Source organism: Mustela nigripes, chromosome 6 (assembly GCF_022355385.1).
Source record: "Mustela nigripes isolate SB6536 chromosome 6, MUSNIG.SB6536, whole genome shotgun sequence".
Taxonomy (NCBI): domain Eukaryota; kingdom Metazoa; phylum Chordata; class Mammalia; order Carnivora; family Mustelidae; genus Mustela; species Mustela nigripes.
This window is the reverse complement of record NC_081562.1, coordinates 54,013,101-54,085,189: the sequence shown is the minus strand read 5'-3', so window position 1 is coordinate 54,085,189 and position 72,089 is coordinate 54,013,101. Positions and strand designations below refer to the sequence as shown.

The 72,089-nt window shown below is 36.9% G+C and overlaps 1 protein-coding gene and 1 long non-coding RNA gene across 4 annotated transcripts; both read left to right on the top strand.

Moving 5' to 3' along the window:
• Positions 1-14,214: 14,214 nt before the first annotated feature.
• LOC132020600 (uncharacterized) lies at positions 14,215-22,906 on the top strand. Of its 3 annotated transcripts, XR_009405037.1 has the most exons (5): positions 14,215-14,440; positions 16,347-16,455; positions 17,709-17,762; positions 18,620-18,771; positions 22,360-22,906. It is a non-coding gene; the product is annotated as an uncharacterized LOC132020600 (long non-coding RNA). The 3 variants fall into 3 exon arrangements; XR_009405038.1 differs by lacking the exon at positions 17,709-17,762 and having other exon boundaries at positions 16,358-16,455; XR_009405036.1 differs by lacking the exon at positions 17,709-17,762.
• A 28,005-nt stretch (positions 22,907-50,911) lies between these two features.
• On the top strand, positions 50,912-71,103 carry LOC132020599 (NKG2-A/NKG2-B type II integral membrane protein-like). The gene is made up of 4 exons (XM_059404741.1): positions 50,912-51,098; positions 51,712-51,807; positions 53,088-53,239; positions 70,968-71,103. The coding sequence occupies exons 1-4, from the start codon at positions 50,912-50,914 to the stop codon at positions 70,989-70,991; spliced, it is 459 nt and encodes a 152-aa protein (XP_059260724.1). The 3' UTR covers positions 70,992-71,103.
• The last annotated feature ends 986 nt before the right edge of the window (positions 71,104-72,089 follow it).

Here is a 72,089-nt window from a genome sequence, read left to right as displayed (position 1 = left end):
TTATGCCTCAAGAGGATTAATCTTACAAAGAATAAATGCAATATGTGAACAATTATATAACACAATTGTGAAAATGTTTCCATAAAAAATGAAATGAGAAATATTCAGATTTAGATGTACAGCTATTAGTCTAAATCAACTATTTATTTTTCAGAATATTGTGATTCATATTTTTAAGAGTACTGAGATATAATTCTCTGTATTTCAGGTCATCAGTTTCTTCAGAGAGTGATGAGAAGTGTCCCTTTTTCAACTCTTACTCAAATAAAACTTCTTTCGAATCCTGCTTGGATCAAAAAATATATATTTGTAAGCTCAGGCATTTTAGTTACCTAATTTTGGTATAATGCTACCTCACCATCTATAAAGAACATATTTCTCATTTTTTCAAAAGTCATAAAATTATTATCTCATAATATTTTTCAGTTATAATTTTTAGAGCAATTTTAGGTTCACGCAAATTAAGAAGAAGGTACAGAGATTTCCTCTATTACCCATGAATACACAAGTGCATGGCTGCACCTGTTATCAGCATCACTCACTAGAATGGCTTCTTACTGAAGGTCCCACCAAGGGGGATGGAAGAGTGTGAGACTGCATTTCAACCAGTCTCCTAAATTTAGCTAGAGAGCTACAAAGCTACTCTGGACACCCATGAAATCAGCCTGAATATAAGATTATACATGTTTGGCTTTCTATGAGGGATGAGGATCATCCATGAAGAGGTACAAAAGATGGAGTTGGGTTTGCACAGACAGATGTTGGAGGACAGAAGTGGGGAGAGGCAAAAGAAACCAGCCATTGGAAATCAATACCCCAGGTCAAAAGAGCCCTATGCTTGGGGACCAGTGATACCTTTGAGATGGGTGGCTTCAAGACAGGAAGGGACTGATAACAGTGTTCAAAAAAACAAAGGTGCTTAAGGGACAATTGCAAGGACCAGGTGGCCTAGGTGTGGGCACATGGACTGACCACAACTACTGCCCACCTGTGCCTGAGAGGACCCAGTGGGGATTTATGTCAGCGGTCCCTGGGGCTTGACAGCTACTGCTACCACCATAGTCACCTCCACCCCACGTCTTCGCTGCAGCTGAGAGGACCCAACTTTGTCTGGAGACCACAGTCCTGGGAGCAGCAGCCACCAGGGATGGACTTGCCCAAACTGGTATCACTCATGGTTTTTGTGTCACAGGGGTACAGAGAAAAGTGGGAGGTCTCAGGAAACCACTGAGAGGGTCTCTGCGAATGCACGCCACCTGTGGGAGGATGCAGTATTCAATGGGATTTGCAGAGGGGGAGTCTGTGCTCTGGATGATTCAGAAAGGAGCAGAGGGTGGCTTCTCCCTAAGGCAGAGGTCTGGGTGTGGACAGTTTACTTTGCTCTGACCCTCTTCAATGTCATGAAAAGTGACTAGGTAAGAAAAGCCTCCAAGAACAAAAGCCTGAAAAACCAGTTTCCATAAAGCCCTGTCCCATGATAGGGGCCAGCACAACTCCACCCACACAGGATTAACTGAAAATAAACACAGCAGAACCCTGCCCCAGAAGACAAGCTGAAAGAACAAGAGGACAACAAAATCAAGGTGCCCATAAAATTATGAAAACACCAACACCAGGGGAAACAAGTTTATTAAGCCTTGATATTGCCTCACAGCCTGTATATTTCTGAGATAACAACTTTTTTCTCTCTTTATTTTTAATTATTTCTCATGATTCCTGCTCTTTGCTGTTCTTGTTTTGTTATTCTAATATACTTTCCATTTCAACTGGTGTTTAATTAATACAACATATTCCAGAGGCCCCTGGGTGGCTCAGTGGGTTAAGCCTCTGGCTTCGGCTCAGGTCATGATCTTAGGGTCCTGGGATCGAGCCCCATATCGGGCTCTCTGCTCAGCAGGGAGCCTGCTTCTCCCCTCTCTCTGCCTGCCTCCTCTCTGCCTACTTGTGATTTCTCTCTCTGTCAAATAAATAAATATAATTAAAAAAATACAATATATTCCATAGTAACTTTTTAACTTGAATGTATTATACATATACTTTTTTCTTTTTCTTTATATATATATATATATACATAAGCTTCAATGTAGTCCTTTTTTTCCCTATTCAATAATACCTTTATATATACACCACTTTTAATTTCTCTGTATGTCTGGGAAGTTGAGTTCTCTAACAAAGAAAACAAAATACACCCAAAAAGAACAGAAATGGACATTCCTTGCCCACACTGAGGGATTATAACCACTTCCCAACAGCCCACCTGGTTATTTATTTATTTATCCTTTTATTTGTTTGCTTGTTCTTGTTTTTGTACTTTACAAATATTACTCTTAGGGCGCATTTTGGCTGGAATTTTTTTTCTTTTACTTTTACTTTTTCTATTTTTTTTTTTTTTTTTTTGGTGGTGACATTTGTTTGCTCCAAACATTATCAGGTGCTCCTTGACTGGATAGTGGTTTATATTTTTGGCTGTACATCCCCTCAACCACAACTCAACAGAATGATGAGGAGGAAGAACACCCAACAAAGAAAAGCTCCAGAGACAATGGCCTCTCCCACAGATCTAATGGATATGGATCCAAGCAAGATGTCAGAAATAGACTTCAGTGTAGTAGTTATGAAGACAATAGTCAGGCTGGAGAAAACTGTTAATGGCAACATAGATTCATTAAGGGCGGAAGTGAGACCAGATTTGGCAGAACTTAAAAATGCTATCAATGAGATACAATTTAATCTAGATACTCTAACAGTTAGGGCAAATGAGGCCAAAGAAAGAATTTGTGATCTTGAAGACAAACTGATAGAAAAGAAAGAGGCAGAAGGAGCCTTGGAACAGAGCTTAAAATCCATGAAAACAGAATTAGAGAAATAAATGGTGCCATAAAACTTTCCAATGTCAGAATTATTGGGATCCCTGAAGGGGTGGAGAGAGAGAGAGGACTAGAAGATATATTTGACCAAACTGTAGCCAAGAGCTTCATGAATCTGGAGAATGAAACAAACAATCCTGTGCTAGAGGCAGAGAGGTTATCTCCCAAGATCAATGAGGGCAGACCAATGTCCAGGTATGTAATAGTAAAACTTGCAAATCTTAGAATGAAGTATACAATCTTAAGTGCAGTTAGGAGGAAGAGATTCCTTATGTAAAGAGGGAGGACCATCAGAATAACGTCAGACCTATTCACATCAAACTGACAAGCCAGAAAGGGCTGGCAAGACATCTTCAGGGTGCTAAATGAGAAGAATATGCAGCCAAGAATTCTTTACCTGGCAAGGCTGTCATTCAGAGCAGTTGAAGAGATAAGAAGCTTGCAGGACCTGAAGAGGCTTAAAGTATATGTGACCACTAAGCTGGTCCTGTAAGAAATATTAAGGGGAGGGGTGCGATAAAGGGAGAAGGACCCCAAGAGTGATACAGAACAGAAATAGACAGAGACAATCCATAGAAACAAGGACTTCACAGGCAACACGATGACAATAAAATCTTTTTTTTTAATTTATTTTTTATATATTTTCAGCATAACAGTATTCACTGTTTTTGTACCACACCCAGTGCTCCATGAAATCCATGCCCTCTCTAATACCCACCACTTGGTTCCCCCAACCTCCCACCCTGCACCACTTAAAACCCCTCAGATTGTTTTTCAGAGTCCATAGTCTCTCATGGTTCACCTCCCCTTCCAATTTCCCACAAATTCCTTATCCTAACTCCCCATGTCCACCACGCTATTTGTTATGCTCCACAAATAAGAGAAACCATATGATAATTGACTTTCTCTGCTTGACTTATTTCACTCAGCATAATCTCCTCCAGTCCCGTCCATGTTGCTACAAAAGTTGGGTATTCATCCTTTCTGATGGAGGCACAATACTCCATAGTGTCTATGGACCACATCTTCGTTATCCATTCATCTGTTGAAGTGCATCTTGGTTCTTTCCACAGTTTGGCGACCGTGGCCATTGCTGCTATAAACATTGGGGTACAGATGGCCCTTCTTTTCACTACATCTGTATCTTGGGGGTAAATACTCAGTAGTGCAATTGCAGGGTGATAGGGAAGTTCTATTTTTAATTTCTTGAGGAATCTCCACACTGTTTTCCAAAGAGGCTGCACCAACTTGCATTCCCATCAACAGTGTAAGAGGGTTCCCCTTTCTCCACATCCCCTCCAACACATGTTGTTTCCTGTCTTGTTAATTTTGGCCATTCTAACTGGTGTAAGGTGGTATTTCAATGTGGTTTTAATTTGAATCTCCCTGATGGCTAGTGATGATTAACATTTTTTCATGTGTCTGATAGCCATTTGTATGTCTTCATCGGAGAAATGTCTGTTCATATCTTCTGCCCATTGTTGGTATGGAATCAGAAGAGACGCCGAATCGCTAAGGAAATGTTGAAAAACAAAAATAAAACTGGGGGCATCACGTTACCTGATTTCAAGCTTTACTACAAAGCTGTGATCACCAAGACAGCATGGTACTGGCATAAAAACAGACATATAGTCCAGTGGAACAGAGTAGAGAGCCCAGATATGGACCTTCAACTCTATGGTCAAATAATCTTCGACAAAACAGGAAAAAATATACAGTGGAAAAAAGCCAATCTCTTCAATAAATGGGGCTGGGAAAACTGGACAGCTATATGTAGAAGAATGAAACTCGACCATTCTCTTACACCGTACACAAAGATAAACTCAAAATGGATAAAAGACCTCAATGTGAGACAGGAATCCATCAGAATCCTAGAGGAGAACATAGGCAGTAGCCTCTTCGATATCAGCCACAGCAACTTCTTTCAAGATATGTCTCCAAAGGCAAAGGAAACAAAAGCCAAAATAAACTTCTGGGACTTCATCAAAATCAAAAGCTTCTGCACAGCCAAGAAAACAGTCAAGAAAACAAAGAGGCAACCCACGGAATGGGAGAAGATATTTGCAAATGACGGTACAGACAAAAGGTTGATATCCAGAATCTATAAAGATCAACACACACAAAACAGATAATCATATCAAAAATGGGCAGAAGATATGAACATGACAATAAAATCTTATCTGTCAATAATTCCTCTCAACATGAATGGCCTAAGACAATGAAGAGCTCTTTTCCTTCCAGTGTTGAGTATCCTATCTACACATATGGGTTTTTCACCATGGAGAAGGGAGAATGTAAGAGAGAAGCTTCTTAATATACACACAGAACAGTATTTATAGGGAGTTAATCAAGTATGTAGTCAGAGTAGAAAGAGGGGTGCCTGGTGGCACAGTTAGTTAAGTGTCTGATCAGGTCATGACCTCAAGGTGATGAGACCAACCCTGCATCCAGCTACATGTTCAGTGCCAACTGCTAACATTCTCTCTTCCTTGCTTTCAGCCCTTATCCCCTTCTTTCAAAGAAATAAATAAATCTTAAAAATAAATACCATACACTATTGATGATAATAGCTTTGTAATACAGCTTTATGTCCAGAATTGTGAAGCCTCAGGCTTTGGTTTTTCTTTTTCAACATTATTTTGTCCATTTGGGGTCTTTTCTTTTTCATACACATTTTAGGATTGTTTGTTCTAGCTCTGTGAAAAATGCTGATCATATTTTGATAAGAATTGCAGTGAATCTGTAGTTGCATTGAGTAGGATAGATTTTTTTAAGAGCATTTGTTCTTGAGGAAATTGAGAGACAGGGTGGGGGACGTTTGGGGGTCGGGAGGGAAAATATGAAATAAGATGGAATCAGGAGGCAGACAAACTGTAAGAGACTCTTAATCTCATGAAACAAACTGAGGGTTGCTGGAGGGTGGGAGGTAGGGATAGGGTGGCTGGTTATGGACACTGGGGAGGGTATGTATATACTATGGTGAGAGCTTTGAAATGTGTAGGCCTAATGATTTACAGACCTGTACCCATGAGGCAAATTATATGTTAATTAAAAAATATAAAAGAATATTTGTTCTTACTATCCATTAGCATGGAATGCTTTTTGATTTCTCTGTGTCTTCCTCAATTTCTTTCATGAGTGTTCTATAGTTTTCAGAGTACAGATTCTTTTTTTTAAATTTTTTATATATTTATTTGACAGAGAGAGAAAGATCACAAATAGACAGAGAGACAGGCAAAGAGAAGGGAGAAGCAGGCCCCCTACCAAGCAGAGAGCCCAATGTGGGGCTTGATCCCAGGACCCTGAGATCATGACCGGAGCTGAAGGCCAAGGCCCAACCCACTGAGCCACCTAGGAGCCCCTAGAGTACAGATTCTTTATCTCTTTGATTAGGTTTATTCCTAATATCTTATGTTTTGTTTTTGTTGTTTTTCTAGTTGCAATTATAAGTGGGATACATTTTTTGACTTCTATTTCTTCTGTCTCATTGTTAGGATACGGCAGTACAACTGACTTCTGTGCATTGATTTTATATTCTGCGCCTTTCCTGAATTCCTGTGTGAGTTCTAGTAAATTTTTGTTGGAGTCTTTGTGTTTTCTACATAGACTATCATTGTTGTCTGTGAAGAGTGAAAGTTTGGCTGCTTCTTTGCTGATCTGGATGCCTTTTATTTCTTTCTGTTGTCCGATTGCTGAGCCTAGGACCTCCAGTACTATGTTGAACAACAGCAGTGAAAGTGGACTTGTCTGTTGTGTTCCTGAACCTCTTATACTGTTGGTGGGAATGCAGTCTGGTGCAGACACTCTGGAAAACAGTATGGAGATTCCTCAAAAAGTAAAGAATATGGCTAACTTATGATCCAGCAATTGCATTACTAGGTATTTACCCCAAAGATACAGATGTAAGGAAAAGAACAGTCACAGACACCTAAATGTTCACAGAAACAATGTCCACAATGGCCAAACTATGGAAAGAACCCAGATGTCATCAAGTGATGAATTGATAAAGAAGATGTGGTATATATACAATGGAATATTACTCAAACATCAAAAAGAATGAAATCTTGCCATTTGCAATGATGTGTATGGTACTAGATGGTATAATGCCAAGCAAAATAAATCAGCCAGAAAAAGACAAATACCATATTGTTTCACTCATATGTTGAATTTAAAAACAAAACAGATGAACATAGGGAATGGAAGGAAACTTTCTGAGAATATACATTAGGTGTTGAACAATATGAGCTTGTTATTCTAGATCCCAGAGTTAAAAAGTACTCACTTCAGTACTAAATTCAGAGAAAGATTAAATCGTTTCATAATTTACTGTGGTTATACCAGAGCAGGACAGGTATTCTTTGCAGGCACTCAGTTCCAAAGAAAATGCAGAAAGGACAAGGTTGTATCTGTCTGATCTCCTGTACCCAATTTATTAAATGGAAAATTTTATTTTCTAATAATTAATGAGTGTAAGATTAAGGATAAAATAAGATGTTAGCATTTAAAATATGTTTTTCTGCCCTTAATTGCAACGACAGGTTCTTTGCAGACCCTCCTAAAGCAATATGTAAATATCTATCTTTTGTCCCCTCAAATACGCTGGATTGAATAAGAATAATAGTGCAATCTGAGAGGTGATGAAAAGTAATTTTCACACATAAAACAAAACAAAACAATTTCATTTTTCTGCATGTGGCTGTCCAATTTTCCCAGCACCATTTATTGAAAAGGCTGTCTTTTTTCCATTGGACATTCTTTCCTGCTTTGTCGAAGATTAGTTGACAATAGAGTTGAGGGTCTATTTCTGGGCTCTCTATTCTGTTCCATTGATCTATGTGTCTGTTTTTGTGCCAGTACCATGCTGTCTTGATGATGACAGCTTTGCAATAGAGCTTGAAGTCCGGAATTGTGATGCCACCAACGTTGGCTTTCTTTTTCAATATCCCTTTGGCTATTCGAGGTCTTTTCTGGTTCCATATAAATTTTAGCATTATTTGTTCAATTTCTTTGAAAAAGATGGATGGTACTTTGATAGGAATTGCATTAAATGTGTAGATTGCTTTAGGTAGCATAGACATTTTCACAATATTTATTCTTCCAATCCAGGAGCATGGAACATTTTTCCATTTCTTTGTGTCTTCCTCAATTTCTTTCATGAGTACTTTATAGTTTTCTGAGTATAGATTCTGTGTCTCTTTGGTTAGGTTTATTCCTAGGTATCTTATGGTTTTGGATGCAATTGTAAATGGGATTGACTCCTTAATATCTCTTTCTTCTGTCTTGCTGTTGGTGTAGAGAAATGCAACTGATTTCTGTGCATTGATTTTATATCCTGACACTTTACTGAATTCCTGTATAAGTTCTAGCAGTTTTGGAGTGGAGTCTTTTGGGTTTTCCACATATAGTATCATATCATCTGCGAAGAGTGATAATTTGACTTCTTCTTTGCCGATTTGGATGCCTTTAATTTCCTTTTGTTGTCTGATTGCTGAGGCTAGGACCTCTAGTACGATGTTGAATAGCAGTGGTGATAATGGACATCCCTGCCGTGTTCCTGACCTTAGCGGAAAAGCTTTCAGTTTTTTTCCATTGAGAATGATATTTGCGGTGGGTTTTTCATAGATGGCTTTGATGATATTGAGGTATGTGCCCTCTATCCCTACACTTTGAAGAGTTTTGATCAGGAAGGGATGTTGTACTTTGTCAAATGCTTTTTCAGCATCTATTGAGAGTATCATATGGTTCTTGTTCTTTCTTTTATTGATGTGTTGTATCACATTGACTGATTTGCGGATGTTGAACCAACCTTGCAGCCCTGGAATAAATCCCACTTGGTCGTGGTGAATAATCTTTTTAATGTACTGTTGAATCCTATTGGCTAGTATTTTGTTGAGTATTTTCGCATCTGTGTTCATCAAGGATATCGGTCTATAGCTCTCTTTTTTGGTGGGAAAATTGGACAGCCACATGCAGAAAAATGAAATTGGACCATTTCCTTACACCACACACAAAAATAGACTCAAAATGGATGAAGGACCTCAATGTACGAAAGGAATCCATCAAAATCCTTGAGGAGAACACGGGCAGCAACCTCTTCGACCTCTGCCGCAGCAACATCTTCCTAGGAACAACGCAAAAGGCAAGGGAAGCAAGGGAAAAAATGAACTACTGGGATTTCATCAAGATCAAAAGCTTTTGCACAGCAAAGGAAACAGTTAACAAAATCAAAAGACAACTGACAGAATGGGAGAAGATATTTGCAAACGACATATCAGATAAAGGACTAGTGTCCAGAATCTATAAAGAACTTAGCAAACTCAACACCCAAAGAACAAATAATCCAATCAAGAAATGGGCAGAAGACATGAACAGACATTTCTGCAAAGAAGACATCCAGATGGCGAACAGACACATGAAAAAGTGCTCCATATCACTCAGCATCAGGGAAATACAAATCAAAACCACAATGAGATATCACCTCACACCAGTCAGAATGGCTAAAATCAACAAGTCAGGAAATGACAGATGCTGGCGAGGATGCGGAGAAAGGGGAACCCTCCTACACTGTTGGTGGGAATGCAAGCTGGTGCAGCCACTCTGGAAAACAGCATGGAGGTTCCTCAAAATGTTGAAAATAGAACTGCCCTATGACCCAGCAATTGCACTATTGGGTATTTACCCTAAAGATACAAATGTAGTGATCCAAAGGGACACATGCACCCGAATGTTTATAGCAGCAATGTCCACAATAGCCAAACTATGGAAAGAACCTAGATGTTCATCAACAGATGAATGGATCAAGAAGATGTGGTATATATACACAATGGAATACTATGCAGCCATCAAAAGAAATGAAATCTTGCCATTTGCAACAACATGGATGGAACTAGAGCGTATCATGCTTAGCGAAATAAGTCAAGCAGAGAAAGACAACTATCATATGATCTCCCTGATATGAGGAAGTGGTGATGCAACATGGAGGCTTAAGTGGGTAGAAGAAGAATAAATGAAACAAGATGGGATTGGGAGGGAGACAAACCATAAGTGACTCTTAATCTCACAAAACAAACTGAGGGTTGCCGGGGGGAGGGGGTTTGGGAGAAGGGGGTGGGATTATGGACATTGGGGAGGGTATGTGATTTGGTGAGTGCTGTGAAGTGTGTAAACCTGGTGATTCACAGACCTGTACCCCTGGGGATAAAAATATATGTTTATAAAAAATAAAAAATTAAAAAAATATATATATTAAAAGCAATGAGAGAATAACAACTCCTTATATACCTAGAACTTCATTCAAATTAATGAAATTTGGGAGATAATAGAATATTTATCTCAAGTAAAAAACTCTGCCAACCAAGAATTTGATTTCATTAATAGTCTTCCAGAATGCTGGTAAATTAAAACATTTTCCAATGACTACTCAAAACATTCCAAAAAAAAAAAGGGGGAAGAAATGTGAGTAAAACTTTGAAATTCACCCTGTGAGGCCAGCATTACCTTAATAACAGAATGAGACATAGACCCTACTGTTAAAGAGGACGATAAGCCAATACGCAGAATGAACATGGATGCAAATATTCTCAAGAACATACTAGCAAATCAAATTCAACAATAATTAAAATAATCTGGTGGGATTTAATTTTTGGCAACAAGATTGGTTCAATATTCACAAAGCAAACGATGTCATACACTACATTTAAAAAATAGGTTAGGAAAATTTGATCATTTCAATAGATGTAGAAAAGGCATATGACATTATGCAGCAATCAATCATGATTAAAAATCCCTCATTAATACAGGGATAGAGAGAACATACTTCAAAGTAATGCAAATCACATATGAACCATGAACAGCTAATTTCATCCTCAATGGGGAGAAACTGAGAACTTTTCTTCCACATTCAGTAACAGATAGGGATGTCCACTGGCATCATTGTTATTTAACATAGTACTGGTGGTCCTGGCCTCAGCAGTCAGACAACACAAAGAAATAAAAGGGATCCACATCAGCGGGGAAGCTGCCAAACGTTCACTATTTGCAGATGACACGATTCTATATACAGAAAACCCAAAAGACTGCAACAAAAATTGCTAGAACTGATGCAGTAATTCAGTAGAGTCACAAATTATAAAATCAATGTACAGAAATCTGTTCCATTTCTATACTCCAGTAATGAAACAGCAAAAAGGGAAATCAAGGAATCAATCACATTTTTAACTGCACCAAAATCATGAGTTACCAAGGAATAAAACTAACCAAAGAGGTGAAAGGTCCATACATGGAAAACTATAAAATACTAATGAAAGAAATTGAAGAAGACACAAAGAATGTAAAAACATCCATCCTCATGGATCGGAAGAACAAACTTTACTAAAATGTCTATAGTACCCAAAGAAATCTCCATACTTAATGCAATCCTTATAAAAATAGCAACAACCTTTTTCACAGAGTTAGAAAAAACAATCCTAAAATTTGTTTGGTTCCCAAAAGACATACAATGGCCAAAAAAACCTTAAAAGAAAAAGCAAAGCAGGAGGCATTCCTATTACTTACTTCAGGTTGTATTAAAAAGCTGTATTCAAAAGGCATCTGCACAGCAAAGGAAACAATCAATAAAACTAAAACACAGTCTATGAAATGGGAGAAGATATTTTCAAATGACATCTCTGTTAAGGCAATAGCATCCAAAATATGTAAAGAAATTATTAAACTCAACACCCAGAAAACAAATAATCCATGTAAAAAATGGGTAGAAGACATGAAGAGACGTTTTTCCAAAGATGATTTCCTGATGACTAACAGACACAGGAAAAGATGCTAAACATCATTCATCATCAAGGAGATACAAATCAAAAGTACACTGAGACATGACCTCACACCTCTTAGAATAGCTAAAATCAACAACACAGGAAACAACAGGTGCTAGAGAGGAAGCAGGGAAGGGGAGCCCTCCCACAATGTTGGTGGGAATGGGAACTGGTGTGGCCACTCTGAAATATAGTACTGAGGTTCTTCAGAAAGTTAAAAATAGAACTACCCTATATACCAGCCACTGGACTAATTGATATTTACCCAAAGGATACAGAAATACATATTTGAATGTATTGACACAACCAGTGTTTATAGCAGCATTATCCACAACAAAAAAAATTATGGAAAGAGCACAAATGTCCATCAACTGAAGAATGTATAAAGACAAGGGTTTACATATCTACTGTGAAATATTACTCAGCCATCCAAAAAGAGTGAAATGTTGACTTTGCAACAACTTGGATAGAGCTAGAGAGTATTAAGGTAAGCAAAAAAGGTCAGTAAGAGAAAGACAAATACCATATGATTTCACTTGTATGCAGGATTTTAAGAAAGAAAATGATTGCACGGAGGGGAAAAAAGCAGAGGCAACCCATCTGAGGGGTATTGGAGGGTAGAGGGACTGGTGAAGAGTTAAAGAGGTGATGGGTATTAAGGAGTGCACTTGTCATGGTGACCACTAGGTGTTTTATGTTGTGATTATTCACTAAATTCTACACCTGAAATGGGAAAAAAAAGTATAAATGATAAAACCAAACAAACAAGCCAATGACAAGATTTCTTTTTTTTTCATTTCTGAATAATAGCCTACTGCATGTATGTCACATTGTCTATATTTATCCTTCTGTTGTAGACACTTAGGGTGATTCTCTACTGTAGCTATTATGAAAAATGCTCTAATGAACATGGGACTAGAGATCTTTCTTTCAGATAGTGGTGTCCTTTCCTTTGGATATATGCTGCGTACCTTGGAGATACTGTGGGTTTGGTTCCAGACCAGTGCAATAAAGCCAAATGTCACAATAACTCAGTCATATGGATTTTTGGTTTCCCAGTGCATGAAAAAGTTATGTTTACACTATAATGTATTCTATACAGTGTGTGGGATCATTATGTCTAAGAAAATAAAGTACATGTTTTATATAAAAAATATGTTCTTGCTGAAAATGCTAGTCACCACCTGAGTTTTGAGCAAGTTGTAATCACAAGTCACAGATCACAATAACAAGTTTAGTAATAATGGGAAAGTTACAAAGATATGAGAATTACCAAAATGTGACACAGACACATGAAGTAAGAAAGTGCTGTTGGAAAAACAGTGGCAATACACTTGATCCACACAGAGTTACCACAACCCTCTGATGTGTAAAACATATATTATCCACTAAGTACAATAAGCAAAAGGCAATAAAAGGGGGTATGTCATCCCCAGAAGTGGAATTTCTGGGTATGACACTTCTGTTTTTAAGTTCTTTAGGAATGATAGGTACACATTAACCTAATTCATGATACAACAGGAGGAATGATGAAAAGAATTGCATTTGATGCAAACTAGATAACATGAAGTTTTTTCTTTTTTTTTTTTTTAAAGATTTTATCGATTTATTTGAGAAAGAGCACAAAAGAGAGAGCAGAATCAGGAAAAGGGCAGAGTGAGAAGCAGGTTCCCTGCTGAGCAGGAAGCCAACATGGAGCTCAATCCTAGGACCTTGAGATCAAGATCTGACCCAAAGGCAGATCTTAACCTACTGAGACACACAGGTGCCCCTTATTTCCTTTGGAATTCATAGTCATATATCTGTGTTTTAAAAGTCTACATTTTCTGCTGTCTTACTTTTTGGTTAAGAGCAATGCTTAAAAATTAGCTTTGTTTCCCCCATGTTCTTAGAATTTTTTTTTTGTCATTTATTGACAAATGTCCCTTTTAAAAAAGAGATATCTGGTTATGATTGAAGGATGAATCAATGAATAATGTCATGAGTGGTTACTTACTATTGTAACCTCTGCCATGGTGATATAGTTGAATATTGTCTCATGTTTGAACCTTCCCAGAGATATTAATTTTTATCACGTGAAATTTAAATAATTATTTACAAATAATAAAATTGAAGGTAGGAATCTAAAGAACTAGGGCTGAGAAATTGAGAACAGTTGGGAATTAATAATAGCAACAGTTACCATGACGTTGAAAATGTAGTAGTTACTCAAAATAGTTGGAGATAAATATCAGTAATTTCCTACTCTAATGGGATTATGTTTTCAGATTTTTCCCATTATAATAGAAATAACATAAGGAGAGCATAAGGAAAAGAAGCATGTTATGCCAAGACTTAGCAATGTGTAAAAATAGAACTGACACATCAAAGATACTCTTCAAAGACCTGCATTTTCAGGTCTCGGCACTTGTGACTGAGAAAGAAGCAAGTTAACAGCTTGGGTGGTCAAGCCTCTGACCCCAATATCTTGTGAAACATAAACATTTCTCAGAGTCATGTCGCAATTAACTGACACACCACAAACTGAAATTCTCGGACATTCTGGAGGTGTGTGATGAGATAAAGTATCTTCAAAATAGCCCAAATGTAAGGGTTTCCTGTTCAAATTTTAAGCGACATGTTGATGATAAATCTACTTTTTCCACTATTCTTCACTCTGAGCGCTCACAGGGCTGGCAGTTTGTGAAGACCACAGATACTGTGGATACAAGATACAAGAGTAACTTGGTCTCCCCCTGGAAGATGCCTGACTCTGGCCAACAGAAGGTAAGTGTCACTCCTCTGCTGTCTCTCTCCTAGCCACCTCACTTAGTGGGAGATACAGATACTGGATGGATACAACTAATACACAACAAAATCACAGAGAACACTGGTTAACTCTATTACAACAACTCAGGGTCACAGATAGGAAGAAATATGATATATGTCAGAGAATATCTTAAAATATTCATATTCTTGCCTGTGGAGAAGTAGTCAAATGTATACACACGCAGATGATAAGGGTTAAAATCCATATAATTTCACGTGAAATCTCATAAGCATCAATGCATGACAAGGAATGGTTAATTTGGATTTGTCATCAACATAGAAATAATTTCATATATTACTTGATATTTAGCCCAGCCTTTAAAAATACATTCTTGAAATAAAATCATGCAATCATGAAGGTCAAATATACTTCTTCATATACTTTTTTAAATAAAACTATTTAATGTTTCTTAATATCAGGAGGAGGTAAATTTCCTAATTTACTAATTAAGCTTACCTATAAATAATGACAAGATTCCAAAAAATATGAACAAAGCATTGCAAAAGTTTTTACCACACTGATGAAGACAGCCCTATGAATCATTGTACATAGTATGATATGAATCAGAAACAACAATATAGCAATTGGGTTAAAAATAGGAATAAAATAACTAACATATTATTAAGAGTTTATAAAAGCCTGCTTGAATCCTAAGTGTTTTACATGTATTAGAACTTACATATTTTTAATCTCAATGATAGATTAGTAAATTAGGTAGGTAGACATGAAGTAACTTAAAAGATCACACATTGTAACTTTGAGAACCAGAAGGGATTCTAGAGCTCACTGACTGCAGAGCTAATTATGTGAATTATTAGATTACGTTTATTTGAGTTATAACAATTGCTTGCACAATAAAGCTACCTTCACTCCTTTGACAGCCATAGATTGTTTCTGAGTTCATACCATTCTTCCATAAATGATCTCTACTTTTGTTTACCATTTTATACTTGCATATGTTGGCCATTATCAATTACCCTTTTCTGGTGTCAAATAAGGATTTTTAGAAATTTTTTCTGTTATTGTCTGCTTTTGGTTTTCAGCAGTATTGTTTAGGTTTTGGATAAGGTTAGTGTGTCATGTAGTATTTTTCACCATATACAGTATTTCTTTAAAATTTAATTTCCAGGATTCTACAATCATTCAAAATGTAAGGTGATTTAATAAGACCTTATCCCCTTTTACTAAGTATACATAAGTCACCAAATAGAAGTAATTTACTGCAGGAAGTTCCTGTATATGCTAACACCACTGTTCCCCCAACTTCAGAACAATCTTTAACCTTTCATGGATTTTAAAAATTGTCATAAAAAATTTGTCTTATTATTTCCTAATAACAGCATTTTAGTTTTAACCCTGTTATTCCTACAGTGTGTCTATGGAATCTGACATTAAGCTACTAAGAACATCATTCTTTAAATGTTTTTTTTTTCCTTCTATTTATTTTCAGCATAACAGTATTCATTATTTTTGCACCACACCCAGTGCTCCATGCAATCCATGCCCTCTATAATACCCACCACCTGGTTCCCCCAACCTCCCACCCCCCCGCCACTTCAAACCCCTCAGACTGTTTTTCAGAGTCCATAGTCTCTCATGGTTCACCTCATGTTTCTTTATTCTTCACTAATTTGTTGCTTTTTGTGGCTACAATCAATAACATTGCATCAAACATAAAATACCACTTTAAGAATCACTTATTCTCTGATGAAACACTTATTTCAAGCTCTGAAGAAATCAGAACCAGAATTTTACATCATTCAGCTACAAAGGAGTGTTACCACTTACCTCACACTCCACCCAGTGTGACTCTAGCAGGGCTCTTGTCATTACCTACACCGTTTGCTGACTATATAAGTCCAGTTTCCATACAGCACAGGTCCTGAGATCTCTCAGTGCTGAAATGAATAACCAGAGAGAAAACCTTCAGAACCAAATCTGTTTAAGAACTCAAGAAGACAACTGTCGAAAGGTAAGGCTCTAATTCAGTAACTGATTCTAAAAGCTCTAATTCAGTAACTGAGCAGGAAATCATCTGTGCAGAACTAAATCTTCAAAATGTGTCTGAAGACCTGCAAGGGAATGACAAGAACTACCACTGCAAAAATAAAGCACACAGTAAGGCACACAGGACAACTGTTCTAGGATGTGAACTTGGGGTACAATGTGTGGGAAAGAGTAGAGAATAATTCCATATATTTTTCATTTGTGAGGATCATGATGAACTTGAAGCTGGAATAAGGTATCGTTTTTGAGATCTGAGGACTAATTCACTCCAGCATTGTTGTAATTCATAGTCCGTGACCAAATAGCTCATGGAGCATGATGCTTACTGACAGTTAAGTGGTATATTGTGAGGAAGATTACAATGGTAGATATGGGTTTGTGGTCCATGTTTATACCTATGATTCTCTGTGCATCTTTGGTTCTCTTGTATGTAAACTGTCTAAACTTTAGTCTTCATCCATCCATCCTTCCTCACTGTTTCATTTCTCTCCCCACATACTTGCCATCATCTCTAGAGAAGCTCATTGCTGGGGTTTTGGGACTCTCCTGCCTTGTTTTGACCTATATTGTAGCAAGAATGATAAGTTCTCTTTCCTGTGAGTAAATCTTTGAATGATTATGAGAAATCTTTTCTTTTCTTTTTTTTTTTTTAAAGATTTTATTTATTTAACAAACAGAGATCACAAGTAGACAGAGGCAGGCAGAGAGAGAGGAGGAAGCAGGCTCCCTGCTGAGCAGAGAGCCTGATATGGGGCTCCATCCCAGGAGCCTGGGATCATGACCTGAGCCAAAGGCAGAGGCTTTAACCCACTGAGCCACCAGGCGCCCCGAGGAATCTTTTCATTTTAATGATCATCAGTGCCTCTAAGCATTTAAAGTATGAGGGAGTGGAACTATCCTTTCCACGTATGCATTTAGACTAAATGTGGAATGCTTATTCTGAACTTCTCAAAAGTATAAATAACAATGATTGTAGAAAATATACATATATACATAATTGAAAAATGCAAGTTAATTCTTGAGACTGGCTAAACGAAATACTCTAAGAAATGTCGATGTTTGGTTGTTTAAGGCTTTGGATTGATTTACACTCAAATCTTAATGATATTGTTAATTTTAGTAAATCAATTTTATTCCAGAATATTCTAATCTTAAAAAGTACACCAAGTTTCAAACAGAAAAACTAGAATTATTACAATGATTAATTTTTATTTTTAGGTATTAGAACACCACAGCAGGACAATTCGTACCCAGTTACAAGAATCCAGAAATGTATGTAATGATTTTCATAGTTCTGATAGTAGTACAGTTTATATTTTGTTTCCATCTAGGTTGTACAAAATCATCATAGAGTTTGATGAAATATATATTATAAAATATATATACTTTATATATATTTTAAATATATATATATATTTTATATATACTTTAAAATATATATTATAAAATGCAGAAAATAGATGAAAATAAGTAATGATTGTAAGAGCTTATTCCTTCTTATGCAGCAATATGAATAAATCCTCATTTAAAATTACCATATCCATTGGGGACCTGGGTGGCTCAATTGGTTAAGCACTTTCCTTTGGCTCAGGTCATGATCTGGAGTCCCGGAATCTAGTTCCACATTGGGCCCCCAGCTCCACAGTGAGTCGGCTTCTCCCTCTATCCTTCTCCTCTCTCATGCTCCCCCTCACTGTCTCTTTCTCAAATAAATAAAGAAAAAATATATTTTAAATTATCATACTCATTATTGCCAATTGCTTCAAATTTCCTCCTGCTATGACATAATAAGAGATAAATCATTATATAACTCCAAAAAAGTGGTTTTGTTCAGTGACTCAAAAGACATGTAGACTTTTTTGTGTGTTTGCCTTTTATGGGCACATAAATTAAGGGAGGGAAGCCTGACTCTTTGGGAGTGTGTGTGTGTTTTATTTTTGCCACCTGTGAAGGAGGGTGCATGGATATGTCATATATATGTGTATATATATATATATATAGATATATATATATACACACACACACATACATATGTATATATATGCATGTGTGTATACATATGCAAGTTGTAAATTTGCAATTTTTAAAATTTGAAACTTTTTGGATAATATTTCATAATCTTTCTTTAGCTGATCCATGTGGTCATTGTCCAAAAGAGTGGATTACATATTCCAAAAATTGCTATTACATTAGCACTGTAAGAAAACCATGGAATGAGAGTCGGTTGTCCTGTGCTTCTAAGAACTCTACCCTGCTCTCCATAGAGGATGAAGAGGAAATGGTGAGGTTTCACATGTTTGCAGCTTTTATTAAAAGCTTATCATTTAATATTACATTTGTAGATCTCATCCTTATAGTCATACATATTTCTTGTTTATTTAAAGTCTGTTACTATTCCATAGTTTGACTCTGTGATATTTTACTATTTTTATACCTTTAATGTATATTTAATAATTTCTAGTTCTTGCTTTTCTTAGAAAGCCATACTTCTATAAATGCTCTTTTGCCTGAAATAACCTTATATATTTTTTACCACACATCAAGAAAACTATATGACTGGGGCACCAGGGTGGCTCAGTGGGTTAAGCCTCTGCCTTCAGCTCATGTCATGATCTCAGGGTCCTGGGATCAGCCCTGCATTGGGTTCTCTGCTGGGCAGGGAGCCTGCTTCCTCTTTCCTCTCTGCCTGCCTCTCTGCCTACTTGTGATTTCTTTTTCTGTCAAATAAATAAATAAATCTTAAAATAAAAAAGAAAACTACATGATTGTGCATATTCATCACAAAACAGTCAGAACGTAAATACAAATCAGCTCATGAGCGAGAAGTAGAGCCTCTATTTGTCCTGCCAATGTTAATACTGTGAAATATCCTTACTTAGTTTTGGAGTTTATATCGTTGGACTCATGCAGTATGCATTATTATATGTGTCTCCTTTTGCTTTCATATGATATTTGTAATTGGTCTATATTACTAGATTTGTCTATAGTTTGTGAATTTGTAGTGTTGCTGTCTTATATGAATAGGACATTTTAAAAGTTTCTCAGAAACTTGCATCTTTTTTACTGTGTGGTTATTATGAATAATTATTTTATGGGGCACCTGGGTGGCTCAGTGGATTAAGCCTCTCTGCCTTCAGCTCAGGTCATGATCTCAGGGTCCTGGGATCAAGCCCCACATCAGGCTCTCTGCTCAGAGAGCCTGCTCCCCTCCCCACTCCCTGCCTACTTGTGATCTCTTTCTCTGTCAAATAAATAAATAAAATTTAAAAAAATAATTATTTTATAAAAGGCTTTTTCTATGTGTTTTCTATGTATTGTATTTATGATAACTATTATACATAACTACATAATACATAGTATATTTACGAAATGTAAATAATACATTTGTCAAAAAACAATGCATAAATTGAACATTATAATTATGTTTACATATGATTATTATACATTTTCTTCTAAGCATTAGTATGAAAATGCTTAGTCATAGATATGTGTATCTTTCAATATATTACATTATCCCTGCATTTATCTAATGTACTGTGTAAATATATTGTACAAAATTGTCCATTGATCCAAAGTTCTGAGGAAAATTATGACAAAATGTTCTGCTGGTTATAGAACAGTATCATTTTCCTGGGCTGTGAGTTATTAGGATATTCTCTTTGGTGAGAAGGACTCGTGTGTCCCTTGCTTATTTCTCCTAGATGGTGTTTTTCTTTTGTCTTCTTGGAAGTCCTTACCATGTTTTAAATATGAGCTCTTTTTTGAGTTTACAAGATGGAAATCACTGTGTATGGCATTTTTACTCTCCTATTGGAGTCCTTTAATGATCAGAATTTTAATATTACGATGGTTCCATATGTCATTTGAGTGTTATTGATTATTTTGAACCTATTTTAGAACTTTGTCAAAGTTCATAAACATTTTTCCATATTACTTCTATCTTTTTTCTTTATTTATTAATTTCTCACTTTAATTAGAGTTTCTGATGCAATTGGAATTTATTTTTGGTGATGTTGTATTTGCGATGCAGTGAGATAAATGTGAAAGTTATAGTTTTCTACATTATGAACCTGATGGAGCATAATGTAAAGCAAAGTCGATCTTTTCTTCATAAATAACTTTATACATATATAGTCATATACATGTCCCCATATGTTCTAATCAGCTTTATATAAACAATGTAGATAGCATATATCTTTATATAGATAATTATAAACACATATATCAGTCTACACATTCTGTCACAACCCACTGTACTTAGTAAAATGTAGAGCCTTCCCTTCCCTGATGTCCCTTTACTGTGTCTCATTTCTACTTTGTTTTAAATGTTTCTCTACTGATGTTGAGAATTACATGAATGTTATAATTTTGCTTCAACTGATGATTTTCATTCAAATATCAAATAATTTAGACACTAGAGTTGAGGCGAAGTCCCTTAGACCTAATGATAGTTTTATACTTTGTTTTTTTTTTTTTTTTTCCTTTCTTCCTGATGATTCTTGGAAGATTCCTTCTGTTACCATTTAATTTCTGTTTGGATAATTCCTTTCAGCAGTTCTTGCAGACTGGGTGTGGTGGTGACACTTTTCTTAGTTTTCCTTTATCTCAGAATGTCTTGATGTCCCCTGCATTCCTGAGTGATGTGTCCCTTGAATAGTCTGTGGTTGATTGAAATAATGCACTTAGTGTCTACATTTTTTGTTTATTTGTTTGTGTGGGTCTTTCTAACATATCTTTTTTTCTATTATGCTCATTAGAGAAAAAAAAAATCATTTTGGGGACTTTTGTCTGTGCACTTTGGTGTCTGTGGTTTGCTCACCACTCTGGGATATGTGAGGCAAAGAGAAATTCCAGGGCGCTCACAGCCATATCATTCCTTGGGGTTAGAGGGCGCAGTTCTGTCTGCTTTCTCATAAACTCTTGAATGTTATATTGTTTTGTGTATAATATCTAGGCGTTTTAGCTGTATTTGGTGGAGGATGTAGGGAACAGTAGCATATCCTCTCTTTTGCTGGAATAGGAATTCTGATATGTAGTAGTTCTAATGTGAATGTTCCCTAAGACTGATAGTGTCGAGCAACTTTCTCTGTATTTATTTGCCATCAATAAATGCTTTTTGGTGAAGTATCTTGAAATATTTTTGTTATATTTTTAGTTTTTGTTATTGTATTTTGAGAATTCTTTCTGTATCCTGGCAGCAAGTATTTTATTAGATGTGTTATTTGTAAATATTTCCTCTCGGTCTATGACTGGTCTTTCCTTTCTCTTCAAAGCACAGACATTATCTTAAGGAACTATACTTCATCACTTTGTTCTTTTATGGATCATGTTTTGTTTCTCTCTAAGAAATCACTGCCCAACTTTAGGTCAGATGTTTTTCCTAATACATCTTCTTGAAATTTTATCATTTGCGCTAACAGATGATCATTTTTTTTAATTTTTTATTTTTTATAAACATATATTTTTATCCCCAGGGGTACAGGTCTGTGAATCACCAGGTTTACACACTTCACAGCACTCACCAAATCACATACCCTCCCCAATGTCCATAATCCCACCCCCTTCCCCCAAACCCCCCCCCCCCCGGCAACCCTCAGTTTGTTTTGTGAGATTAAGAGTCACTTATGGTTTGTCTCCCTCCCAATCCCATCTTGTTTCATTTATTCTTCTCCTACCCACTTAAGCCCCCATGTTGCATCACCACTTCCTCATATCAGGGAGATCATATGATAGTTGTCTTTCTCTGCTTGACTTATTTGCTAAGCATGATACGCTCTAGATCCAATCAAAATATTGTGATTTATATTTTTTAAGATTTATATTTTTAAGATATTTATATTTATATTTTTTACAATTTTCTGTATTTCAGGTCATTAGTGTTTTCAGCAAGTGACAAGAATTGTCCATTTTTCGACTTTGACTCAAACATGGGATCTTTTGAAGACTGTTTATATCTAAAAATATATGTTTGTAAGCATTAGGCATTTCAGTTACCTAATTTTGGAATAACGCTATCTCACCATCTATAAAAAAAGATATTTCTCATTTCTTCAAAAGGCATGCAATTTTCCCAGATATTTTTCAGATACTCTTTTTAGAACAATTTTAGTTCACAACAAAATTGAGAAGAAGGTACATAGCCATCCTCCACCATCCCTGCATGCAAACATGTGTGGCCTTGCCCGTTATCAGCATGATTCACTAGAATGGTTCATTTCTTAGCCAAGAGGAACCTGCAGTTTGCATCATAATCATGCAAAGCCCAAAGTGCACCTGAGGTTTCCCCCTTGGTGTCAAAAAACTGTTTTATCTCTTAATTTTATTAATGTAAAAATATATATACTCAGGTACATATTATACATTTCTTAAGCTTTTGTTATTTGTTAAATAATAAAGTACAAATTATTGCATCGTTATTGTGAAGCATTGTTATTGTGAAGTCTTCAATAAGGTCATCAATCCACTCATATTTCCAAGTAAATTGCTTTATCCTGCAAATAAGGTTGCAAATAAGCGGCTGCAAATAAGGGTTGACGACCCTGGGTGGCAAGATTACACATGAAATTGACTCAGGAACAGAAACCAGAGGAAGACTGGTGTAAACATTACTATCCAATTTGTAAGGGAAAGCTTACTAGAAAGAAAGGCTACTAAAATAAAGAAAATCATAAAGAATTTCTTAGGGTTAGAGGACAGTACACAAGAGAGAGATCACTGGGAAGCCACATCTCCTCTCTGGAGATGGGATTTAGATGTCATTGAGACAATATGGACACACACAGCTTCATGGCAGACATGCTCACTGCATTGACCTGGGACAGAGCAGCTCCACAGTCCACAGGCTGAACTAGGTGGGGATGGATTTCAGGCTGTGACTGGCAGGCAGGAAGAACCCCTGTTAGGAAGGACAGAGCAGAGGGCAGGAAGCTTTGACTGGGACTGGCCACAAGTACCTGCTGGAGGCTGAACACTTCCTGTGTTCGTGCCGCTGGCAACAAAGCCATAGCTGCCAAACACCCTGAAAACACCATGAAACCAGGACGAAGAGCCCTTTCTCTTGCAGGGTCCCTTCACTGCCTTAATTAACAGAATTTAGCACATGTGAGCTGTCAAGGAAGAGAACTTTATAGGATCTTGCTCCATTGTCTGAGAACAGGGCACAGAGGGATGGGTAGATTTAGAGCTGAGAGTACTAAATTGTTAACAGGCACTCAGGGTTATAATGTCAAATAAATAACAGGATTACTATATACAAGCCATTCCCATCTGCCCCACATCCTCAGAGAATGAGATAAACACTTTTCTTCTGAATCACTTTTAGTCCAGCACTATAAAAAATTACCTTCATCTTTTGGTAGAGATAGGTTTCTTCTCAATCATTAATAACCAGTGCCCTTCACTACTTTTTCTGGTGTGATGTTTTCCTTACCTGGAGTTCAGCTATTTTAGAAGACATCCTGTTTTATTAAATTCTCCAAGTCCCCTCTTCTGTTGCCCTTCCCCAAACCCAAAACTACTTTGGTCTAAAAAATAAAAATGTTAAATAATGAAGAAAAGAAGAATAAAAGTTAAAGACATTTGTGTGCTTTGAACAGCTTATTATTCCTGTAATTCAGGAATAACTTTAGTAATCTGATAATGATTCAGATATTTCTACCTCAGTTCAATGACAAGAGGGAGAGAAATTGAGCTCGATTATTACTTGTAAAAAAAAATTCATACTCCATTTACATATATCTCCTTGAATATAGACACAGTTTTTGCACATTTTTTAAAAAGTTTTTTATTTGTTTATTTTACGCAGAGAGAGAGAGTTCAAGCAGGGGAAGCAGCAGTCAGAGGGAGAAGCAAGCTGCCACTGTAAGGAGAGCCAGACTGGGGGTGCAGCACTCAATCCCAGGATGCTGGAATCATGACCTGAGTGTAAGGCAGACACTTAACTGACTTAGCCATCCAATACCCCTACACATATTCTTTACACTCTCTGTACTGACATCTTATACTCCTGTTGATAAATTTTTAAATATTTAAAATCAAATTCATTTAATATGTAAATGCTAGCTATAAGGATTTGCTGACATTGTGCTCAAACAACCCAAGATTGTAATGACATGGGAAGATAAACATTTATTTCTCATTCACCAGTTTCTGTTTTGTCTGGGTTTCAGTTGGTCTAGGCTTGGCCTGCATGGAATTGGCTCCAGACTGCAACTACAGATTCAACTCAGATCTTTTGGACATATTTTATTCTTAGAAGAGGAGCTAAACTGATAATACATGACATCTTTAGCAGAGATTATTGACTAGGAGAAAAATGCTTCTTAATGCCTGGACTCTGAACTCATAAGCTATCACATTCTCACTCACATTAGATTGTGAAAACAAGTCACATGGCCAAACTTATCATTGATTTTCTTCAGGGTTTACTCCTTTCAAAGTTCTCTGATGGAAGGAATGTAGTTTTATTGAACAAAAACCTAGTTTACCATAATAAGTGTAGGATTTTTTTTTCTCATCGTATTTCATGAGAGAAGCTTGTTTGTTAAAGAAAAATATTGGGAAACAAATTTTTGAAATCAAGTTGAAGTTACTATTCTTTCTCTTATTGGTCAAGAAACCCAGTCTCGGGGCGCCTGGGTGGCTCAGTGGGTTGGGCCGCTGCCTTCGGCTCGGGTCCTGATCTCAGGGTCCTGGAATCGAGTCCCGCATCGGCTCTCTGCTCAGCGGGGAGCCTGCTTCCTTCTCTCTCTCTGCCTGCCTCTCTGCCTACTTGTGATCTCTCTCTGTCAAATAAAGAAATAAATAATCTTAAAAAAAAAAAAAAAGAAAGAAACCCAGTCTCCTCACCCAATGTGTTACTTTGGACATATATAATGATCTCTTTTGGAGTAGAAGACATTTTTAAAGGAATTTTCAAGGTTTGCAAGACAGTCTGTTTGGTTCCTAGATTTGGGGAATCTCCTGGAGCCTAGGGGAAGAAGACACTGAAATGACCTTTTCCTTCCAATGTTGAGTATCCCATCGACACATCTGTATTTCTTATCATGGAGAAGAAAGAAAAGTAAGAGAGAAGCTCTTTAATATTAACATTCTGATGTGGAACACCTCCCAGTTTTTTCTTAAATTAATTTTTACATCTCTACATGCTTCTAAAAAAGATGCTTAATGTCTCTACCTGTACCCATAAGAAGCCATGGGAAGATTTTGGTAGAGTGAGCTTAAGTGGAGGATCCACCAAATTCACTGGAGATAAATAAACATGGAACACTCTTTTAAGGGAGTTAGTCAGGTGTGAAGTCAGAGTAGAAAGAGTCATGGTAGGGCTCAGTCAGTTAAGTAACTGACTCTTGATTTCAGGTCAGGTCACAACCTCAGGGTCATGAAATTGAGCCTATGTCCAGCTCCATGCTCAGTGTAGAGTCTGCTTAAGATTCTCTCTCCCTTGCATTCTGCCCCTAACTCCCTTTCAAATGAATAAATAAATCTTAAAAAAAAAAAAAAAGAGAAGACCATATGGTCTTGATGATATTAGCTTTGTAATACAGTTTCAATTGCAGAATTGTAATGCTTCAGGCTTTGTTTTTCTTTTTCAACATTATTTTGTCTTTTGGGGGGCATTTCTTATTCCATTCTAATTTTAGGATTGTTTGTTCTAGCTCTGTGAGAAATGCTGATGGTATTTTGATAGGGCTTTTACTGAATGTGTAGATTGCTTTCGGTTACATATTTATCAGTATTTGTTATTCCAATTCATGGCGATGGATTTTTTTTTTCCATTTTTCCGTGTCTTCCTCAATTTCTTTTATAACTGTTCTATAGTTGGAGTTTTTCTTTACCTCTTTGGTTTATTCCTCTGTACATTCTGCTTTTTGGTGCAATTATAAATAGGATTAATCCCTTGATTCTATTTCTTCTGCCTTACTGTTAATATATAGAATGCAACTGATTTCTGTGCATTGATATTTATCCTGTACCTTTGTTGAATTCCTGCATGAATTCTAGCAATTTTTTGGTGGAATCTTTGCACTTTCTACGTAGACTATCATATCATCTATGAAGAATGAAGGTCTGAATTCTTCTTCGCTGATTTGGATGTCTTTTAATTTTTTCCACTGTCTGATTGCTGAGGCTAGGATCTCTAGTGCTATTGAACAACAGTGGTGAGCGTGGACTCACCTGTCATGTTGCTGACCTTCTCATACTGCTGTTGAGAATGCAAACTCTGGTGTAGCAACCCTGGTAATCAGTATGGAGGTTCCTCAAACAGTTGAAAATAGAGCTACCCTATGACACAGCAGGTGCACTTCTTGGTATTTATCCAAAGGTACAAACATTTTGATTTAAGGGGACACATGCACCCCAATGTTTGTAGCAGCAATGTCCATAAGAGCCAAACTAGGGAAAGAGCCCACATGTTAATTGGCAAATGAATGGATAAAGAAGACGTCATATATATATATATATATATATATATATATATATATATCCCAGCAATCAAAAAGAATGAAATCTTGCCATTTGCAATGATGTGCATGGAACTAAAGAGTGTTATGCTAAGCAAAGTAAGTCAGTCAGAGAAAGACAATTACCGTATGATTTCACTCATGTGTGGAATTTAAGAAACAGACGAACATGGGGAATGGAGGAAAAACAACACCAGATGAAAACTGAGATGGAGACAAATCACAAGAAACTATAAACAGGGAGAGCCTAGAAGCCAATATGCTAATTGAAATGGAGTTCTAAAAATAAGAGACTCTTAACTATAGGGAAAAAACAGGGTTGCAGGAGGGGAGATGGATGGGAGAAAGGAACAATTGGGTGATGGGCATTAAGGAGACATTGATATAATGACCATGGGATGTTACATACAGCTGATGAATCACTAAATTCTACCACTGAGCCTTTACAAAAATGTCTCAGAGAAGTCAGAGATATAAAGATCAGTGTGGCAGTTTTCTCTGTGTCTAACTTTCTAATACTACACATTAGGTTTTGAACATTATGGGTTTCTTATTCTAGATCTCAGAGTTAAGCAGTCCTCATTTCAGTACTAATTTCAGAAGAAGACGAAGCCCTTTTATAATTTGCTGTGTTTGCAGCAGAGCAGAAAACTCAGTTTCCTGCAGGCACTCAGTTCCAAAGAAAATGCAAAAAGGACAAAGTTGGGTCTGTCCAAACTCCTGTACCCAATTGATTTAATCTGAAATTTTTATTTTCTGAAATTAATGATTGTAAAATTATGGATAAAATAGGGCTTTAATGTTTAAAAATTGTTGCTCTGCTCTTAATTACAGGCATTAGTTCTTTGTGGCTCCTCCTATGGCAACATGTAAATATCTAACTTTGTCCCCCTCAAATGCTCTGGATTGGATAGGAATAATAATGGAATCTGAGAGGGGATCAAAAATAATTTGTACAAAAGAGATCCACGTGATAAAATCAAATGTTGTGACACATGTAATTAGCATCTTACAAGGAGAGGGAAACAATTAGCAGAAGATGATTTGAAGAAATAATGGCTGAAGCTAATTCAAATTTGTTGAAAAACACCAAATTAAATTCAGGAAGCCCAGCAAACCCAAATTAAAAAAAAATAAAAATTAGATCACATGTGGGCACATTGTAGTCATACTTCTGAAACAGATTTAAAAAATACCGAAAGCAATGAGAGAATAACAACACTTCATATGCCTAGAAGTTCTTTAGAAACAAATAAATTTAGGAGAAAATAATCATCTCATTAAAAAACCCTGCCAACTCAGAATGTGATATCATTAGTAGTCTTCCAGAATGAAGGTAAATTAAGACTTTTTCCAAAAACTACTTGGCCTGGCGTGCAAGAGGTGTTAAAGTAAAGAAATGTGTCTGGTTTATGTGTCATAGTTTCATGAGAAATAGTTTATTTGGGAAGGCATAAGGATTTTTAAAGTTATAAATATCAGGGTAAATATGAAAGACAATCTTCTGCTAATTTCCTTGCAGTATGCATGACCATTCAACACAAAGTTTGCAAGTTTCTTCCAGGGTTTGTAATGTATGTAATATGTAAGACCTATGACAACTATTTATCATAATGGGAAGGGGAAGATATCAATAGACCTGTTCCATACAGTATTTCTTACATTGTACAACAAATTCTACCTAGACCATTCTATCTAGACACAGTTAAGACTGTGTGCTGTAATCTTAGTACAGGCACTAAGAAGAAACTGTAAAGAGGGAGAGCCTAGAAGCCAATATACTAATTGAAATGGAGTTCTAAAAATTATTCAAATAATCCCAGAGAAGGCAGGCACAAAGTGTACATAGACAAAATAAATTACAAATCCAGAAGTATATAATTTGGGGAATTAACACATCTATAATATGAATAGTATACATATGATGACTTAATTAAGAAAAGAATTCTTCTATCCCAAATTCTCACTCTGGTGATTCTTCCCCATAAGTATGTGTGGTCTAGCTTCAGTTAGTATTCCTTTAGCAGATTCAATATAAGCTATTTTCCCGTAAAATGAACATAGTGTTTTCCAGACTACAAAAGATGGGGTTTGAAAAATACTTATATTCCTTATTTTTCAATTTCCAAATATATATTAGCAGATAAAAAATAAAGTTTCAGTCTTTCACCCGCATAATCTTTGCTACTATCTTTTCCATATTAAAAATCCTCTAAGTGTATATTTTATCATAGGAAAATTATTTCCCAGACTTTTTAAAGGGTTTTATTTATTTTTATTTATTTGACAGAGATCACAAGTAGGCAGACAGGCAGGCAGAGAGGGAGAGAGGAGGAAGCAGGCTCACCACTGAGCAGAGAGCCCCATGTGGGGCTCAATCCCAGGATTCTGAGATCATGACCTGAGCCAAAGGCAGAGGCTTTAACCCACTGAGACACGCAGGCATCCCTATTCCCCAGATTTTTTTTTTAAGATTTTGTTTATTTATCTGAAAGAGGCGGGGGGGAGAGCGAGCACAGGCAGATAGAATGGCAGGCAGAGGCAGAGGGAGAAGCAGGCTCCCTGCTGAGCAAGGAGCCCAATGTGGGACTCGATCCCAGGACGCTGGGATCATGACCTGATCGAAGGCAGCTGCTTAACCAACTGAGCCACCCAGGGATCCCCCTATTTCCCAGATTTTAATGATCATTATTGCCAGAGAAAAACTTCTGCAGTTATTCTCAACCCAGGCCATTTAGGAATGGAAACTACGCTCAGAATGGAAAATCAGGAAAAAAAATAAACAAAGGAAAAAGGCAAAAAGCAAAAGAGAAACACACACACACACACACACCCCAAATGATTAAATTCTTGAATATTTATTATAAAGTACAAATATTTAGAGTGAATAAAAGTATAAGGGGTACTGAATGGCTACCAAAAAAGTGGTTAGTGTCTGATGGTTAGACTTTGGAAAAACCCGGAGTAATTTTAAAAAATAATAATAAAAAAAGAATTCTAGAAATGAAAATAAAAACATTTAAATGAATAATTGTTGGAATGATTATAGAACAAAAGAGAAAAATTTAGGGAGAAAGTAAATGAATTGAAAGAACACTTGAAGACAAGACAAAAGGAAGGAGAAACTATAAAAGCTACAGGCAAGAGGGATAACATTTGCAGAGAGGATCAGACCAATAGGGAAAATGCAGATAAGCCATATTGGAAGAGAGTATATGTGATGGTAGCCAGGACTGGTTGTCCACTGGATCGTCCCAGTCAAGAAACACAGTTTCTCATTTTTGGAAAAGACACCTTTAATGAACACCGTGCTGCATCATAGTAAAACTATTTCTAATTCCCATTCTTCCATTTTCTGTTGAATCTATGACAAATTGGAAATTTGCCCCAACAGCTCACTGGAACCATTCCCTGTTCTGTACACAAAATAACAAAATCTCATCTTACTTGACTAGCAGCAGCATTCAACAGAGTGGATCATTCATTTTTCCTGGAAACACTTTTTTCACTTGGAATCTATGGCAACATAGTTTCATGGACTTGACTCCTATCTCATCATTGCGCTTTTGGTCTTGTTTGCTGATTTCACCTCTTCTCCTCTTCCTCTTTACATGAGAGAGTCTCAGAGCTTATCCTAGACCTTCCTCTTATTTACATTCACTTTAAGTTCCTGGGTGACAATCTCTGTTACTTTGTTTTAAGCAGCACCTGCAAGCTGAAAAGCCCAGTTTTATACTTTCTTGCCTATATCTCACCATTCACCTTAGGGCATTGCTATATGAGTCCTTAGTCAACTGTTCCGTTTGTGTGTTTCACAAAAAATTCACTCTTCGGATGTCCAGTCCAAACACAGACTCTTAATCACACCTACTTCATGTATAATCCTTTCCAGCTCATTGAATGGAAACAGATTCAGTCTCTTTTCAGATACTCAAGGTAAAGCACATGCTTCGTCCATGACCCCTTTCCTTCTTTCTCAGGCCATGTTCTCATGTTAGAGGCTTCTTAACTTAACACTGACTTCAAAGTATTCCAGAGTCCAATCTCTCATCACCATTGCCACTCTTTACCTCAGCCCAAGCCATCACATCCCTGTAGTATTTTGAGTCTCCCTGTTTTTGTTCTTAATTTTTTATTTCTTTTTATCTGCCAAATTGAGACTAATATAATGTAATAAGAGCATGCTACTCATCTGTTCCTGCTTCTTGAAAAAGAAGTTACAGTCTTACCTAGCCAAAATATTCATGCATATCACTTTATAATACAGCATTTCTCAATTTTTACTTCATTATCTCCCCCAAACTCAACTGGCCAAGGAGTCTTTACAGACACATTATCGCCATGAACATTCACAGCCAAATATATGTTATGGCTCTCTTCATGTACTATATGTGTAACTGTGCTTAGATAAAATGGTCTAGATTTTTTTTGCTACCAACACAACAGAAATACAGTTATTATTTTCCTTAAAAGAGGAAGAGAGAGAGAGAGCACAGGCAGGCAATGTGGCAGGCAGAGGCAAAGAGTGAAGCGGGCTCCCCACTGAGCCAAGAACCCAATGCAGGACTCAATCCCAGGACACTGGGATCATGACCTGAGCCAAAGGCAGACACTTAATGACTTAGCCTCCCAGGTGCACTAAGAGAATAGTATTAAAAAAATATTTAGACCAACAAATGGGGACAACATGGAAGAAATGGATAAATTCCTAGAAACAATGTGCCAAAACCAAAACAGGAAGAAATGGAAAACTTGAACACATGGATAACCAGCAAAGAAATGGAATCAGTCATGAAAAATCTCCCAGCAAACAGAACTCCAGGGCCAGATGTTCCTAAGGGGATTCTGCCAAACATTTAAAGAAGAGTTAATACCTATTCTCCTCAAAAAAATTCCAAACAAATAGAAATGTCAGGAAAACCTCCTAATTCATTCTATGAGGTCAGTATTAGCCTCATTACAAAACCAGAAAAAGACTGCACTCTAAAAGAGGACTGCAGACCAGTACTCCTGATGAACATGGGTGCAATTATCTCAACAAAATACTAACAAATCAAATCCAACAATAACTAAAAGAATCAAGTGGGTTTAATTTTTGGCTGCACGGCTTAGTCAATATTCACAAGGAAACAATGTGATACACCATATTCATAAAAAAGTATAAGTACCATATGAAGCTTTCAAGAGATGTATAGAAAGAATTTGACAATGTGCATTCAAAATACTTGGAGCTAAGTATCACTAAACTCCTATTGTTAATGGGATGATGTTTTCAGATATTTCCCATTATAATAGAAATGACAAATGGAGATTATAAGGGGAAAAAGCACGTTATGCCAAGATTTAGCAACCTGTGTAAAAATAGAACTGATGCATCTAAGATACTCTTCAAAGACCTGAATTTTCAGGTCTCAGCATTTGTGACTGAGAGAAAAGCAAATTAACAGCATGGGTGGTCAAGCCTCTGAACCCAGTATCTTGTGGAACATAAACATTTCTCAGAGTCACGTCGCAATTAGCTGACACACTACAAGCTGAAAGTCTCGGACATTCTGGAGGTGTGTGATGAGATAAAGTGTCTTCAAAAAAGCCCAAGTGTAAGGATTTCCTGTTCAAATTTTAAGTGACACATTGATGAGAAATCTACTTTTTCCAGTATTGCCTCACTCTGAGCACTCACAGGGCCAGCAGTCTGTGAAGACCACAGATACTGTCTGTTTACAAGAGTAACCTGGTCTCCCAGTGGAAGATGTAGAACTCTCTGGCCAACAGAAAATATGTGTCATTCCCCTGCCCCTAGCCACCTCACTTAATGGGAGATACAGATGCTGGATGAGATGCACATGAGGTACAGGTATATTATGGTATAGGTATATTATGCAATCAAATCATAGAAAACATTGTTATATTTATTCCAACAATTCAGGGTAACAGACAAGAATGAATATAAAAAGCACTGGAGAATTTCTTAAAGTATTCAAATTCTTGCCTATAGAGGAGTAATTAGGTACATATACATGCACATAATTGTGTCTGCAGATCAGTATAATTTCATGTGAAATCCCATAAGCATCAGGAGAAGGGAAAGTTAATTTTGGATTTGTCATCAATATAGATATAATTACATATATTACTTGATCTTTAGCCTATTCTTTGAAAATAGATTCTTAAAAGAGACAGACATAGGTGAAGGGGAAAAAATAGAGGAGGCAAACAATAAGACATTCGTAACTATAGAGAACAAACTGATGGTTGCTGAAAGGCACGTAGGCAGGGAATGGGCTAAACATGAGATGGGTATTAAGGAGTACATTTGTAGTGATGAGCATTGGGGTTATATGTAAGTGATGAATCACTAAATTCTGCTCTCAAATCGAATATCATACTATATGTCAACTAACTAGAATTACATAAATATTTGAAGAAAAATTTAAGATGAAGCCTTCAATCATAAAAGTCAAATATAATTCCTCATATACTTGCTTTGCTAAATGAAAGCAGTTTGATTGTTCATGGAAGGCAGATGAGGAACCTTCTGGAAATTGCTAATTTAAACTTAGGTATGAAATAATAAAAAAACTTTTAAAAAAATTGGCCAAAACTTGGCAAAAAAAGATAATTAATACTGAAAGAGACATCTGTTTAATGGATTATGTTACATGCTCTAAAGGATATGTCTCAGCAATGATACTGTGACTATTCTGTTAAAAATACTTAAAATAACTAATATGCTATTGAGAACATAGGAAAGCTGCATGGAATATTTAGTGCTTTAGATGCATTATATTTTATATATTTTAATTCCTAGTTTAGATTAGTATGAACTAGGTAGCTAGATAGGTGGTAACTTCTTAAAGGTCATAGTTTATAAATTTGAGAGCCAGGAGTAATTCCATGTTTCACTGACTTTGAACTCATTGACTGAATTATGAATTATATTTATTTCATTTATTAAAGTTCCTTGTACATCTAAAGTTTCCCTACTGTCTTTGACATTCTTAGGGTTTTTAAAAAATATTTTATTTATTTATTTGACAGAGAGAGAGATCACAAGGAGGCAGAGAGAGAGGCAGAGAGAGGGGCGAAGCAGGCTCCCTGCTGAGTAGAGAGCCCAATGTGCGGCCCCATCCCAGGAACCCTGAGATCACGACCGAAGCCAAAGGCAGAGGCTTAATCCACTGAGCCACACAGGCGCCCAAACCTCTTAGGTTTTTCTGGAAGTCTGTACCAACATATGGAGTATTATGCCTCCATCAGAAAGGACGAATACCCAACTTTTGTAGCAACATGGATGGGACTGGAAGAGATTATGCTGAGTGAAATAAGCCAAGCAGAGAGAGTCGATTATCATATGGTTTCACTTATTTGTGGAGCATAACAAATAGCATGGAGGACATGGGGAGTTAGAGAGGAGAAGGGAGTTGGGGGAAATTGGAAGGGGAGGTGAACCATGAGAGACTATGGACTCTGAAAAACAATCTGAGGGTTTTGAAGGGGTAGGGGTGCGAGGTTGGGGGAACCAGGTTTTGGGTATTAGAGAGGGCACGGATTGCATGGAACACTGGATGTAGTGCAAAAATAATGAATACTGTTATGAAAATAAATTAAAAAAAAAAAGAAGCTCAGTCTCCTCACCCAATGTGTTATTTTGGACATATATAACAATCTCTTTAGGAGTAGAAGATATTTTTAAAGGAATTTTCAAGGTTTGCAAGATAGTCTATTTAGATCCTAGATTTGGGGAAGCTCCTGGGACTTAGGGGAAGAAGACACTGAAATGCCCTTTTCCTTCCAGTGTTGAGTATACCATCGACCCATATGTATTTCTTACCATGGAGAAGAAAGAAAAGTAAGAGAGAAGCTCTTTAATATTAACATTTTGATGTGGACCACCTCCCAGTTTTTTCTTAAATTATTTTTTACATTTCTATATGCTTCAAAAAGAAGATGCTTAATGTCTTATTGTACCCATAAGAAGCCATGGGAAGACTTTGGTAGGGTGAGCTTAAGTGGAGGATCCACCAAATGCACTGGAGATATATAAATATGGAACACTACTTTAAGGGAGTTAGGTGTGAAGTCAGAGTAGGAAGAGTCATGGAGGGGTTCAGTCAGTTAAGTGACTGACTCTTAATTTCAGGTCAGGTCACGACCTCAGGGTCATGAAATTGAGCCTGTTTCCAGCTCCATGCTCAGTGCAGAGTCTGCTTAAGATTCTCTCTCCCTTGTCTTCTGCACCTAACCCCATTTCAAATGAATAAATAAATCTTAAAAAAAAAAAAAAAAGAGAGAGAGAGAGAGAGAAGACCGTATGGTCTTGATGATAATAGCTTTGTAATACAGTTTCAAGTCCAGAATTGTAATACCTTAGGCTTTGGTTTTCTTTTTCGACATTATTTCTTTTGGGGGGCATTTCTTATTCCATGTAGATTTTAGGATTGTTTGTTCTACCTCTGTGAAAAATGCTGATGGTATTTTTATAGGGCTTCTATTGAATGTATAGAGTGCTTTTGGTAGCATACACATTTATCAATATTTGTTTTTCCAATTCACGAGGATAGAAATTTTTTTTCCATTTTTCTTTGTGTCTTCCTAAATTTCTTTCATAACTATTCTATAGTTTAAGTTTATCTTTACCTTATTGGTTAGGTTTATTCCTCTGTACCTTTTGGTTTTTGGTGCAATTGTAAATAGGATTGATCCCTTGATTTCTATTTCTTCTGCCTCAGTTTTAATATATTGATTGCAACTGACTTCTGTGCATTGATTTTTATCCTGTGACTTTGCTGAATTCCTATATGAATTTTAGTAATTTTTTGGTAGAATCTTTGCATTTTACACATAGACTATTATAACATCTATGAAGAATGAAGGTCTGAATTCTTCTTTGCTGATTTGGATATCTTTGATTTCTTTCCGTTGTCTGATTGCTGAGGCTAGGACCTTTCTGTTTTCTGATTGCTGAGGCTAGTACTATTGAACAACAGTGGTGAGAGTGGACTCACCTGTCGTGCTCCTGACTTTCTTATACTGCTGTTGAAAATACAAACTGGTGCAGCAACTCTCATAATCAGTATGGAGGTTCCTCAAACAGTTGAAAATAGAGCTAACCTATGACACAGCAGGTGCACTACTTGGTATTTATCCAAAGGTACAAACATTGTGATTCAAGGGGGCACATGAACCCCAATGTTTGTAGCAGCAATGTCCACAAGAGCCAAACTAGGGAAAGAACCCACATGTCCATCAGCAGGTAAATGGATAAAGAAGATGTCGTATATATACATTGAAGTATGACCCAGCAATCAAAAAGAATGAAATCTTGCCATTGGCAATGATGTGCATGGAACTAGAAAGTGTTATGCTAACCAAAATAAGTTATGTCAGAGAAAGTCAAATATTGTATGCTTTCATTCATATGTGGAATTTAAGAAAGAAAACAGATAAACATGGGGAAGGGAGGAAAAACAATGCAAGATGAAAACTGAGATGGAGGCAAATCATAAGAGACTATTAACTATAGGGAACAAACAGGGTTGCAGGAGGGTAATAGATGGGAGGAAGGGACAATTGGGTGATCTGCATTAAGGAGGACATTGATATAATGACCATGGATGTTATATACAATAGATGAATCACTAAATTCTACCACTAAGCCTTTAAAAAAATGTCTCAGAGAAGTCAGAGATATAAAGATCAATGTGGCAGATTTTTCTCTGTCTAACTTTCTAAGACTATACATTAGGTTTTGAACATTATGGGCTTCTTATTCTAGATCTCAGAGTTAAGCAGTCCTCATTTCAGTACTAACTTCAGAGGAAGATAAAGCCCTTTTGTAATCTGCTGTGTTTGCAGCAGAGCAGAAAGTGTATTCTTTGCAGGCACTCAGTTCCAAAGAAAATGCGAAAGGACAAAGTTGGGTCTGTCCAATCTCCTGTACCTAATTGATTTAATCTGAAATTTTTATTTTCTGAAATTAATGATTGCATTTTATGAAAAAAATAAGGCTTTAATGTTTAAAAAGTGTTGCTCTGCTCTTAATTACAGCCATTAGTTCTTTGTGGCTCCTCCTAAGGCAACAGGTAAATATCTAACTTTATCTCCCTCAAATGCTCTGGATTGGATAAGAATAATAATGGAATCTGAGAGGGGATCAAAAATAATTTTTAAAGAGAGATCAATGTGATAAGATCCAAAGTTAAGACAAATATAATTAGCATCTCACAAGGAGAGGAAAACATTTAGCAGAAGATGGTTTGAAGAAATAATGGCTGAAGCTCATCCGAATTTGTTGAAAAACACAAAGTTAAATTCAGGAAGCCCAGCAAAACCCAAATTAATATACTAAAAGCTAGATCACTTGTGGGCATATTGTAGTCATACTTCTGAAACAGATTTTAAAAATATTGAAAGCAATGAGAGAATAGCAACACTTTATATACCTAGAAATTCCTTAGAAAAAATAAATTTAGGAGAAAATAATCATCTCATTAAAAAACCTTGCCAACTCAGAATGTGATATCATTAGTAGTTTTCCAGAATGAAGGTAAATTAAGATATTTTCCAGAAACTACTTGTCCTGCCAAGCAAGAAGTGTTAAAGGAAGGAGATGTGTCTGGTTTATGTGTCATAGTTTCATGAGAAATCTGGTTATTTGGGAAGGCATAAAGATCTGTAAAGTTATAAATATCAGGGTAAATATGAAAGACAATCTTCTGTTAACTTTCTTGCAGTATGCATGACCAAAGATTACAAGTTTCTTCAGTGTTTATAATGTATGTGATATGTAAGACCTATCACAACTATTTACCATAATGGGGAGTGGAGGGTATCAATAGACCTGTTCCATACAGGATTTCTTACATTGTACAACTAATTCTACCTAGACCATGAAAAGTTAAGACTGTGTGCTGTAATCTTAGTACAACCACTAAGAAAAAAAAAGCTGTAAACAGGGAGAGCATGGAAGCCAATTACTAACTGAAATGGAGTTCTAAAAATTATTCAAATAATCCCAGAGAAGGCAGGCACAAAGTGCACATACACAAAATAAATTACAAATCTGGAAGTATATAATTTGGGGAATTAACAGTTCCATAATATGAATCATATACATATGATGACAAAATTAAGAAAATAATTCTTCTATCCCAAATTCTTACTCTGATTAATCCTCCCCATGAGTATGTGTGGTCTAGCTTCAGTTAGTATTTCTTTGGCAGATTCAATTTAAACTATTTTCCCTTAAAATGGGCATAGTGTTTTCCAGACTACAAAAGATGGGTTTTGAAAAATACTTATATTCCTTATTTTCAATTTCCAAATATATCCTAGCAGATTAAAAAAAAAAAAGTTCTAGTTTTTCACACACAGAATCTTTGCTATTATCTTTTTCATATTAAAAAATCCTTTAAGTGTATCTTTTATCATAGGCAAAATTCTTTTCCATTTTTTAAAAGATTTTATTTATTTTCATTTATTTGACAGACAGAGATCACAGGTACGAAGAGAGGCAGGCAGAGAGGGAGAGAGAAGGAAGCAGGTTCACCGCTGAGCAGAGAGCCTGATGCAGGGCTTGATTCCAGGATTCTGAGATCATGACCTGAGCTGAAGGCAGAGGCTTTAACCCACTGAGCCACCCATGTGCCCCTATTTCCCAGATTTTAATCATCATTGTTGCTAAAGAAAAACTTCTGCAGTTTTTATCAACCCAGGCCATTTAGGATATGGAAACTATGCTCAAAATTAACAATCATGCTAAAAAAAAAAAGGGGAAAAAGTAAAAAAGCAAAAGAGAAACACACACACAGAACTGCCCCTCAGAACAATGTATTACTTAAAATATAACCCCTGGGGAATTTTACTAGTTACCAAGCACATTCAGATACAGCCATAAAAAAAAAAAAAAAAAAAAAAAAAAAAAAAACATACTGGCAACAGGCCTCTGGGGGAGAGGACGATATATGGCCTTGAAGCTGAGCAGATGGGGTTGCCCAGCTTGCTCAGGGCAGAACACCGCCTGCTTCATTTTTTCTTTATCTTTCCACCCCTCCTACCCCCCCACCCCGCATCCGGGAGAACACCTGTGGCTACTTAAGTCCTTTGAATGTGCTTGTTTAACTATAAACTTTATACTGTTTGTATAGATATATTTTGCCCTCCTTTTTGTTTAGGTACAAGGCACATGACTAATGTTTGGCCTTCTTTGGCTCTTCTGTTGGTTACTGTTTCTATCTAATAAAAGCAGGACTGAGGAGTTGTTCAGGGCATCAGTTTTTTCTACTATTGTCCCCTGCTCCCTTTCTCTTGCAGCTGACTTGTTTGTGCCTCATTCTTCTGTTTGCTAACAGGAAGCAGCAAGGAGAGCCTGAACGGGGACCAGAAACATAACAGAAGAAGAAGCCCCAAGGTGAGTTTTTGCAAGGCCGTGCCTTTTTCCCACTGCTGAGTTGTGGGTACTCATCGTACGGTATGGGTAATCTAAAGAGCATAAATGATTTCCAACCTTATGTTTGTTTATTGAGATGGCTCCTAAAAGGCGGGAGGAGCAAAAGTCAGCGAGGGCCAGCTTAAGGAGCTTTTAGAGGTAATTAAAGAGCATTGCTCCTGGTTCCGTATATTAGGGACTTTAGATTTACAAACATGGGGAAAAGTAGGTCATAAGTTAAAACTTTTGCATACAAAAGGAAAGCCAATTCCAATTACTATGTCGCCTACTTGGACTCTCATTCGCTCATTTTTGAAGCCTTTACAAACCCCTGATTCGAAGAGCAACAATGAATGTTCAGGAGAAACTAAAAAAGAGGAACCTGAACATGCTCTCCAGGAGGAGAAAGAAATTACTAATGCCATCATAAAGGAATATATAAAGGAGAAATCTCCTCCTCCTCCTCCAATAACAGAACAAAAGGTGCCCATGGCACTGTTGCCATCGGCTCTGCCGTTCTATAAGAAGGCACCATTTAATGAAAAAGATGAAAAATATATGCTATCAGCCATTCAAAAAGGCCTCCTTGAAGCACAGTGAGCGGGAGACCTAGATGTCTTACATTTTAATTTCCCGGTTATTATTAAAGAACATGTCGCTCCAGGACATGATCCTAACAACCCTAATGGTATCTATGAGGCCAAGCATGAGCCATTTCCCCTCAAATTATTGAAGGAACTAAAACAAGCAGTACAAAACTATGGAATGAATTCTCCATTTACAACGAAAATCATTCAAGACATCGCAGAAAACAATCGACTTATTCCGACGGATTGGTCATTGTTAACAAAAACAGTTCTATCTTCAAGTGAGTTCTTGCAATTTAAAACATGGTTGCAAGATCATGCAGAAACAGAAGCTGCCCATAACAGAGCTAATAATGTTCCTATTTCCATGGAACAGCTTATCAGTATTGGGCCATGGGCCCGGGGCAAGACCAAGTACTAATGAATGATCAAGCTATTGAGCAGCTCTGGCATTGCTGTTTGAGAGCCTGGGAGAGAATAGGATCCCAAGGAGAGAAGTGCTCTTCTTTTCAAAAGGTGGTACAAGATCCAAAAGAACACTATACTGATTTTATTGCAAGATTACAAGTCTATCAAAAGACAGATAAATAATCTTGAAGCTGCTGATACCATTCTTTAGCTGTTGGCTTATGGGAATGCTAATGATGATTGTAAGAAATTGATAGCAGCCTTTAAAGGCAAGGGAACATTGACAGATTATTTTAAGCTATGCCAAGAAGTGAGAACAGAGACCTATAAAGCTGATTTTTTAGCTCAAGCCATGATTCCTCTGACCACAGGAAAATTTAAAGGACAGTGTTTCAATTGTGGGCAAGCAGGGCATACTAAAGCTCAGTGTAGGCAAAAAGGAAAATTCCTTCTGCAAAATATAAAAAATAAAACACCTGGTCTCTGTCCCAAATGTAAAAATGGAAACCATTGGGTAAGTCAATGTCATTCCAAAGTTAGCAAGGATGGATCCCCCCCTTCAAGGAAACTTATTTCGGGGCAAGCCCTCAGCCCCAAAAAACAAGGGGGTCAATTCTCCCTCAACACCCAGCTTTCAAACAAATGTACCATTTTAAATTTATTACATGCCACACCTGGTAGTGCTGGACTAAATATCCCCATTCTCAAAGATTATCTTTTAATGCCTACCAAACTTCACATTAAAATTCCAACTATTATTTATGGCCCTGTAACAAAGGGGACCACTGGGAGATCTAGCCTTACTTCAAAAAAAATACTAGTTTACACCAGCATTATTGATTCAGATTATACTGGTGACATTTCAGTGATGTTAACTACTGTGGTTCCATACCATTTTCAAAAGGGAGACTGCATTACCCAGTTGTTATTTTTACCCTATCTCTAGGGTCAATCTAAAAACAAACAAAGAAACTCTAATGGGTTTGAAAGTACTAGAAAAACTGGAGCGTATTTAATTGAGAAAATTTATCAAGATAGACCAATTTGTCATCTTAAAATACAAGAAAAGGAATTTTCAGGTATAATTGATACTGGAGCTGATGTCTCTATCATAAGCTCATTACATTGGCCTAAAAAATGGCCATATAATTCCTCTTCTGTTACTATCACGGGATTAGGACAGGCTGGCAATGTGCATCAGAGCTCCAATATTCTTTTCTGTGAAGGACCTGAGAGTCAAAAGGGTTATCTACAGCCATATATTGTAGATTTACCCATTAACCTTTGGGGGTAAAATTTACTAAGTCAATGGGAAGCCTCTCTGGTTATACTTTCCCCTAAGGAGGATTCCCAGATTTTTCACTGAGGGCTACTGCTCCTAAACCCATTAAGTTAAACTGGAAAAATGACAAACCTATTTGGGTGGAGCAGTGGCCCTTAACACAACAGAAATTACTTTGCAAGCCCTAGTAGAGGAACAGATTAAAAAAAAAAAAAAAGACATATTGAAGAATCTCAAAGTCCTTGGAATTCACCAGTTTTTGTTATTAAAAAAAAAATCCGGAAAATGGAGACTTTTAACAGACCTATGTGTGGTTAATTCTGCTATTTAACCCATGGGGTCTCTCCAACCTGGATTGTCTTCTCCTAATCTAGTCCCACGCGAATGGCCAATAATTATCACAGATTTACAGGATTGCTTTTACACTATACCACTTGCTAAGGAAGGCAGTCCCCATTTTACTTTCACTATTCCCAGTGTAAATTTAAAAGAACCAGGCAAACCATATCAATGGTTCTTCCACAAGGGATGTTCAATAGCCCCACTGTAAGAAGTATGTGGCAAAAGTTATACAGCCAGTTAGAAATCAATTTCCACAAGTTTATCTTATCCATTATATGGATGATGTGTTATGTGCTGCCTCTGACAACATGCAATTGCAGGATGCATTCAGAATGCTTCAATTGCAATTTGAAAAACACAAACTAATTATAGCTCCAAGAAAAAATACAAGTCACCACACCTTTTTCATACTTGAGGTTCATTATGAATAGGACCTCAGTTAAACCACAGAAAGTTCAAATCCATAGAGATAAAATTACAACCTTGAATGATTTTCAAAGATTATTGGGAGAAATTAACTGGATAAGACCTAAACTTGGAATTCCCACTTATGCTTTACAGCATCTACTTGCCTCTTTAAAGGAAGATCCTAACTTAAACAGCCCTAGGACCCTATCAAAAGAGGCCTTAAAAGAATTATAATTTGTTGAAATCCAGATTCACTCAATGGAAATGGATAGAGTCCAACCTGAGATACCATTAGATCTTCTCATTTTTCATACCTCACATACACCCACTGGGTTAATTATTCAGGAAAAACTAATAATAAAATGGATTTTTCTCCCAAATAACACTGTTAAAACACTCACTACCTATATAGAACATACTGGCAGTATTATTCAATTAGGAAGAAAAAGAACTTGCCAAATACAGGGATATGATCTGCGGGTTATTGTTCTGCCTTTAAAAAAGACACAAATTGAAACAGCATTCCAAAATAATTTAAATTGGCAAATTGCCCTTAATGGCTTTACTGGAAATACTTCTTCTCATTATGCCTCTTTACCTGTTGTTTCCTTTTTTTTTAAAATACACTGCTTTTGTCCTTCCTAAAATTACTTCTAAAAATCCAGTAACAGATACTTATTTTTCTTATGGCTCTGTCAAAGGTAAACCTTGTTATTATAGTCCTACTTCGAAGGTCACATCTACTTCTGGTCTCTCAGCACAAAAATCAAAATTAATGGTAGTTATTGCAGTTTCAAGATGTTTCTTCTGCATTTAATCTGTTATCTGATTCTTCGTATACAGTGTATGTTTTACAGCATATTGAAACTGCTACTATTTCTACATCTGATGTCTTCCTCCACTCATTAATTCTTCACTTACAATCCCTCATTCATCAATGTTCTGCTCCTTTCTATGGTACTCATATCCAAAATCACACCGGCCTTCCTGGGCCATTAACCAAAGGTAATGAAATAGCCAATTCTCTTGTTTTCTCAGCTTTTCAGGAAGCCTCCGGTTTTCACTCTCTTACACATGTTAACCAAAATTGACTTCAGCACAAATTCCCTATTACCAGGAGCAAGCAAATTCTATTGTCCACTCCTGCCCTTCTTGTGCTGCCATCAGTCTGCCTACACAGCCAGTGGGTATCAACCCACGAGGCATAACAGCCAATAAGATATGACGGATGGATGTTACTCACATCTCTTCATTTGGGAAACAATCTTTTGTTCATGTCACTATAGACACATATTCTTGCTTCATCTGGGCTACAGCTCAAACAGGAGAAACTGTTGCACATGTTATTAGACATTTCCACTCTGCTTCTGCAGTCATGGGAATGCCTAAAGCCATAAAAACTGATAATGCACCTGCTTATGTTTCCACTAAGTTACAATCCTTCTTTAACCTATGGAATAGTAAACATTCCACAGGCATCCCATATAATCCTCAAGGACAAGGAATTGTAGGACAGGCTAATCAAGAATTAAAATTACAGCTTTGCAAACAAAAAGCGAAAATAAAAGAGAAATTAGCACAACTTTTATTTACTCTTAATTTTTTGAATTGTGATGATAAAAACACTGCAGTAATAGAAAGACATTTTAGCAAACAAAAACAAGACAAAATCTATCCTCCAATCTGGTGGAAAAATATTACTTCTTTTTTTTTTTTTTTTTTTTTTTTTTAAGATTCTATCTATTCATTTGACAGAGAGAGATCACAAGTAGGCAGAGAGGCAGGCAGAGAGAGAGGAGGAAGCAGGCTCCCTGCTAAGCAGAGAGTCTGATGCGGGACTCGATCCCAGGACCCTGAGATCATGACCCGAGCCGAAGGCAGCGGCCTAACCCACTGAGCCACCCAGGCGCCCCGAAAAATATTACTTCTAATCAATGGTCCCCTGGTAACTTAGTTACCTGGGGAAAGGGATATACATATATATTACCCAACGAGGCCATCAAGCCTGTATGGGTGCCCTCTCATTTCATCAAGGTTCGTCATGAGCAAGAAGAAGAGATTTGGATTCAAACCAGTCCCACCGATGATCAGCTTTGAGAGTCTCACCTTAAAGAACACTCAAATCACAATACCTGGGACAGACAGAGCAAAGATTCCAACTTGAGGCCAGATAAAGAAACTGACCAAGAAAGCAGAGGAAGTTCTGGAGAATGAATAGCGTCCTTTCACCCCTAACAACATGGCGGTAACTATGATGGCTCTCATCACGGTAGTCGTAAGTCATCCTGGATGTTATGCACAAATAAATAACTTTACTTACTGGGCTTATATACCCAATCCTCCCCTGCTCTGTCCAGTAGAATGGGGAGAAGATATAATACCAATTTATTTGAATGCCTCAAAATGGGTACCTGGAATTTTGGATCCTAGATTGCTGCTATTGCCCTTAGAGGAGGGCACAAATATTAATCTTACCTTAGGATATCAGAATAGACCAGTATTGGCAATCATTCCATTTGTCTTATCCCTGATGATCAAAGATGGTTGGTGGACTTTCCTACTGATAATTATCTGACTAAAGTTTAGTTACATTTACTCTCCACTAAAGGATTCGTAGCCAATAAATATTGGGGTCCTAGCTATAACACAGCAGCACCCCCTATTCCCAAATGCAAACTAACACAAGTGTGGTCTGATGAGGGTATTCACCCTTTATGGGAGGATTGTTGAGCTTCTCACCCCAGTATTGTTATTAATGATTCCTATGGAATTGTATGGGACTGGTCCCCTAAGGGGATGAAAGCCACCTGCTCTTCTCATCAAAATATAAAATGGCAAGTTTTTGATGATCTCATTTCACTACAAATCTTAACCTCAGGAGATGCACCTCTGGTCTGGCTTGGACAAGGACTTTCTATGCCATCCTCTTTTGTTAATTATCATAAAAAAGAAAAGAATTTATGGAAGGTTACCACCGCTTTAAATCACATGAGTCTGGAATGGCTCTTACATTCATCAGTCTAATGACTATGCATTCTCTTTTTTCCTAATGATGAAGAATGGGTAAAACCTTGTGTTAAAAATCCCTATGTTTCACATAGTTTCACTTATTTGTGGAGCATAACAAATAGCATGGTGGACATGGGGATTTAGGAGAAGGGAGTTGGGGGAAATTGGAAGGGGAGGTGAACCATGAGAGACTAGGGACTCTGAAAAACAATCTGAGGGGTTTTAAGTGGTGGGGGGGTGGGAGGTTGGGTGAACCTGGTGGTGGGTATTAGAGAGGGCACAGATTGCATGGAGCACTGGGTGTGTTACAAAAACAATGAATACTGTTATGCTGAAAATAAATAAAAAATAAATTTAAAAAATCCCTATGTTTTTGTTTCAAAAAAATGACTTTTGATCATAATAATAGAGAAATAAATTGTCTCAGATGTAAAATGTTCACCTGTGTGGATAAGAATGTCTATACAGACAATTCTATCATTCTCATAGCTAGAAGAAGAATAGGCATTTGGTTACCAGTGAAACACCACTGTGTTTGGGAAAGCTCTCCAGATATACATGTACTTTTATGAGTTTTGAAGGACTGGGTCCATAGAACAAAAAGATTTCTTCGGTTGCTTATAACAGCTATTTTAGGAATTATAGCCATTACTGCTACAGCTACCGCTGAAGGAATAGCCTTGCATCAAACTGTACAAACCACAAAATTTGTATAGAAGTGCCATGAGAATGCTAGCAAAGCTTAGAATCAACAAATGATCATGGATCAAAAATTAGATGAAAGTATTTCTGATTTAAAAGCAGTCATGATATATATAGGAAATGATCTTCAAAATATAAAGCTTAGACTTCATATTTTATATGACTGGAATGTTTCTTCTTTCTGTGTTACTCCCAATGCCTATAATAATTCAGAAATATCTTGGAGCAAAATTCGCCAGCATATTACTAATCATTATGGTGACAATCTAACTTTAGATATTAGACAACTTCAAGATACTATTCAAAGCATTACTCACTCATCATTACATTACCATCAGTTCCAATTTTTAGTATATGTGCTGCCGAAGCGAGCACCATTACCATCAGTTCCAAAAGTGAGTTTTACTCAATGAATTAACGATATTCTGTCTAATCTAAACCCTTTTACTTGGATCAAACAAACTGATCTCGGCATTATAGGTGGAATGATTATTCTTTTTATTGCTATAATTTTGTTTTATGCTTAGTCCTCAAATGCATGCGAAAATCCCTCCAACGACTGAAGAATCAAGTAACTGCAAAATCGACTTTTCTAACTTCTTCACAAACAAAAAGGGGGGAAATGCAACTGCCCCTCAGAACAATGTATTACTTAAAATATAACCCCTGGGGAATTTTACTAGTTACCAAGTACATTTAGATATAGCCTTAAGAAAAACACATACTGGCAACAGGCCTCTGGGGGAGAGGACTATATGCATCATTGAAGCTGAGCAGCTGGGGATGCCGGGATTGCTCAGGGCAGAATGCCACCTGCTTCATGGAAGCCAAGCAGCTGGGAACGCCTGGCCTGCTCAGGGTGGAATGCCCCTGCTTCATCTTTCCATTATCTCCCCTTTTCCCTCTGGAGAGCACCTTTGTCTACATAGATAAGTCCTTTGAATGTGCTTGTTCAATTATAAACTTTATACTGCTTGTCCAGACATATTTTGCCCTCCTTCTTGTTTATCTACAAGGCATATGACTAATGTTTGGCCTTCTTTGGCTCTTCTGTTGGCTGTTTCTATCTAATAAAAGCAGGACTGAGGAGTTGTTCGGGGCAGCAGTTTTTTCTACTGTTGTCCCCTGCTCCCTTTCTCTTGCAGCTGACTTGTTTGTGCCTCATTCTTCTCCCGTTCACAGACTGAAAGCGGTGCGCGCGCGCGCAAGCGAGAGTGCACACCCCCCGCCCAAATAATAGAATTGTTGAATATTGATTATAAAGTACAAATATTTAGAGTGAATAAAAGTATAAGGGATACAGAATGGCTACCAAAAAAGAGGTTAGTGTCTGATGGTTAGACTTTGGAAAAACCCAGGATAATTTTTAAAAATCAAAAAGAAGAATCCTAGAAATGAAAAAAAAAAAAACATTTAAATGAATAATCAATGTCTCATGACTGAGACACCCAGGTGCCCTAAGAGAATAGTACTCAAAAAAATATTTAGAGCAACAAATGGGGACAACATGGAAGAAATGGATAAATTCCTAGAAACATGAACTACTAAAACCAAAACAAGAAGAAATGGAAAACTTGAGCACATGGAAAACCAGCAAGAAAATTGAATCAGTTATAGAAAATCTCCCAACAAACAGAACTCCAGGGCCAGATGGTTCCCACTGCCAAATATTTAAAGAAGAGTTAATACCTATTCTCCTCAAAAAATTCCAAACGAATAGAAATGGCAGGAAAACCTCCTAATTCATTCTATGAGGTCAGCATTAGCCTCATTACAAAACCAGAAAAAGACTGCACTCTAAAAGAGGACTGCAGACCAGTATTCCTGATGAACATGGGTGCAAATCGTCTAAACAAAATACTAGCAAATAAAATCCAACAATAACTGAAAAAGTCAAGTGGGACTTAATTTTTGGCTGCAAGGGTTGGTCAATATTCACAAAGGAAACAATGTGATACACCATATTCATAAAAAAGTATAAGTACCATATGAAGCTTTCAAGAGATGTATAGAAAGATTTTGACAATGCACATTCTAAATAGTTGGAGATAAACATCACTAAACTCCTGTTGTTAATGGGGTGATGTTTACAGATATTTCCCATTATAACAGATATTTCCCATTATAATAGAAATAGCATCAGGAGAGTTTAAGAGAAAGAAGCACGTTATGCCAAGATTTAGCAAACTGTGTAAAAATAGAATGAACACATCTAAGATACTCTTCAAAGACCTGAATTTCCAGGTCTCAGCATTTGTGACTGAAAAAAAAGCAAGTTAACAGCATGGGTGGTCAAGCCTCTGACCCCAATATCTTGTGGAACATTAACATTTCTCAGAGTCACATCGCAATTAACTGACACACTACAAGCTGTAAGCCTTGGACATTCTGGAGGTGTGTGATGAGATAAAGTGTCTTCAAAATTGACCAAGTGTAAGGATTTCCTGTTCAAATTTTAAGTGACACGTTGATGAGAAATCTACTTTTTCCACTATTGTCTCACTCTGAGCGCTCACAGGGCCGGCAGTCTGTGAAGACCACAGATACTGTCTGTTTACAAGAGTAACCTGGTCTCCCAGTGGAAGATGTAGGACTCTCTGGCCAACAGAAGGTATGTGTCACTCCTCTGCTGTCTCTCTCCTAGCTGCCTCACTTAGTGGGAGATATAGATGCTAGATGGGATGCACATGAGGTACAGTTAATATGCAGTCAAATCACAGAAAACATTGTTATATTTATTCCAACAATTCAGGGTAACAGACAAGAATGAATATGAAAAACACTGGAGAATTTCTTAACGTATTCAAATTCTTGCCTGTGGAGAAGTAATTAGGTGCATATACGACCACATAATTGTGTCTGCAGATCAGTATAATTTCATGTGAACTCCCATAAGCATCATGAGAAGGGACAGTTAATTTTGGATTTTCATCAATATAGATAAAATACTACTTGATCTTTTAGCCTAGTCTTTGGAAATAGATTCTTAAAACAGATGAACATAGGTGAAGGGGAAAAAATGAGAGGAAGCAAATAATAAGACATTCTTAACTGTAGAGAACAAATTGAAGGTTGCTGAAAGGCACGTAGGCAGGGGATGGGCTAAACGTGAGATGGGTTATTAAGGAGGGCATTTGTAGTGATGAGTATTAGGAGTTATATGTAAATGATGAATCATTAAGTTCTACTACCAAATCGAATATCAAAAACTTAATTCTTCATGGGACGCCTGGGTGGCTCAGTTGGTTAAGCAGCTGCCTTCGGCTCAGCGTCCTGGGATCGAGTCCCACATCAGGCTCCTTGCTCAGCAGGGAGCCTGCTTCTCCCTCTGCCTCTGCCTGCCATTCTGTCTGCCTGTGCTCACTCTCTCTCTCTCTCGGATAAAAAAAAAAAAAAACAAACAAACAAAAAAAAAAAAACTTAATTCTTCATATACTTGCTTTGCTAAATGAAAGCAGTTTGATTGTTCATGGAAAGAAGATGAGGTATCTTCTGGAAAATGCTAACTTATACTTAGGTATGAAATAATCAACAAACTTTTTAAAAATTTGATCAAAAATTGGTGAAAAATGATATTTAATACTGAAAGAGATGCCTGTCTAATGGATTATGTTACATGCTCTAAAGGATATGAATCAGCAATGATACTGTGACTATTCTGTTAAGAATACTTAAGATAACTAATTTATTATTGAGAGCTTAGCAAAGCTGGATGAAATATTAAGTGCTTTAAATGCATTATATTTTATATATTTTAATTCCCAGTTCAGATTAGTATAAACTAGGTAGCCAGATAGGAAGTAACTTCTTAAAGGTCATAGTTTGTAAATTTGAGAGCCAGGAGTAATTTCATATTTCAGTGACTTTGAGCACATTGACTGAATTATGAAATTACATTTATTTCATTTATTAGAATTCCTTATACAACTAAAGTTTCCCTACTGCCTTTCACATTCTTAGGTTTTTCTGGAAGTGTACCAACAGTGTTCTTCCATAAATGAACTACACTTTTATCTATCATTTTATAGTTTTCACATCTTTATCATAAACTCAGTTATCATTTTCTGGTGTTAAATAAGTACTTTTAAAAAATAGTTTTTGGTGTTTTTGATTTCATTATTGTTCAGGGTTTGAATAAATTTATTGTGTCATGTAACATTTTTCAACTTATAAAAGATTCATTAGATATTAATGATTCCTCCAAACTCCACAATTACTCAAAGTAAAAGACCACTTGATAGCACTACATGACATTTTAATAAAGAAACCCGAGCCTTAAATAAAAATAATTTACTCCAGGAAATTCCTATATGTGTTAAAACTAATATTCCCTAATCTGGGGACCTAATTTTTTAAACCAATAATGCATTTAAAACTTGTCAAAAAAAATTGGTGCAGCATTTTCTTTCTACTACAGCATTTTAATATTAACCCAGTTATCTAATAGTATTGACATGTTCTGTGGAATCTGGCCTTACATTAATAAGGACAATATTCCTGACCTCTTTTCTTCTTCACTAATTTGATGCTTTACATGTTTCCCATCAATACTATGGTGTCAAACAGAGAATATCATTATAAAAACCACTTATTCTATCATAAAGCACTTCTTTAAAGCTGTAAGGAAGGTAGTACCAGATTTTACATTGTTCAATTGCAAATGAGTACTCTCACTCACCCCACACTCCACCCACTGTGACTGTCCCAGCAATCTTGTCATTGCATACACTATTCATCAAGACCTTCAGTACAGTCCCATTCAGCCCTGTGCCCGACAGGACGCAGCTGCAGAGATGAATAACCAAGGAGTTACCTATGCAGAACTCAGTCAGGTTAAGGGTTCAAGAAGACAGCAAGTGAAAGCTAAGGGCACTAAAAGTCCCATTTCAGGAACTGAGGAGGAAATAACCTACGTAGAATTAAATCTTCAAGATGTTTCTCGGGATCTTCAAGGGAGTGGCAAGAACTGCCAGTGGAAAGGTAAAACACTTAATACAGACATACAACTGTTCTAGTATATGCACTTGGGGAGCAAGGGTGCAGGGAATGAGTAGGGAATGATCTCCCATATTTTTCATTTGTGTGGATCAGAGCTTGGGGCTGGAATATGGTATTGTAATTGAAATCTGAGGACGGATCTTGTCCAAGTGTTGTAATTCGTGGTCTTTACTCAATCTCATGGAGGTAATATATTTACTGCAAATATAATGGCATATTCTGAAAGAAGAATCCAATGACAGAGGCAAGTTTGGGGTCCAAATTTTTATATGTGACTCCCTGTGCATTGTTGGCTTTCTTTTCTTTTCTTTTTTTTTTTTTTTTTAAAGATTTATTTATTTATTTCACTGACAGGGATCACAAGTAGGCAGAGAGGCAGGCAAAGAGATAGGAGGAAGCAGGCATCCTGCTGAGTGGAGAGCCCAATGTGGGGCTCGATCCCAGGACCCTGGGACCATGATCTGAGCCGAAGGCAGAGGCTTTAACCCACTGAGCCACCCAGGTGCCCCATTGTTGGCTTTCTTGTACATAAATTTCCTAAATGATTATTTTCCATCTGTGTTTTCTCAGCATTTTCATTTTTTTTTCCCCAACTATTTACCTTCATGTCCAGGGAAGCTCATTGCTGACATTCTGGGAATCACCTGCCTTGTCTTGATGTCCACTGTGGTCACAATAGCTGTTATTCATTGTAAGTAAGTGTTTTCGATGACGACATTAATGATCATCGGTGCTCGAAATGTTGCATACTATTATGGAATTGTATTACCTTATTTTAATGCATGCATGCTCTAAATGTGGAATGTCAAAAGTAGAAATAACGGAATAACTCTATATAGAGAGTATTACACATATATTAAGATTTCATAACTGAAATACAAGTTATAGGAGAGACTTTATGGAAATATACAAGTTACTTCTTGAGACTGGTTAAACCAAATACTGCAAAATACTGTGAATTTTGATTCTTTAAACTTTTGAATTGTCTTCCCCCACATGTTCACTGTTTTATTTAATTTTTATGGGTAAAATCAATTTTATTACAGAGATTTCTCATTCTAAATAATATACCAAACTTCAAACTAAGGAACTCAAATCATAATCATTTATTTAGTTTAATATTAAGTTTTATGAGCATTGTTTTAATTTTTCTAGTTACTACAGGACCAGTGCAGAACAAGGCGTCTGTGGAAATAACGACCCAGAAAGGTAGAAAGTCATTTCCAAAACTTTGATATTAGGATAGCTTATATTTTATCTGTATCTTAAACTAGACAAGGATGATAATAGATGGTTTTGGGGAAAACAAATTAGAAAATTGTGTAGTAAATTTTCATAATTGATGAGTATAGGAGAGTATTACTTCTTACACAACAGTATGAGGAAATACTCATTAAAATCAGCATACATGAGGTACTTGGTTGGCTCAGTGAGTGAAGCGTCTGACTCTGGGCTTTGGCTCAGGTTATGAACTCAGGGTCCTGGGACTGAGCCCCATGTCCACTCCATGCTCAGTGCAGTCTGTTTTAAATTCTCTCTCCCTCTCCCTCTGCCCTCTAACCTCTAACCCTCTGGTTCATGCTCTCTCTTGTTCTCTGTCTCTCTCAAATAAATAAATAAATAGATCTTAAAATAAAGTTACTACACCCATTGTCATTGATAACAATGACCTCAAATTTCCTCCTGCTTTAACATGATATAATATAAACCGTTATACAATTCCAAATAAATTGTTTTGTCCAGGGACTCGAAGTACATGTAGAGATGGACATTTTTGTTTGTTTTATACTGGCACATATGTAAGGGATGAAAGCCTGACTCTTCTGGGAATGTGCATGTGTTTTATTTTTGCCCACTTGTGAGGGTGAAGTGATGTGTTGTATACACATTTGTGTATACATATGTAACTTGCAAACTTGCAAGTTTTAATATTCAAAGCCTTTTGGATAATATCTCATAATCTTTCTTTAGCTTATCATTGTGGTCACTGTCCAAAAGAGTGGATTACATATTCCAAAACTTGCTACTACATTAGCACTGAAAGAAAACCATGGAATGAGAGTCGGTTGTCCTGTGCTTCTAAGAGCTCTACCCTGCTCTCCATAGAGGATGAAGAGGAAATGGTGAGATTTCAAATGTTTCCAGCTTTTATTAAAAACTTATCATTTAATATTACTTTTGTAGATCTCATCCATATAGTCATACATATTTATATTTCTTGTTTATTTGTTTTAAAGTCTTTTACTATTCCATAGTTTGATTCTATATTTCGCTAATTTTATACCTTTAATGTATATTTAATAATTTGTAGTTCTTGCTTTTCTTAGAAAGCCATACTTCTATAAATGCTCTTTTGCCTGAAATAACCTTACTATATTTTTTTTAAAAGATTTTATTTATTTACTTGACAGAGAGAAATCACAAGTAGATGGAGAGGCAGGCAGAGAGAGAGAGAGAGGGAAGCAGGCTCCCTGCCAAGCAGAAAGCCTGATGCGGGACTCGATCCCAGGACCCTGAGATCATGACCTGAGCCGAAGGCAGCGGCTTAACCCACTGAGCCACCCAGGCGCCCCATCCTTACTATATTTTTTACCACCCATCATGAAGACTGTATGATTGAGGTACCTTAACCAGTGGGTTAAGCCTCTGCCTTTGTCTCTGGTCATGGTCTCAGAGTCCTGGGATTGAGCCCCGCATCGGGCTCTCTGCTGGGTGGGAGCCTGCTTCCCCCTCCTCTCTCCCTGCCTCTCTGCCTACTCTTGATCTTTCTCTCTCTCTCTCTCTCTCTGTCAAATAAATAAAGAAATCTTAAAAAAAAAAAAAACTACATGATTGTGCATATTCATCACAAAATATTCGGAAGATAATTACAAATCAGATCATGAGTGAGAAGTTTAGAGCCCCTATTATCCCTGCCAGTTTTAATACTGTGAAATATCTTTGCTTATTTTTGGAATTTATATCGATGGAATCATGAAGTATGCATTATTATATGTGTCTCCTTTTTGCTTTCATATGATATTTGTAATCCATCTTTATTACTGCATTTGTCTGTAGTTTGTGAATTTTCACTGATGCTGTCTTATATGAATATGACATTTTAAAATCAATTCTCAGAAATTTACTTCCTTTTTGTATGTGGGTGTTATGAATAATAATTTTATGAAAGGCTTTTTCTATGTGTTTTCCATGTATTGTATTTATAATAACTATTATACATAGCTACATAGTATATAGTATATTTATGAAATGTGAATAATGCATTTGTCAAAATAACAATGCATAAATGCAACATTATAATTGTATTTATATATGATTATTATACATTTTCTTCAAAGCATTAGTATGAAATTGCTCAGTCATAGATATGTGTGTCTTTCAATATATTACATTTTCCCTACATTTATCTAATGTATTGTGTAAATACATTTTACAAAATAGTCAATTGATCCAAAATTCAGAGGTCTGTGGAAAATTATGACAAAAAGTTCTGGTGGTTATACAACAGTGTCATTATCCTGGGGTGTGAGTTATTAGGGTATTCTCTTTGGTGAGAAGGACTCGAGTATGTCCCTTGCTCATTTCTCCTAGATGTTTTCTTTTGTCTTCTCGGAAGTCCTTATCAAGTTTTAAATATGAGCTCTTTTTTGAGTTTACAAGATGGAAATAGCTGTGTATTGCATTTTTCCTCCCCTATTGGAGTCCTTTAATAATCAGAATTTTAGTATTACCATGGTCCCATATATCATTTGGGTGTTAGTGTTTATTTTGAACCTATTTCAGAAGTTCATCAAAGTTCATAAACATAATTTCCTATATTGCCTCTATCTTTTTTTCTTTCTTTATTAATTTTTCACTTTAATTAGAGTATCTTATCCAGTTGGAATTACTTTTGGTGATGTTGTATTTGCAATGCAGTGAGATATATATGAAGGATATAGTTTTCTACATCACGAACCTAACTGATGGAGCGTAATGTAAAGCAAAGTCGATCTTTTCTTCATAAATAATTATACATATATAGTCATACATATGTCCACATATGTTCTAATGTGCTTCATATAAATAATATAGATAGTATATATCTTTACATAGATAATTATAAACACATGTAGCAGTCTTCACATTCTGTCACAACCCACAGCACTTTGAGTAAAATGTAAAGCCTTCCCTTCCCTGATGTCCCTTTACTGTGTCTCATTTCTACTTTGTTTTAAATGTTTCTCTACTTACGTTGAGAATTACATGAATGTTATCACTTTGCTTCAACTGATGATTTTCATTCAAATTTCAAACAATTTAGACACTAGAGTTGAAGCAAGGTCCCTTAGGCTTAATGATAGTTTTATACTTTCTTTTGTTTTCCATTTCTTCCTGATGATCCTTGCAAAATTCCTTCTGTTACCATTTAATTTCTGTTTGGATAATTCCCTTTAGCAGTTCTTTCAGAGTGGGGGTGGCGGTGACACTTTTCCTAGTTTTCCTTTATCTCAGAATGTCTTGATGTCTCCTGCATTCCTGAGTGATGTGTCCCATGGATAGTCAATGGTTGCTTGAAATAACGCACTTAGTGTCTACATTTTTTGTTTGTTTGTTCGGGTCTTTCTAGCATGCCTTTTTTTTCTATTATGTTGACTAGGGAGAAAAAAATCATTTTGGGGCCTTTTGTCTGTGCACTTTGGTGTCTGTGGTTTGCTCATCACTCTGGGATATGTGAGGCAAAGAGAAATTCCAGGGCGTTCACCGCCGTATCATTCCTTGGGGTTAGAGTGCTCAGTTCTGTCAGTTTTCTCATTATCTGTTTGAATGTTATGTTGTTTTGTGTATCATATCCAGGTGTTTTAGCTGTATTTGGTGGAAGAAGTAAGGAACAGTAGCATATCCTCACTTTATTGCTGGAATAGGAATTCTGATATGTAGTGGTTCTAATGTGAATGTTCCAAAGACTGATAATGTTGAGCAACTTTCTCTGTATTTATTTGCCATCAATATATGCTTTTTGGTGAAGTATCTTGAAATGTATTTGTTCTTTTTTTTTTTAATATAATTTTTTATTTTTTATAAACATATATTTTTATCCCCAGGGGTACAGGTCTGTGAATCACCAGGTTTACACACTTCACAGCACTCACCAAAATACATACCCTCCCCAATGTCCATAATCCCACCCCCTTCTCCCAAACCCCCTCCCCCCAAAAAACCTCAGTTTGTTTTGTGAGATTAAGAGTAACTTATGGTTTGTCTCCCTCCCAATCCCATCTTCTTTCATTTATTCTTCTCGTACCCACTTAAGCCCCCATGTTGCATCACCACTTCCTCATATCAGGGAGATCATATGATAGTTGTCTTTCTCCGCTTGACTTATTTCGCTAAGCATGATACGCTCTAGTTCCATCCATGTTGTCGCAAATGGCAAGATTTCATTTCTTTTGATGGCTGCATAGTATTCCATTGTGTATATATACCACATCTTCTTGATCCATTCATCTGTTGATGGACATCTAGGTTCTTTCCATAGTTTGGCTATTGTAGACATTGCTGCTATAAACATTCGAGTACACGTGCCCCTTTGGATCACTACGTTTGTATCTTTAGGGTAAATGCCCAATAGTGCAATTGCTGGGTCATAGGGCAGTTCTATTTTCAACATTTTGAGGAACCTCCATGCTGTTTTCCAGAGAGGTTGCACCAGCTTGCATTCCCACCAACAGTGTAGGAGGGTTCCCCTTTCTCCGCATCCTCGCCAGCATCTGTCATTTCCTGACTTGTTGATTTTAGCCATTCTGACTGGTGTGAGGTGATATCGCATTGTGGTTTTGATTTGTATTTCCCTGATGCCGAGTGATATGGAGCACTTTTTCATGTGTCTGTTCGCCATCTGGATGTCTTCTTTGCAGAAATGTCTGCTCATGTCCTCTGCCCATTTCTTGATTGGATTATTTGTTCTTTGGGTGTTGATTCTGGACACTAGTCCTTTATCTGATATGTCGTTTGCAAATATCTTCTCCCATTCTGTCAGTTGTCTTTTGATTTTGTTAACTGTTTCCTTTGCTGTGCAAAAGCTTTTGATCTTGATGAAATCCCAATAGTTCATTTTTGCCCTTGCTTCCCTTGCCTTTGGCGTTGTTCCTAGGAAGATGTTGCTGCGGCTGAGGTCAAAGAGGTTGCTGCCTGTGTTCTCCTCAAGGATTTTGATGGATTCCTTTCGCACATTGAGGTCCTTCATCCATTTTGAGTCTATTTTTGTGTGTGGTGTAAGGAAATGGTCAAATTTCATTTTTCTGCATGTGGCTGTCCAATTTTCCCAGCACCATTTATTGAAGAGGCTGTCTTTTTTCCATTGGACATTCTGTCCTGCTTTGTCGAAGATTAGTTGACTGTAGAGTTGAGGGTCTATTTCTGGGCTCTCTATTCTGTTCCATTGATCTATGTGTCTGTTTTTGTGCCAGTACCATGCTGTCTTGATGATGACAGCTTTGTAATAGAGCTTGAAGTCCGGGATTGTGATGCCACCAACGTTGGCTTTCTTTTTCAATATTCCTTTAGCTATTCGAGGTCTTTTCTGGTTCCATATAAATTTTAGAATTATTTGTTCCATTTCTTTGAAAAAGATGGATGGTACTTTGATAGGAATTGCATTAAATGTGTAGATTGCTTTAGGTAGCATAGACATTTTCACAATATTTATTCTTCCAATCCAGGAGCATGGAACATTTTTCCATTTCTTTGTGTCTTCCTCAATTTCTTTCATGAGTACTTTATAGTTTTCTGAGTATAGATTCTGTGTCTCTTTGGTTAGGTTTATTCCTAGGTATCTTATGGTTTTGGGTGCAATTATAAATGGGATTGACTCCTTAATTTCCCTTTCTTCTGTCTTGCTGTTGGTGTAGAGAAATGCAACTGATTTCTGTGCATTGATTTTATATCCTGACACTTTACTGAATTCCTGTATAAGTTCTAGCAGTTTTGGAGTGGAGTCTTTTGGGTTTTCCACATATAGTATCATATCATCTGCGAAGAGTGATAATTTGACTACTTCTTTGCCAATTTGGATGCCTTTAATTTCCTTTTGTTGTCTGATTGCTTTGGCTAGGACCTCTAGTACTATGTTGAATAGCAGTGGTGATAATGGACATCCCTGCCGTGTTCCTGACCTTAGTGGAAAAGCTTTCAGTTTTTCTCCATTGAGAATGATATTTGCAGTGGGTTTTTCATAGATGGCTTTGATGATATTGAGGTATGTGCCCTCTATCCCTACACTTTGAAGAGTTTTGATCAGGGAGGGATGCTGTACTTTGTCAAATGCTTTTTCAGCATCTATTGAGAGTATCATATGGTTCTTGTTCTTACTTTTATTGATGTGTTGTATCACATTGACTGATTTGCGGATGTTGAACCAACCTTGCAGCCCTGGAATAAATCCCACTTGGTCGTGGTGAATAATCTTTTTAATGTACTGTTGAATCCTATTGGCTAGTATTTTGTTGAGTATTTTCGCATCTGTGTTCATCAAGGATATTGGTCTATAGCTCTCTTTTTGGTGGGATCCTTGTCTGGTTTGGGTATCAAGGTGATGCTGGCCTCATAAAATGAGTTTGGAAGTTTTCCTTCCATTTCTATTTTTTGGAACAGTTTTAGGAGAATAGGAATTAGTTCTTCTTTAAATGTTTGGTAGAATTCCCCCGGGAAGCCGTCTGGCCCTGGGCTTTTGTTTGTTTGGAGATTTTTAATGACTGTTTCAATCTCCTTACTGGTTATGGGTCTGTTCAGGCTTTCTATTTCTTCCTGGTTCAGTTGTGGTAGTTTATATGTTTCTAGGAATGCATCCATTTCTTCCAGATTGTCAAATTTATTGCCGTAGAGTTGCTCATAGTATGTTCTTATAATAGTTTGTATTTCTTTGGTGTTAGTTGTGTTCTCTCCTCTTTCATTCATGATTTTATTTATTTGGGTCCTTTCTCTTTTCTTTTTGATAAGTCTGGCCAGGCGTTTATCAATTTTATTAATTCTTTGAAAGAATTCTTCTTCTTGTTGGACAGACCCTTTGAGTATGATATAGTGTCCTTCCTCATCTCTTATTATAGTCTTTGGCTTAAAATCTAATTGATCTGATATAAGGATTGCCACTCCTGCTTTCTTCTGATGTCCATTAGCATGGTAAATTCTTTTCCACCCCCTCACTTTAAATCTGGAGGTGTCTTCGGGCTTGAAATGAGTTTCTTGGAGGCAACATATAGATGGGTTTTGTTTTTTTATCCATTCTGATACCCTGTGTCTTTTGACAGGGGCATTTAGCCCATTCACATTCAGGGTAACTATTGAGAGATATGAATTTAGTGCCATTGTATTGCCTGTAAGGTGACTGTTACTGTATATGGTCTCTGTTCCTTTCTGATCTACCACTTGTAGGCTCTCTCTTTGCTTAGAGGACCCCTTTCAAGATTTCCTGTAGAGCTGGTTTGGTGTTTGCAAATTCTTTTAGTTGTTGTTTGTCCTGAAAGCTTTTAATCTCTCCTTCTATTTTCAATGATAGCCTAGCTGGATATAGTATTCTGGGCTGCATGTTTTTCTCATTTAGTGCTCTGAAAATATCATGCCAGCACTTTCTGGCCTGCCAGGTCTCTGTGGATAAGTCAGCTGCCAATCTAATATTTTTACCATTGTATGTTACAGACTTCTTTTCCCGCGCTGCTTTCAGGATTTTCTCTTTGTCACTGAGACTTGTAAATTTTACTATTAGGTGACGGGGTGTGGGCCTATTCTTATTGATTTTGAGGGGTGTTCTCTGAACCTCCTGAATTTTGATGCTCGTTCCCTTTGCCATATTGGGGAAATTCTCCCCAATAATTCTCTCTAGTATACCTTCTGCTCCCCTCTCTCTTTCTTCTTCTTCTGGAATCCCAATTATTCTAATGTTGTTTCGTCTTATGGTGTCACTTATCTCTCGAATTCTCCCCTCGTGGTCCAGTAGCTGTTTGTCCCTCTTTTGCTCAGCTTCTTTATTCTCTGTCATTTGGTCTTCTATATCACTAATTCTTTCTTCTGCCTCATTTATCCTAGCAGTGAGAGCCTCCATTTTTGATTGCACCTCATTAATAGCTTTTTTGATTTCAACTTGGTTAGATTTTAGTTCTTTTATTTCTCCAGAAAGGGCTTTTATATCTCTCGAGAGGGGTTCTCTAATATCTTCCATGCCTTTTTCGAGCCCGGCTAGAACCTTGAGAATTGTCATTCTGAATTCTAGATCTGACATATTACCAATGTCTGTATTGATTAGGTCCCTAGCCTTCGGTACTGCCTCTTGTTCTTTTTTTTGTGTTGAATTTTTCCGTCTTGTCATTTTGTCCAGAGAAGAGTATATGAGGGGGCAAGTAAAATACTAAAAGGGTGGCAACAACCCCAGGAAAATATGCTTTAACCAAATTAGAAGAGATCCCAAATCGTGAGGGGGGAGAAAGGGGATAAAAAGAGGTTCAAAAAGGAAGAAAGAAAAAAAAGAAAAAAAAAAGAAAGAAAAAAAAAAAAGAAAAAAATTAAAAAAAAAAAAGAAAAAAACAAAGAAAAAAATTTAAAAAAAAAAAGAAAACACCTAAGAAAAATATAAAAAAGAAAAAATATATGTATTAGATAAACTAGTAAAAAATCGTTAAAAAAGAAAAAGGTAACAGTTAAAAAAAAAATTTTACCCGAAGGCGAGAAAAAAAACCAAAAATGAAAAAGAAAAAAATTAAATTAACCGCAAGACTAAAAAAAATCACAGGGCAAAAGCCATGAGTTCCGTGCTTTGCTTTCTCCTCCTCTAGAATTCTGCTGCTCTCCTTGGTATTGAAACCGCACTCTTTGGTAGGTGAACTTGGTCTTGGCTGGATTTCTTGTTGATCTTCTGGGGGAGGGGCCTGTTGTAGTGATTCTCAAGTGTCTTTGCCCCAGGCGGAATTGCACCGCCCTTACCCGGGGCCGGGGTGAGTAATCCGCTTGGGTTTGCTTTCAGGAGCTTTTGTTCCCTGAGCGCTTTCCATAGAGTTCTGGAGGACGGGAATACAAATGGCGGCCTCCTGGTCTCCGCCCGGAGGAGCCGAGAGCCCAGGGCCGCACTCCTCAGTGCGCGCTGAGAGAACGGCACCCAGTTACTCCCGTCTGCCTGACCTCCAGCCGCGCTCTGAGCTCACCGAGCCTGCGACCGGTTCAAGGTCACCCCGAGCTGCGAGCTTACTGTTGGCTCTGTCTCTGTAGCCGGCTTTCCCATTCCAATACCCGCAAGCTCTGCGACACTCAGACACCCCCGATCCTTCAGTGACCCTGCGGGACCTGAGGCCACGCTGACCCCGTGTGGGCTTTGCCCCGGGTAGCCTCTGGAGCGATGTCCCTCAGCGGAACAGACTTTTAAAAGTCCTGATTTTGTGCGCGGTTGCTCCGCCGCTTGCCGGGAGCCGGCCCCTCCCCCCGGGGTCTATCTTCCCGTCTCTTTGGATTCACTTCTCCGCTGGTCCTACCTTTCAGAAAGTGGTTGTTTTCTGTTTCCAGAATTGCTGTTCTTCTTCTCTTCGATCTGCCGATGGATTTTCAGGTGTTTGCAATCTTTAGATAAGCTATCTAGCTGATCTCCGGCTAGCTGAAGTAGTCTCAGCCTGCTACTTCTCCGCCATCTTGACTCCTCGAAATGTATTTGTTCTATTTTTACTTTTTGTTATTGTATTTTCTATTTACTTTCTGTATCCTAGCAGTAAGTTTTTTATTAGATGTATTATTTGTAAATATTTCCTCTCAAGTCTATGACTGGTCTTTCTTTTCTCTTCAAAGCACAGACATTATCTTAAGGAACTACACTTCATCACTTTGTTCTTTTATGGATCATGTTTTGTTTCTCTCTAAGAAATCACTGCCCAACTTTAGGTCAGATAATTTTCTTAATACATCTTCTTGAAATTTTATCATTTGCACTTACAGATGATCATCTTTTAACATTTTTGTATAAGGTATATATTATTAATTTCATTTGAAACTAATTGTTTCCACAACATTTATTGTAACACTATACTTTCTCCACAAAATGACTTAGCATCATTGCTGAAATCTGCATTCCATATATGTGTGGGTATAAACTTTTCACTTTCTCTTCAGTTTCTTTAATCTTGTATATATTTTTATCAATCCATACTTTTAAAAATGTCTTTTTATAAACAATAGGTTTATATTAGTTCTTTTTCAGAGTTATCATATCTATTCTAGATCTTTGCATGGCTGTTTACTTTTTTATTTCTATCAGTCTAAATGATTATTTTTAAGTTAAGAATAAAAATTAGTTTTATATTCTGCATCAGAGAAATCACATCATTTGGCCTTCTTTACTCTGCGAATGTGACAGATTAAGTTAATGAATCACTTCTTGGTCTTTTGGCTAAGATCAAGTGCAGATTAAGTTAATGGAATTTCAAATGTAAATCCAACTTGGTATTGCTTCAATAAATCTACTTACATCATAGTCCATTATTTTTGTATATTATCAGAACCAGTTTAGATTGCCACTGACATGTAATTTCCTTTTCTTAGTATTCCAAGAAAATGCACACAACACATATTTTATTGACCCTTTTTTTCTACCTTGTAAGATTGTCTTTTTGGTTTCTAATTAATATTTCATCTTTCTTTACTTATAAGTACCTAAATATTCTGTAACTGAGTATGAAAAGCTTCTGGATTATAGATTAAATTATCTTAGAAGTTGAGACAATTCTGATATTTTTATTTCCTTTTTTTTGGTTTTCACAAGTTGTATTTGGTAGGATGTTTTCAATTTTATGTCTAGTTTTAAACATATTTACTTATTTTCATGGTATTCATGGTATGTTAATTTTACTGTGGTATAATGTACATACAGATGGTTGCACAAGCAATACATGCCAACAGCTGGCCGAATTTTCAAGTGTCACCATCATATGAAGAAGAAAATGAATATTACCAGTACTGCAAAATGCCCCTTGCATGTTTCCACCTCCATTTACAAACATTTCCATAAGTAGAATCATACAGTGTGCATATTTTATTTTTGGCATTTTCAGGGGAAGATAAACTTGTGCTTTTCATCCATATAGTTGCATGAAGTTGTAAATCATCCAAACTTCTTGCTGCTCCGTTGTCTGGTTCTACTACAGTGCATTTATCCATGCTATTGCTAATGCTCTTGGATATTTGGGTATTGATCCACTTAGGCTGCCATGAGTTACTCTACTTTTTGTATTTCACAGTCAACTTCAGTCTAGTATATGTTTATCACTTCTTTCTTCTCTAACTTTAATAGGTTCTTCTCTGTACAGTGTATTGAGAGGGAAACTACTCAGATCATCCATTTTATAACATTCTTCCTTTTGGGTTTAAGTGACAGAGCTATGAATTGTCTCTAAACACTACTTTTGTTCCACCTTAAAACTTTTGATATATTCTCAGTTTTGTATCACCCAGTACAAGGTATTTTCACAGATTTCATTTTTGAACTATAAATATTTCAGAAGTGTGTCACTTTTCCACATGTTTGGAAATCCACCAAATTTCTTTTTGTTGTGACTTCTAATTTATTCCTTTAGACAAAAATTGATTAGTCTTCAGAGAATATACTTTGGAAAATTTCCATCCTGTCAATGTTTGATCTCTATTTATGACATAGAAGAATAATTTCTATATATGTCAGTTTTGTCAAGCTGATTCCTAGAGCTCTGACAGTCTTCAGTGGGGCTCCTGATTTTGTGACTGGATGGTTTCTCATTTACTGATGGAAGAGCTTTTAAATCTTCAGTTGTGCTCATTAAGTTGTTTATTTATCTTCCCAAATCTGTTAGTTTCTATTACATGTGTTTGAAGGTTCTATTGTTAGGTGAATAATACATATTTGTAATTATTTTATCTTCTCATATTGACAGGCTTACCGTGGTGAAGTGTTTCTTTTAAGTTCTAATAATATTTCTTGTTTTATTTATTTATTTTTTATAAGATTTTATTTATTCATTTGACAGAGATCATAAGTACGCAGAGAGGCAGGCAGAAAGAGAGAGGGAGGAAGCAGTCTCCCTGCTGATCAGAGAGCCCGATGCAGGGCTCGATCCCAGGACCCTGGGACCATGACCTGAGCTGAATGCAGAGGCTTTAACCCACTGAGCCACCAAGGTGCTCCAATATTTCTTGTTTTAACAGCTACTTTGTCTGATATTGTTGTAGCCATTTGGCCTCACTTACAGAGTTACTGCTTGGAGAGTGGATCTTTTGCTATCATTTTACTTTCACATCTTTGTGCCTTTGAATCTAAAGTGTGTGTGTTATGGAAAGCATAATGATGGATCTGAAATTTTTCTTTTTTATTCAGGATGACAATTTTTATATTTCGATTGGAATATTTACTGAATTAACATGAACGTCGTTATTGGGATAGTTGTATTTGGGTCTCCCATTTTTCTATTCATTTTATGTTTATGTTGTTTTCTTCTTCCACCTTATCTGACATCTTTTGTACTAAACATATTTTAGTATCCTATTTTAATTCCCCTTCGATCTCTTAGCTATATTCTTAAGTTAGTTCTTTGTAGTAGCTGGGTGTTACAATTACATCTTTTATTTGTTTTTACTGAGATATAATTGACATAACAGTGTGTAAATTAAAGGTGTGTAATGTGCTCATTTGCTACTTTGATGTATTACTGATTGATTACTATGGTAAGGTAGATAACCCCTCTCTCACATCACATTCTTAACACTATTGTGGGTGTTGAGAACAGCAAAGATTTAGCCTTTCCAAGTTTGAAGTTTATAATACAGTAATGATGACTATAATCACTATGTTGTACATTAGATTCCAGAGCTTATTATGTAGTAGCTAGCTGTAACTTTGTTTTCTTGAACATCTCATCAATTCCCCTGCCTTGTTGTCCCTGGTAAATTATATTATATTTATTACTTTTACAAATTCAGTGTTTTAGATTCTACATTTAAGCAAGGCCATATAGTATTTGTCTATTTCTGTCTGATTTTTGTCACGTATATAATGCCTTTAAGGTACATCCATTTGTCACAAAAGGCAAGAGTTCCTTCTTTCTCATGACTGAATAATATTTCATTGTGCATATATGCATGTATGTGTGTGGATACATATATATACCACACCTTCTTTACCTCTTTATCTGTTGGCAGATACCTAGGTTCCTTTAATAATTTGGTTATTGAGAATAATGTTGCAATGAGCATGGTGTGAAGTAACATTTGAGATACTGATTTGAGTTTTTAATATATATGTAGGAGTAACATTAGTACATAATATGGTATTTTTATTTGTAATTGCTTGGAAAAATGCATAATATATGGTATTTTTATTTGTAATTGGTTGAAAAAAATTGTTGGAAAACCAATTTATATTTTCTTCAAAGGATTTCCTTTTCTTCAGATCTTCATGAATATTCTCTTAAGTTTTGGGAAAAAAACAATTTTAACAGGTGTGAGGTGATAATTAATTATGGTTTTGATATGCATTTCACTGATGTTAGTGATTTGGGGTATCTTTCTTGTACCTATTGGCCATTTTTCTGTCTTCATAAAAAAAAAAAAAACATAAAAACAGGCCCTGTTCCCATTTTTGGAATTGGATTATTTCCTTTGTTTTTATTGCATTGGTGGAGCTATTTATAGATTTGGATCTCAGTCCCTTATCTGATCTGTTTACAATATTTCTCCTCTTCTGTACATCATTCTTCCAAACTTTTCAACTTTTTTGTTCTTTCCTTTGCTGTGCATATGCTCTTAATTTAATGCAGTCTCACTTTTCTATTTTAATTTCTCTTGCCTATCTTTTGGTGACTTATCCAAGAAGTCATATGAAGGATCTTTTCATTTTGGTCTCTACCAGTGATTTTATATTTTTATGTGTTTTTACCTTGCTTATTTTGGTCTCTTTTTCCGGCTTGAAGAATTATCTTTAGCATTTCTGTTGGGCGGGTCTAATGGTTCAAATTTCTTCTGAAATGTGGCTTTAACCAACCACCACTAGAGTCATGCCACTTTCCTCTGACTGCCATCTGGGGAAAGAGTTGAAACTATGACACACCATCCCCTGGGATGCTGGGAAAGTCTTTATCTCTTCTTTGTTTCTGAATGACAGCTTTTCTGAGTAAGGTATTCTTGGTTGACAGTTGTTTTTCCCTTTGATTGCATTAAAAATATCATCCCACTCTCTCCTGTCTTATCTGTGAGAAGAAAGTCTTGCCGAGAGAATCTTTTTTGATGTCTGATATGGCATGTAGACTTCAGAGTCCTCAAAGCAATATTGGAGCTACAATGCTGTCTACTTCCCCCCATGTTCTCCTCAAGGAATTTCATAGTTTTATTGCTTCTTATGTTTAGGCCTTTGGTTCATTTTGAGTTAACATTAGTATATGGTATGAACGTAAGCATTGGATTTCATTCTTTTGCAAAGAAATTGTCAGTTTCCCAACCATTTGTGAAAGTCAATTTCCCAACACCTTTTGTGAAAGGTACTGTTCCTTCCCTATTGAATGTCTTGGCACCCTGATCAAAATGATTAGACTGAATATACATTGGTTTGTGTTTGGGTATATTTTTATTTTTGTTTTTTTAAAATATTTATTTATTTATTTGTCAGAGAGAGAGAGAGAGAAAGCACAAGCAGGAGGGAGTGACTAGCACAGGGAGAAGCAGGCCCCCTGCTGAGCAAGGAGCCCTATGCTGGACTTGATCCCAGGACCCTGGGATCATGACCTGAGCCAAAGCAAAAACTTATCCAGCTAAGCCACCCATGAGTTCCAGGATGTATTTTTAAGTTATTGTTTCCATGGAGGACTTATGGCCTGGGGCTTCTTATACTTTTATCTTACTGGTGTGACCCCCCTCCAATCTAACTTGTGTCCATGGCATGTGTGGATTCTATGGTAGATAATGTAGTCTCAGGCTGCTGAAGATGGAAGATGTATCACCCATTCCATGGTTTTCACACAAATTCAGTCACCTCATGTTCCACCCTGTTCCCTCAGGAGTATTTCTTTTCTGTGTTGGCATGTGTTCTTCAGTCATTTCATTGTGTTTTGAGTTATAGACATAATTCTATTATTAGTTTGTTGAGCCTCTGGGGTCCATAATATTTTTAAAATGATATTTAAGAAGTTGTTCACTCTTTGTGACTTATGATTATTTTTCTGCACTGCTTCTCCCCCCTGCTTCTCTTTTCCTTCTTAGATTGTATTTAGACCTATGCTGGTTTTCCTGGTACTGTGTTGAAGGTTTCTGACTGTGTTAATGTTTCTGTTTTTTTGCTCTCTTGCTGTTGAGATGAGTAAATCCATGATTCCCTCTTCAATGTCATCAGTTTTTTCTAATGTATCCCAAATTTTCTGGAGAGCCAATTTAGTGAATTTTCATATAGGTGTGTGACGATAAACCAAGAATTTCTCTGTGATTTATTCATGTACTTTTACTTCTCTATTGATATTTCTTACATCCTATATTGCTGCCATCATATGTTCATTTAATTATCTGAACTGTTTCTTTGTAATTTCCATATATTTATAAATAGCACTATAAAATGCTTTTTTTTCTCCCATCCAAGTACTAACCAGGCCCGACCCTGCTTATCTTCTGAGATCAGACAAGATTACACGTGTTCAGGGTGGTATGGCCCTAGACTAAAATGCTTTTTATCTAATAAACATAATATTCTTATCTCAGTAGAAGTTTATATTGACTTATGCATTCTCCTAGTATGGAAGACATTGCCAGTTTCTTTTCATGTTTTTTTTTTTTAATTTTTAGGTAGATAGTTTTGATAATATAATTTAGTCATCATGCAGTCTATTTCATATTCTTAGATTTGCATTTTTTTGTAAGTTGCACAAATTTTATTGCAGGATCTTCTTCCCTCAGATCTGCCTGCTAATATTTTTTTTCAGTGTTACCAAATTCTTATATTTTAGCCTGCATTCCTAGGGATTGTCCTTGTGACTTTGTAACTTAGATGTTACCTACAAGTACTCTTAAAAACTGTGTTCAAAGTCTGCAGGTGAATAGGACTTCCATGCTCTACCATGAGATGTGTGTGTGTGTGTGTGTGTGTGATTGTGTGTGTGCATGCATATGAGTGTGAGAAGTCTCCTGCTTTTACTTTCTACTGATCTCCTCTCCATGTATGAATAATTATTTTCCATCAATCAAGAGTGTACAGAGAGCTCATATCAACTCTTCTGTTTTTCCTTCATTAATAGCATTTCCCTATTATATTTATGGGAGCCACAGTGCTTGAGAGAAAAAAATGCAACCTCCAACATTTTTTTTTTTTTTCTGGAGTAGAAAGAATTTTATTGATACCTGAGAAAAAGAGCAGGAAAAACATTCCTACCGACCATGTAGCCTGCCCCTTGGGTTAGATTGGCCCCAAGACTTCTCTCATCCTGCTTTTGAGCAGGGTCCCAACCGATGAATACCAAAAGGCTGGGGAAGTATGCAGCCAGAGTCTGGAGAGACAGCATGTGCAGTGAGGGTTCCTGAGGGCAGGGCAGGGTCAGCAAGGAAGACATGCTGATCAAGACCTAGAGTCTCTTGGGTCACAGCCCCAATTCCAATGAAAAACAACTCCTTCCAACCTCCTTGTTTCTAGCAAGCAGGGCTGTCATCTTCTCCTGACACACGTATGGGTTCTCATCATTCATTGACAAGCAAAATCATCACTCTGAGCTGAAAAATCAATGGACTATTTCAGTCCCTTCCCCACTGCTGATTGGGTCTCCCTTGTGGCACCAGCACAATTGCTTTCTGCAGCTTCTCCAAATTGTGGAACTACAAGCTTCTGGATCACTGGGATATGGTGGGAAGGTGGGGAGGCAAGGGAGCAGTTCTGGGCAAGAAGATTACAGATGCACTTCTTTTCACTTGAATCTCTAGGAGGTTTTCAATAATAGCTATTTCATAAAATATTATTAGCCCTTGATCAGTTATCAGAACTCTGAAATTGTTGCCTTTGTCAGTTTGTCCCCTTCATTTATTTCTACTAAGTTTCTTTTAAAAGATTTTTTTTTTTTATTTGACAGACAGAGACTACAAGTAGGCAGAGAAGCAGGCAGAGAGAGATAGGGAGGCAGGATCCCTGCTGAGCAGAGAGCCAGATTCAGGGCTTGATTCCAGGACCCTGGAATCATGACCTGAGCTGAATACAGAGGCTTCAACCCACTGAGCCACCCAAGTGCCCCTCTACTAAGATATTTTTATAACATGTCCTGTGTATAACATTACTTGAAAATTTTAAAGAGTCTATAAAGTCAGAAAGAATTACCTATGTTTGTTTTTGCAAAATTCAAATAAAAGCTTGTTTGACTTCTAAAAAAATGTTTTTTTCTCATAGTATTTGTTCAGCCTCCTCATTCATTCTTTATGGATTAGTAGAGATTCCCAGAACATCAGTATTAATTCATCTGTGTGGCCAAAAGTTTCCACCTCCTTTCCTAAAGTGTAAGTTTCTTGACAACTTTTTTTTTTTTTGAGCATTCTTGTTTCTTTCCACCTATCAAGTAAATGTTTCAGTATTAACATCAGTTCCATTCAAGCTTGAATTTGTTTATTTTTTAATTTTTTAAATTTATTTTTTATTTATTTTTGGCATAACAGTATTCATTATTTTTTCACCACACCCAGTGCTCCATGCAATCTGTGCTCTCTCTAATACCCACCACCTGGTACCTCAACCTCCCACCCACCCGCCAACTCAAACCCCTCAGATTGTTTTTTAGAGTCCATAGCTCTCATGGTTCACCTCCCCTTCCAATTTCCCCCAACTCTCTTCTCCTCTCTAACTCCCCATATCCTCCATGCTATTTGTTATGCTCCACAAATAAGTGAAACCATATGATAATTGACTCTCTCTGCCTGACTTATCTCACTCAGCATAATCTCTTCCAGTCCCATCCATGTTGCTACAAAAGTTGGGTATTTGTCCTTTCTGATGGAGACATAATACTCCATAGTGTCTATGGACCACATCTTTCTTATCCATTCATCCGTTGAAGGGCATCTTGGTACTTTCCACAGTTTGGCGACCGTGGCCATTGCTGCAATAAACATTGGGGTACAGATGGCCCTTCTTTTCACTACATCTGTATCTTTGGGGTAAATACCCAGGAGTGCAATGGCAGGGTCATAGGGAAGTTCTATTTTTTTTTTTTAAAGATTTTATTTATTTGACAGAGAGAGATCACAAGTAGGCAGAGAGGCAGGAGAGAGGAAGGGAAGCAGGCTCCCTGCTGAGCAGAGAGCCTGATGCGGGACTCGATCCCAGGACTCTGAGATCATGACCTGAGCCGAAGGCAGCGGCTTAACCCACTGAGCCACCCAGGCGCCCCGGAAGTTCTATTTTTAATTTCTTGAGGCATCTCCACACTGTTCTCCAAAGAGGCTGCACCAACTTGCATTCCCACCAACAGTGTAAGAGGGTTCCCTTTTCTCCACATCCTCTCCAACACATATTGTTTCCTGTCTTGTTAATTTTGGCCATTCTAACTGGTGTAAGGTGATATCTCAATGTGGTTTTAATTTGAATCTCCCTGATGGCTAGTGATGATGAACATTTTTCATGTGTCTGATAGCCATTTGTATGTCTTGACAACTTTTTTATGCCTCAAGAGAATTAATCTTACAAAGAATAAATGCAATGTGTGAACAATTATGTAACACAATTGTGAAAATGTTCCCATAAAAATGATATGGGAAATATTCAGATTTAGATGTATAACTATTAGTCCAAATCAACTATTTATTCTTCACAATATTGTGATTCATATTTTTAAGAGTAATGAGATCTAATTCTCTCTATTTCAGGTCATCGATTTCTTCAGAGAGTGACAACTGTCCCTTTTTCAACTCTGTCTCAAAGAAAACTCTTTTTGACTCCTGCTTGTATCAAAAAATATATGTTTGTAAGACCCGGGCATTTTAGTTACCTAATATTGGTATCTATTTCACCAGCTATAAAGCTATCTCACATCTGTAAAGAATGTATTTGTCATTTCTTCAAAAGTCATAAAATTATTTTTTAAGGATTTTATTTATTTATTTGACAGACAGAGAACACAAGTAGGCAGAGGGACAGAGAGAGAGGAAGGGAAGCAGGCTCCCTGATGAGCAAAGAGCCTGGGATCATGACCTGAGCTGAAGACAGAGGATTTAACCCACTGAGCCACGCAGGCACCCCAAAAGCCATATAATTATTATCTCATAATATATTTCAGATATAACTTTTAGAGCAATTTTAGGTTCACAACAAATTAAGAAGAAGGTACAGAAATTTCCTCTATTACCCCTGAATACACAAGTACATGGCTGCACCAGTTATCAGCATCACTTACTAGAATGGTCTATTACTGAAGGTCCCACCAAGTTGGCTAAAGAGTGGGGGACTCCAATTCAACCAGTCTCCTAAATTTAGCTAGGAATCTGTCAAGCCACTCTGGACACCCATAAAATCAATCTGAGATGTAAGATTATACACATCTGTATTTCTGTGGGGACTGAAGATCATCCGGGGAGATGTACAAAAGATGGAGTTGGGTTTGCACAGACAGATGTTGCAGGACAAACAGAAAGGGGAGAGAGCCAAAAGAAACCAACCATTGGAAATTAATACCCCAGGTGAAAAGTGCCCTGTGCTCAGGGACCAGGGATACCTTGGAGATGGGTGGCTGCAAGACAGGAAGTGACTGATAACAGTGTTTAAAAAGAACAAAGGGGCTTAAGGGACAATTGCAGGGACCAGGTCACCATCGGTGTGGACACATGGACCAGCCAGCCACAACCACTGCCCACCTGTGCCTGAGAGGACTCACTGGGGATTTGAGTCAGCGGTCCCTGGGACTTGGCAGCTACTGCTGCCCCCAGAGTCACCTCCACCACCAGATGCCTCTATAGCTGAGAGGACCCAACTTGGTCTGGAGACCATGGTCT

Excerpts from the sequence above, each read along its gene's own strand:
- LOC132020599 (XM_059404741.1), top strand. The coding sequence starts at position 50,912 with ATGAATAACCAAGGAGTTACCTATGCAGAACTCAGTCAGGTTAAGGGT. Across the intron at positions 51,808-53,087 it reads CACAATAGCTGTTATTCATT|CTTATCATTGTGGTCACTGT; the intron begins GTAAGTAAGTGT and ends ATCTTTCTTTAG. Across the intron at positions 53,240-70,967 it reads TAGAGGATGAAGAGGAAATG|GTCATCGATTTCTTCAGAGA; the intron begins GTGAGATTTCAA and ends TCTCTATTTCAG.